The 72089-nt window shown below is 33.1% G+C and overlaps 2 protein-coding genes and 1 long non-coding RNA gene across 7 annotated transcripts in view; 2 read left to right on the top strand and 1 right to left on the bottom strand.

The window, feature by feature from the left end:
- LOC136063753 (uncharacterized) overlaps nt 1-4102 on the top strand; it is a 9240-nt gene extending 5138 nt beyond the window's left edge. The window contains exons 6-7 of the long non-coding RNA XR_010625383.1: nt 213-266; nt 3808-4102. This is a non-coding gene — a long non-coding RNA (uncharacterized LOC136063753). The remainder of the gene's footprint in view (nt 1-212; nt 267-3807) is intronic.
- Nucleotides 3517-10708, bottom strand: LOC112008820 (ABC transporter C family member 8). 3 transcript variants are annotated; one of them, XM_065764598.1, is made up of 13 exons: nt 10480-10708; nt 8083-9758; nt 7813-8004; nt 7409-7729; nt 7212-7298; nt 6470-7084; nt 6162-6326; nt 5774-6068; nt 5459-5673; nt 5036-5341; nt 4872-4935; nt 4517-4756; nt 3517-3907 (listed from the first exon to the last, which is right to left on the bottom strand). In XM_065764598.1, exons 1-13 carry the CDS (start codon nt 10502-10504, stop codon nt 3777-3779), a joined length of 4332 nt encoding a protein of 1443 aa, XP_065620670.1. In that variant the 5' UTR covers nt 10505-10708; the 3' UTR covers nt 3517-3776. The 3 variants fall into 3 exon arrangements, with proteins under 3 accessions (XP_065620670.1, XP_065620669.1, XP_023896930.1); XM_065764597.1 differs by having other exon boundaries at nt 7813-9758; XM_024041162.2 differs by lacking the exon at nt 10480-10708 and having other exon boundaries at nt 7813-9804.
- A 46292-nt stretch (nt 10709-57000) lies between these two features.
- LOC112039011 (inactive protein kinase SELMODRAFT_444075) lies at nt 57001-63904 on the top strand. 3 transcript variants are annotated; one of them, XM_065764603.1, is made up of 12 exons: nt 57001-57097; nt 57877-57994; nt 58493-58635; nt 58732-58963; nt 59643-59797; nt 59878-59972; nt 60147-61189; nt 61437-61597; nt 61940-62016; nt 62099-62246; nt 62471-62620; nt 63392-63904. In XM_065764603.1, exons 4-12 carry the CDS (start codon nt 58783-58785, stop codon nt 63632-63634), a joined length of 2253 nt encoding a protein of 750 aa, XP_065620675.1. In that variant the 5' UTR covers nt 57001-57097; nt 57877-57994; nt 58493-58635; nt 58732-58782; the 3' UTR covers nt 63635-63904. The 3 variants fall into 3 exon arrangements, with proteins under 3 accessions (XP_065620675.1, XP_065620676.1, XP_023927621.2); XM_024071853.2 differs by lacking the exon at nt 57001-57097 and adding an exon at nt 57278-57506; XM_065764604.1 differs by lacking the exon at nt 57877-57994 and having other exon boundaries at nt 57005-57097.
- Nucleotides 63905-72089: the final 8185 nt, after the last annotated feature.

Here is a 72089-nt window from a genome sequence, read left to right as displayed (position 1 = left end):
ATTGTGTGTTTGCTCTTCTTGCATATATGGCAGTTGGGAAAGAACATTTTTTTTTTGTTGAGAAGTTGCGAAAGAACTTGGTTCAAACAAAACATTTTTCATATTCTAAAAGTGACAAACTTCTGTTTTCATGGATTTTTAAAAGATAATATTTGCATTTATGGTACAGAGTGACATAAAAAATAAAAAAAAATAAAAAAAAATTTTGGCAGGTCCTACGCTGTTTTCTGGATAAAGAGCTGCATGCTTAACTGCATCAAATCCAGGTTTGTTAACAATTTCTGTAATTTTTTAAAAAACAATTTACTGCTGCATTTGTTTTCTACCTATTAGGAATAATTCTTTCTATTAAATAAAAAGAGAAATGTTCTTTCCCAACTTTTGCTAATACTGTTGTTGGGTATTGTTAGTGCTACTTTTGTTAGGTTTTTGCTAATACTGTTGTTGGGTATTGTTAATGCTACTTTTGTTAGTTTTTTGGATTTAATTTTGTGAATTATTATTTGGGTTCATGTGGCTACCACTTAGAAACTTGATTTTAGGGTATAGTATCTCTTCTAGATATAAATTCGAAATTCCTAAGGAATTTTAAATTCTGATTCTTTTTGGTTTCCATTTGGAATTTTATAGGTTCTAATTTGAACCAAGATGGAAAAAACTCCAATCCTCTAATACAACCTTAACTAAAAGATAAATGCTATAAATTTGTAAAGTTATTATAAAATGTGATAAAAGTTATGCTTTTATTTAACAAAATTAATGCATTTCTGACCCGCTAAGAACAACTTTTCACAGTTAGATTTTACACATACTCTTTTGTGATCCTAACACATTATGCCATTAAGGAAAAAAAAAAGTTTAAGATGTTATTAAGGGGAAAAAAAAGTTTAAGATGTCATAAAACTATAGATTTACTATTCAAAATGATGTTAATACCCTTTTTTTATAGTTTCAATAAAATGTTAATCTATAGCGTCCGTTACATGATGATTGCTTTTTATCATTAGACTTAAACTCCTATTTTAAAAGAATAAAAGAAAGATTAAATTTAATAGAATGAAAAACAGATTAAATTTATTTTCCAATAATTTTCCCGTGCATCGCACGGGTTAGCGACTAGTTATATACTATTTTGAAAGTAAATACAGTAATGTTTGTATTAAATAGGAAATATTCTTAGATTTTAATTTTAAATAATCATATGACTATATCAACAAAAATATTCAATGGAATAATTCTTACTAAAACTATTTAGAGTATTAATTATGGAATATTCAATAGATTAAAATATATTCAAAATTCTTCTATGAAATTTTTTACCAGAGGAAGTATAAAAACTATAACATAAATATTATATATCAAATATATTCAATTGAATAATTGGTTCTATGGGAAATATTCATTTAAAATAGAGTTACAATAATAAATAAATAAGAAGAAAGTACATTAAACAATGAGTTTTATGTCTTTGAAAAGTGTGACGTATCGTTTGATTTTAATTTTCAAAGAAAAATGGGTAGGGAAAGAATGGCAAAAGATTAATTTTGATTCTCTATGTTTGCTTGGACTCTTATAATATTGTTGCTTTGCTAGCTAAATGATACGCATTACTAACAAAACACGTATGTACTTTTGGTTTGAGACAAATGTGTCCATTTTCATATAATTGGAAAGGAAATGTGGGACAAGAATTTTATTGAATTTTACAAACATACGTGTACAATACGTGTAACTTATGCGTACTTACTAACTAGGCCACTTATATGAATATTATTAAATTATCTAAGAAATATCTAATTTTTCAAAGCAATCAAAAGTTAAAACTCCCTCTCATTTCTGATTGCAATGATTCTTTTCCTACTAAACTCACTTGTTCACAATTCTTTACACTCTTTCCCATATCACAAATCCTTACAATCCATCTAATTGCAATGATTCTTTTGTTGACTAATCCCTGTCCCTTTATGTGTGGCTTCTCCAACCCTAATGTCCTAAATCCCAATCCTATTTTATAAGACCACACCTTTAAATACACCACTCACAAAACTTTAAAGCTTACTCAATTTAGGATTAAAGTTTGTTTTAGATAATAGGGAGAGGGGGAGGGGGTAAGATTCGAACCATAAATATGAGACACTCTTTATCGCTATTGTTTGAACACTATAGTGAGTTGGTACCTCCCCAAATACTAGTTAGGGGGAGGATGTGGGTTCGAGCGGCAAGAATGACATATTTAGTATGTAGTGTTTTTAATCGCCCTTTTTTTTTTTTTTTTTTTAATCTTGCTTGAGCAAGCCAACTTGTGCTAGCCCATCAGATTTCATTCGTTGAACTGAAAGAGTGTCGAGAAAACACAGCTAGAAAGGAAAAAAGCTTAGAGAATAGTGCAGTTTACAGTAGAGCTTCATTGCTGTAGAGCCAAGCAGAAAATATCAGAGAGGAGCTTTTATTGCTTTGTAGAGCTTGAGTTCTTTTGGGGACTGGAGAAGCAAGGTGTGGCTTTGTGAGAAGCATTTCAACCATTATTTTTAGGCAAGCAGATTGAGATTGAATGATAGAGTTTCATTAGTACCCCCATGTCATTGCCAAGATCATTAAAAAAAACTCATGCTAAGTACTCGATAAAATGCCCCTTTTATTATCATACTCCACATAGCATTTTTCCAATGAGATTCAAGAAGTTCTAGCTTTTTCGATGAGGGAATTCGTGAAGGAAATCACTACTGAAAGATTGCAGAGGTAATGTACTAATGTGGTAGGAAGGCAAGCAGTGTCATTTTATTCTATTTGAGGTCATACTCTCTATTACTTCCTTAATTGACTTACTCTTTTGCATCTATGCATTTGAAAATTCCTCAATCAAAGCATTAAAGATAGTGACAGAAAGTGGAAAGTGGAAAACCAAAGCGAAATTCTCAAATGAAAAAACCACAAAGGGACACAGATAATCCCATAGAAAATCCACTAAATCTGAAACAATTCCAATAATTATCAACTTACAAAAACTTCTAGCACTCTAAAGGATAGTTTGTGATCTAAGTATGTGTATGTATATAATGGAACAAATTAGGAATTGGCATATTGGAAGAAAATTAACTAATTATGTGATTAAAGTTAAACTCATCTTGCTTGAATCATGAATTAAGCTCACTGGTGTTAGGGAATGGGAGGAGCATGTACAACTTATAGCATGATGACATTATTACACTAGAACAAGGCACTTCATGCTAGTGTTGTACGTATCATGATGCTAATGTATATCTTTAAGTGTTAACTGATTGACCATTAGCCACCATCGAGCCATACAGATAGAGTGCTGTTAGTTGCTTTTCCTCCTTTTTTTTTTCCCCCCTTCAAATGTGTTTTTCAATGTTGATCAGAAGTGTCAAATCATTTTACCCTCCTATGTATAGTTCATAGGCATAATGAACCTTCAATGGACAAGAAGAAAAATATTTATGTAAAACAATATGTTGGTAATAAGGTGAAATGCACTTCAGTACCTGCACGCCTATAAAAAATAATGATGGTACCCAACTGGTAAAATATGGCATTGCATCTTTTCCCATAGCCCATAGGCAAATCCGCTTAGAAAGTACAAGACAGCCTAGGATTCTACATGTTAATCAAATATTCCAATACTTTCACAGTGTTCTATTTTGCGATGGCACCTTAGGATAACATATATTACATGTAATCGCCTTAGTTTGTTATAAAATCACATAAAAATCTCTCATTTTCATGCTAAATGTGTGCTTTATTTATCATTATCTACATTATGATTGATATTTGTTGAAATCCTGGTAGGAGTTCCTCCTGCAGCTGGACCAGTATTCAGCTACAAGCTTAGCAAAGGAGGAGTTAGTCTCAAGAAGCTTCGAAGGCTTATCATATTCTACAAGTTTCCCTGCAAGACCAAACCAACTTAGATTAGCATAAGCTGCCTAAAGATCATTGTGAACCAGTTTGGATGGATACTCTTGGGCATTTTTGACTCAAAACTAGCTTTCACATATATCCCTAGGTACTTACAATTGATCTTATTGTAATTTCTTTTTCATTCAGTATATTTCCACTTATGATAAGCTTATTTTTCAATTTATTGACTTATCTATAGTTCTTTAAAACCTCACTCTTTCTAGATACAACTTAATTTACCTATCTTATTCTTTAAGTAAAACAAACCATTGAAAATTTGCTCATCCAACCACATTATTAGCTTTGATCCATTACTGAATCACACAAAAACCCATAAATTGCCAAGGAAGCCCTTAAGCTAAGCAATTCTTTTAGCATTTTATAAGATAGTTCTCAGATACAATTGCCATCATGTTTATACATAATTTAAAATTATACTTCCCCTTGCATTTATTTAACCATTTTTTTTAACTATTTCTCAAGAATCTTGTTTATATACATATTTATCTACATGGCTAAAAGAAAAAGGATAGGTAAAAAATTGAATTGGATTCCATCTGTATGTATAAGAAGAAAGTTGGAAAGTAAAAAAACATACCATAAGAGAGGACCATGACCATATCACTATCAATAACAGTAGGAACTCTATGAGCTACTGTTATCACCGTGCATTCTGAGAATTCCTGCCTGATAATTCTTTGTAGAATGGCATCTGTTGCAGAATCAATGGAAGCAGTAGCTTCATCAAGAACTAGAATTTTATTCCTTTTAAGAAGGACTGTACCAAGGCAAAAGAGTTGGCGTTGCCCAGCACTCCAATTTTCTCCTTCATCACTTACTGTTGAATATACCAGAGTTAACGAATATTACTATCCATATTGCTTTAAAATCACTTTAGAGAAATTGGCATGTTTAAGTCTTATAGTTAGTTATAAAAAGAATCATAAACTGACCTGAAGAGTCTAGCAGATTGGGTAGGCTACTGATTGTTGCCTTAAGCTGACACTTCTCAAGAGCCTATAAATGAAAATGTTAGTTGGGTTGCTCCAAACTTGCAAAGAAAAGAAGACAAAACAATACAGAAGAATTTGTTCAAGATGAGAACCAGTAGGCTTACCTTCCATATTTCATCATCAAAGTAAAGACCTAGAGGATCCAAGTTTGTTCGCACACTACCCTTGAAAAGAGTTGGCTCTTGAGGGATGATGCTGAGTTTCATCCTTAAATCCTTCAAACCAATGGTGCATATGTCAAGCCCATCTACAAGAATTTTACCACTTGCAGGCTCTACCAAACGAAATAAAGCACTAATTAGTGTAGTTTTTCCACTTCCTGTTCTTCCCACAACTCCTACTTTAGTCCCTTCTTTGAAAGTGCAAGTGATTTCCTTGAGAACTAATGGAGCATTTGGACGATATCTTATCTGAAAACCGACCAAAAGAATGAATAGTTGCAGTCAATTTCATCAGTTACAAGTCAAAATGATGGAGGTAGCCGTGTGAAGAACATTAAGAAACTTTTGTCTGACATGCTTCCTTACCTTCAAAGCTTGCAACTCTATCCTACCCATCGAAGGCCATGAAGATGGTGGCCTGTTGTCCTCCACAATAGCAGGAGGCTCTGATGGTATGTGCATGAATTGTTTGATCCGTTCAACTGAGATGAGGTAGTTTGATAAGTAGCAATACCATCGAGTGAAAAAAATTTGGGTGCCTGTTAGTGATAGAGCATAAGAAAGAGAGAGTCCTACAAGTCCTGCAAACCACCCAAGAAAGGAGGAACTATTGAGCAATATTTTTTGAAGGTCTGAAAATTCCTAGCAACAGAAATGGACAGTTCTATTGAAGTTACGAACCTGGAGCTATAAAACTCTTGGGAAGCAATACAAGAAGAAAAGCTGCAGTGAAGAGGGTCAAATTCAGAAGTACTTCTATCCTTAAAACTAACCACTCCATGGCTGCATTTGAATAGAAGAAAAGCCGAGCATCAGTATCAATGAGCATAAGATAGTTCTCAAAAAACTTGTCCGCCATGTTAAATGCTCTAATTGTGACCACTCCAAGTGAAGTCCCAGCAGCATAATTCATAACCGGTGCTTTTGTAGTTCCATTTATCCTTATTAGTTCCCTCGCAGATGGTTGATAATACCCCTTTGAGCAAAAGAAAAAGAGAGAGCTTTGTCATTCCATTGTTGATGAAAGAGGTTAAAGAAACCAAGACTAAATATGAATCATTAGATCTACCTGAATATATTTTGCAGCTACCATAGCAAGAATGGCTACAATAAGAACTTCCCATGTGACAGAAGCCATAATCCCTATTGTAGTCAGAATTTCAATAGTTGCTGCCACTACAAACATAGTGGAGAAAGGTATGTCGAAATCCAAAATACTCAAATCTGATGAAGCCTGCACGAGAAACAATAAGATGAAAGTGCAAAATGAGAACTGGCTCTGAATATAAAATACCCTTCCAAGGATACAAAATACAGTATAGTTTTTTTTTTTAGTTTTTATTTATTTATTTATGGTCGAGAAATAAATAATCTTACTCGGGTCAAAATCCGCCCAACAGGGGTTGAGTCAAAGAATAACATGGGGGCTTTAAAGACGGCATTGGTAAATCCGGTAAAAAAAGCTTTGGAAGCTTTTAATCCAAAATGGGCTGCAAAGAAAGACATTAGGTATACAAAGACAGCGCTGAGTGTTGAAATTGCAGTGTAGACTCCAATCAAAATGCCACTAGTGATTTTAGGAATTTGAATCCCCAGAGCTAGCCAGTAAGTTGCAGCAGCCTGAAGAGCAACAAAACCAGACTGAGTTACTATGCTTAAGAAAAGAAGAGGCAATCCTTTTGAGACAATGATATAATCCCAGAATGGCTTCCATCCAACATCATTAATCTCTGTTTCTTCTTCTTCTGTTAGTTGTACTCCTGGTAGACCATTCACAGCAATCTCCCCCTCACTGTTTTCCTTAGTGAAGCTAGACCCTTGAGACATCTCTGGCTTATCCAACATCTGAGTTTCTTCTTGAGTTTCATCATTTGAAGGACCCAGTCCTGTTATTACATCTCTATGAGCATTCACAAGCTGTTCAAATGCTGCCCCAGCTGTCAAGAGCTCCTCATAGCTTCCTGATTGAGTAATTTGTCCATCCTTCATAACCTATAAAGTTAAGAAACAGAATTATATGACTTACAAGAAAAGTACATAGATATGGGTAACAAATTTATGCATACAAAATTTAAAATTAAGCTGATTTATTAGAACTTAGTTTTTGGTAAACACTTACCAGAATTTTATCAACTTCTGAGAGAAACTCCACTTGATGAGTCACTAGAATGACAGTTTTGTTTTCAAGTGCAGCCATGACACAATCCTGCAAATTCAAATTTTTTACTTGGTTAAGTGAACTACAGCAAAGCTGTGAATTCTTGCTTGATCCTAGATTTCACACGCATGAAGAAACTTAAAGCAAGTTTATTTTACATTAAATAAAATTGCAGCTGTATGAGCATCTACTGCACTAAATGGATCATCAAGGAGATAGATATCGGCATCGTTATATACAGCTCGAGCTAGTTGAATCCTTTGTTTCTGTCCTCCACTCATGTTAAGCCCTCTCTGACCTATTTCTGTGAGATCACCATGGTTGAAATTATTGATGTCCTTGTCCAAAGCACATGCTTTTATGGCCTTCTCATATTTAGTCTTGTCCATAGGCTTTCCATATAATATGTTATCGCGAATAGTCCCACCTTGGATCCAAGAAGTTTGAGAAACATAGGCAATGGATCCAAAGGCATTAACCTGTTAGTGAGCAAAAAAGACCAAAATCAGTGACAAAAAATTCAGTTGCAAAATTACAAACAATCAGTCAGTTTTTGACTCACTGTTCCAGAAATTTTTGGTATCTCTTCTAGTACAGCATAGAGAAGTGATGATTTCCCAGCCCCAACTGGACCACAAACAGCAACTTTCTGCCCGCATCTTATTTCCAAGTTCACATCTCTTAGAGTTGGAATCATTATTTCAGGATCCCAACTGAAATTGCCTGATTGCATCTTTACGCTCTTATCCGAGTTCTGATAGGGGATTCTCCTTAATTCATAATTTTTAAGCTCATCATCAAGCAGAAAAGCATTGAGACGATCAAAAGATACCTTCACTTGGACCAAAGAAGAAAGAGCTTCTGGTATCATTCTCACAGGCTCCCCCGTAGTCCTCAATGATGCAAGAACTGTGAAGATGGTGCTAGCATTTAGAGGGGCACTTCCAAAAATAATACATCCCAAGAAGACCACTGAAGAAATGATGGTTGGAGATATCCAATACAACAATGTGCCATAAGCCCTTGCAAGCTGAGTTTCAGCCAACCATTTGAACTCATTTTCGCGGAGGGATTCAATCAAATTCTTGAATTTCTCTTCCCATGATTGCAACTTTATGATCTTCATACTGTTTAGGATCTCGGAAGTGGATCTCAATCGCTCATCTTGGGCAATCATAATCTGAGTTTGACACTTCTGTAGCATATTTGCGAAAGGCACGTTAAGGATTCCACATATGAGAAGAGGAACTAGGCCTGTAAGTGCACCTAGACCCACAACCCAGAAAAGAATGCCAATGGCTAGGAAAAGTTGCAGTACAAAGCTCCATGATGAATGGAACCACCAAAGAAATTCACCCATTCTATAGGCATCAACTGCAATATAATTCACTATCTCCCCAGTTGAGTGCCTTCTCCTTCCTAAACTAGAAAGCTTTAACTGCTTTTGGTAGACTGCCACCATTAAGGCTGATCTCATTCTCATTCCTGACCTCCTTGAATCAAAGAACCAGTGCCTTTGAGACAAAGACTCAACTAACTTGGTAAAAACTAGACACCCCACAATAGAGAGACCTTCATCCAGGTTCCTCTCATTGCCATTTGCATAATTTACAAAAGCATAGAGTATTAGAGGAGAAACTACTACAGCAATTGTCCTAAGAAATGCACAAATGCCTATGAATATATTCTCTTTCAGGTAAATTTTTGCAATGGCCCGAAGAACGAAGTTCCCGGTATTGTTCGAGTTTGTTTCCCTTAAAAGAGAATCCCATGCATGAGCAAACTTTTTGTAGGCAAATTTGGCTTCATCTTCAGGAACTACGGGGGGGATGTCTTCAAGAGCCAATCGTTTTGAGTAGCCCAAGCTAAGTAAACTATTAATCCAAGAAAATGTCAATTTTCCAATAAAACTAGCCTGGTCTAATTCTATTTGCCTTTTTTCAGCCTTTTTGGCTAATAGAGGTTCAGATAGATTGTTTTCTAGATTATGTTGAGAAACAAAGTGAATTAGGTTCCTAAGGGCACAGAGGAAAAGTAGAAAGTTAATAGACCAAGGTACTATGTCCAAAATTTCAATGCTGCTACGTGTTATTAGTAGAATTTGGACATTCAGAATTGAAATCAATAGAAAAGAGAATGCCCACCAAAAAGAGTTAAGAAGACTGATCCATTTGGACCATTGAGAAAGCAGGGAAACAGTAAAAGAGATCCAAACCGTTCCTCTAACAAAGTAAACCAACCAGCTCATATGATTGAATTCGTCATTTTTGGCCATTAGATTCCATAAACCCACACTAAAATAACCAATGCTACAAAGAGCACAACACAGTGAAACTACCACCAAAACCCAATCTTTTCTGCTACTTCTTGTAGAACATTTTCCTATGATAGCTATGATCAAAAATAGGTAGAAAGCACATAGGAAGAATAGGTTTACACCATCTACAATTGTTCTTTGAAGGCAGTAAGAACCCAAATAAAGTTCTTCACAAATCAATGAGATGCCCCCTGCATATACATCAAAAGAGAAACCATAAGAACAGCAAAGATTCATGCTAGAAACACAGGAAAGTTGGAAAAATCAAAACAAATAAAATAGTGACGCAAAAGTAAAAGCTAATGAGTTTGCCTAGAACGCATTAACTGCAATTCATCGATAACAAAGCAAGAACGAACAATTGAAGAAAAAAAAAATTTAAAGCAATAGAACAAACAACTGAAGAAAAAAAATTTAAAAGAATATTCAAAATGGTAATTCATTTATTGCTTGAAAAATTATTGTACATGCCATAATAGGCAACCATTTAATTATTTATTTATTTTTACAAACAACCATGTCCAAACCTCTTCGCCTTTCTAATTATTCTCTTGGGTGTATGTAATCCCCTCATCTCACATGCACCAGGTTATTACAAGGAAAAATCCCATAAGGGTGGCCCTAACATGCTAGTATGATGGTTCAAACCCAAGATCTCATATATATCATAAGACCTTAGGAACTACTAGCGGTTGGCATCAACCTGAAATGTCTTACAGCGAACAACATAAATTCTTTACTTAATTGTAGAAGAATAAAATCTATAACCCAACTTTTCCATCTTCAAAAAAAAAAAAAAAAAAAAAAAAACCTTCTGTAACCCAACTCACTGCAACACATGCTTACTTAATGGTTATTAAGGGGAAAGGAAACAAAAAAACCCTTCACACAGAGAAGGAAGATTGCATGTACCAAGTGAGCTCCCCAAGGAAATCATTGCTGGAAGAACTTCTATGGTTCACTTGGCACCTCTAGAAGCGCACCAGCCTACTTATCATGTATGAAGTCAAGAATAAGAAGTGCCCCCACGTAGCTTCCTCGTAGCATATTCCCATCCAATTAATGCTGTCAGAATCATCAAAGCTCAACCAGTCACTCCCTTGTCATCATTTTTTTTTTCATGTTTGGCACATTTATTTCTTTGTCTGATTGTGTGTCATTTCCTTTCATTAATCATTCTAATAGAACGTGGAGGATGAGGTTATTCATGACCAGTTCAATACGTCTATAACTTCAATAAATAAATTTAAAAAAATATATATAAGTCCATATAAATCTCCAACACTTCGTTTTCTTTTTCTGTTTGGGTAGAGAGAGAAATCATTAACCAAATAATTGGAACTGTCTAAGGTACTTTAAGCCTTCTTATTGAACAAAAAACGTTTATGAAAAGTTATTTAATACTTCAAGCTTTTTTGGGTAGAAAGGGAAATCATTAAACAAACAATTAGAACTGTGAAAGTTTTCTTTTTTAACACAACCACATCTTTGGGAAATTATTTCAAAGACAACAAAGTTCCTTTTGACTGTATTAGGGAATAAATTCAACATATTGTTGCATTGACTAATAAAGCATAAACAAGATTATCGTTTGTAAAACAATTGAATTCAATACAACTGTCTTTGAATTTAATTGGAGAGTCTAACGTATTGCACCTAAAAAATTTATACCTAAGTCTTAACTTAAATTCAATACTTGAAAAGAAAAACTTATCCTCTTGCTTGAACCTTAAAATATTTTATAATATTTTTAGTGAAAATATCTAGAGTTCTCTCTTTCCCCGCTATATATTTAAAAAAATTATAAACAAGATTCAATACCATGTTTTTCATTTAATTTATCAATTGTGACTTGTCAGTTAATTTTTTTTATGAGAAAAAAGACTTTATTAACGACAAACCAGATTACACATAACAGACTCCTTCACCAAAGCAGCCTCTAAACAGGGAGGGCAGCAACCAACACCAAAGGACCCCACGAAATTAAGCTGCACCGTTCTCAGCTCTAGAGACCCAACTGAAGGAAACACCTTGAAAGCGAGAGATGATGACAACTATATTCTTTTTTTTTTTGGTAACCGAAAAATGGGTAGAGGAGGATAACTCGTATGGCTTCCCTAACTGAGCATGACCATAATAGTACCATATCCGCTCTCAGGTCTGGTTCGTGAGAAACTCACTTATTATTCTTTATTTTTTAGACCGTTTTGGATAGAAGTGGGATATAAGGAGTACCAACACATAGTTAGCTGTTTGAGTCTCGAACTCAAGTCCTAAGACTTGATGGCCCAGTATCTTACCAACTAGGCCATCCGAATGTTGGTTATGACAACTATATCCTAAACCATAATGGATAACACTTACATATTTATGTTGTCCTCTTACTAATGACTATCCAATTAATGCTATCAAAAAAAAATTTTATTTTTACTAAAGGGTTTAACTTACCTCCAGTACTTTTTTAACTGGATATTTTCTGTTGTTTTAAATATACAATGGCAAGTGATAGTGGATTTTAATCTCCACATTCATTTAATTAGTGGGTAGCGTGGCAGTTTTTCATTAAAATAAAAGAAAATTCTAGTTAAAAAAGTACTGAAAGTAAGCCAAACTCTTTACTAAAATGCTATCAAAAGATTTAATAGTCTATATAAGGTAAGATTAAAAAATAATAATAATAAATAAAGGATTACTTTCAAAACCTTCTCCAATATCCCCGTGTGTGTTAAAAATACTTAGTATTCTTAAAAAAAAATTATGAAAAAAGAAAAAAAAAGAATTTTTTTAAATTTCTTATCAAAATTTTCCTAAAATTTTTTAGTAATAAATGTTCTAAGGGCACCCATTAACCAGACCTATAAATAAATAACGCCACGAACCACTTATATAAATATTATTAAATTAAAAGGTTAACAAATGCCCTAAGAGCATTGATTTAAGAAATATTTTTAGAAATTTTTTTATGAAAAAAGTAATTAATTTTTTTCGGCTTTTATATTTTCCATGAAAGTGGTGTTTAAATTTTTCTAAAATAGCTTATTAACAATTGCCCTAAAGCACCCATTAACATAACCCTTATTAAAATATCTAAGAAATATCTAATTTTTTAAAGTAATCAAAAGCTAAGACTCCTTTAAATTCCTGATTGCAATGATTCTTTTGCTAATTAATCTCATTTGTTTATAATTGGTCAATTCCTTACGCTCTTTCCAATATCACAAATCCTTATACTCTATCTAATTGCAATGATTCTTTATTGCAATGATTCATTTGTTGACTAATCCCTATGCCTTTTTGTGTGGCATCTCCAACCCTAATTTGCCAATTCCAATCCTATTTTTATAAGACTACACCTTTAAATACTCCCACTTTGTTTGGTGGGGGGAATTGAAAAGTGAGAAAATAGAAAATAGGGTGGGGCTGAAAAAATAGGAGGATAAAATAGATTTTAGTTTTCTCTCATAGTATTTAGTGGGAAGATGGCAAAGTAGAGAGATGAATAACTCTTTCATTTGGTTGAGGAGAAAAGTGGGAGGATAAAAATTGCAATTTATGTAAATTGACTAATATGTCCTTATTTAAAAAAAAAAAAAAAAAAAAAAATTTTTTTTTTCTTCATGCTCTGATTTCTTTCTGGGTGGCTGTGGTCTATATATTGGCTTAGACCTCGAGTCTCTGAGACTCGAGTCCCACGTGGGATGCCATGTGGAACTAGGCCAGGTCAAACTAAAAAAATCGAGCATCAAAGACTCGAGGTATGAGCCCACAACTCGACTTTCTGAGACTCGAGGTGCTAAAAAAAAAAATAGTTTGAAAACGTTGACAACTAATTATATTGTTAGGATTTTATGGTTAGTTACCCATTTCGTCCTGTTTGGAGCGACTAAAAATGTTAGTCAATCAAAAATCAATTTTTGGTTCACCGTAAAATTATAACACTTATGGCGAATATTGGTTTACATTTTTTATTTGGTAAACCATTTTCCACTTTATCCAAAACTCATCAACCCAATCTCTATCACTATCAGCTATCCAACCACTACCCTGGCTAATGTCTATAGTCGCCAGCCACCATCATTCACCAACCACCACCACCGTTGTCAACCAGTCTTTGCCATTGCCAGTGGCCGTTGATCTCTACCACCATCGGTCGCCGACCACCACCATTCTTCATCGCCACCAATTTTTCATTGCATTGCTTAATGCAATCAAATACTTGAAATTATTTTCTAGAGTATATTTTTCAAAATGCATCCAAACATTTAAAAATATTTTCTTTTGTAGAAAACATGACGGATGAGGCTGTTCAAGACCAATTCAATACGTCTATAACCTAGCAATAAAAAAAAATGCAAGTCCATATAAATCTCCAACCCTTCGTTTTCTTTTTCTTGTTTGGGTAGGAAGGGAAATCATTAACCAAACAATTGGAACTGTCTAAGGAAATTAAAGCCTTCTTATTGAACAAAAGAGGTTTATGAAAAATTATTTAATACTTCAAGGTTTTTGGGTAGAAAGGGAAATCATTAACCAAACAATTAGAACTGTCAAAGGATTGAAGTCTTCTTGTTGAACACAACCACATCTATGGGAAATTATTTCAAAGACTTATGCATACATTAGGTCCCAATTAAATTCAACACATTGTTGCATTGACTAATAAGGCACAAATAATATTATCGTTTTCAAGAACAAAAATAAATTCAATATAAGTTTGAATTTAATTAGAGAATCTAATGTATTACACCTATAATGTATTACACCTAAAAAAACTATATCTAAGTTTTACCGTTTATTCAATACTAATGTAAATGTGCTATATTTTTTCTTCTTGTATGAATAGTAAGTCACACCATAAAATTGTTTAATAAAATCCTTTATTAGTTAAGAATGAGAAAATATTACCCTGAATTACTAAATAATTAGTCAAACTTTATTGGCCTTTTAAAAACTAATATTAATATTAATAATTTCAAAGTTAGGAGAAAGAAAATTGAACCTGAAATCTTAGGTGGCAAGTTGAACACCCTACAAGATTCTAGGCATTTATTGGCATTTATCGGCCTCTCCATAGGCTGAGGTGGCAAGAGTCTTCTTAATTGTGGAACACTTGTGTCAGAGCATCATTCATTGGCCTGTGGAGCAATCAATTCATCAGTGAGTTGTCATCCAAGTGGGCAATTGGCCAGAAGTTGTCAGAGCATCAGCATATCTCTCTACTCATGATGTTAACAACAACTAAAGAAATCGCAAACTATCTCATCAAAAAAAAAATAATAATCGCAAGATGTAATCTATCCCTTATGGCATGTTTGGATGTTTAAAAAAGGAGGGGGAGTAAAGTAGAGAGAGGGAGAGTAATGCAATTACCTTATTTGGAAGTTTTTTAAAAAATGAGGGGGAGGGGTTTGGAGGAGTTTAGAGGGGTTTGGACTCCCTCTAGCCCCCCAATTTTAATTCCTCCAAATTGGAGAGATTTGGAGGGGGAGTAGAGTACATAAACTATTAACCAAGTAAATTACCTAATTTACCCTTATTATATTAACAAAATTATACAAGGGGAAGGGCTAATTACTCCCTTCCCCCTTACTAATTTTAAAAACATCCAAATAAGGTGGAGGTGAATCATTCTCCTCTACTCTCCTCTCCACTACTTGTAACTCAACTAGGACAATACCTGTTATTCTATTAATAATGAACAAAATTATCTTATGCAACAGGTACAATTAGTTGTTACGTTCTTATCACATGCCTTGACAGAGTAAGAATTCCAATATAGGGAAAACAAGATTAAAATAGAATACGAAAAGCAAAATTAATCTAAAAATATTAGTCAATAATGATTAACAACAAAATTAAAAGGCAATTGTAAACAAATGTAACTACAAGTATAAATGTCATGTTATTTAAACAAAGAAACAAAAATAATCAATCATAGTTATTAAAATCAAGGTAAGAAGTTAATCTAAATACATAAAATTTAGACATCTAATTTAATTTATTAAAATAAATCAATCTAAAATTTTTAAGATTATAGCAATATACTTGCAAAGTTGTATACATGTCATACTACAATTGCTTTTAAAAGATATACTGAAGGCAACATTACTTACTTTTATCATTCTAAGTATTTAAAATTTGGATTTATAAAAAAATATATATAGGTTGTTTTTTTTTTTTAAATAACAGTTTTCAATGTTTAAACAACATTACATATAATTCTACACATTTTTTTAATTATACATATTTTTATAAAATAATAATAACATCACTAAAAATCTCTTACCAAACAAACTCCTAATTTAATACGGTTAATACAGTAAAAGAGTTATAAAATAGAGGAGTTTAAAAAAAATATAAAATATAAATTTTAAAAGAAAAGAAGACAGTGGAGGCTTTTGGGGGGTTTAGCACCATACAAGGACAATAAATAATTTTTTCTTTATTATTTTGTGTAAAATATAGGACCCACTAATTGAATTATCATTCATTAATGCAACAATACTCTTTCACAATAAATTTAAACATTGTGATGGGACCATGAATGTTGGTTGCGTCAATCATTCATAATTAACTATTTTTATTATCGCATACTCTTGGTACAATAGTTACTTTATAAGTATAAATACTTTTGGAGTAATAAGAGTCAGGGTTCAAGTCTCTAGGAAATAGCTTCACACACATATACATTTAGATTATGTTAGAATAAAATTTTTATCTTGTATAAACTAAAAAATAAACTATTTTCTAATTTGTGAAATTTATTATGAAAAAAATTATGTTCATAACATTATAATTACCATGAGAAAAGGATAAAAAATAAAATGAGGAAGAATGGGTAGGACAAGATCAAAATTATGAATAAATGTTATTTAAGAAGAGTAATGATGCATACACAAAAAAAAAGTGAGGAAAATTTTTTCCCTTCTTTTTTTATGGTGTCAAATCTGTTTCATAATAATGGGTGTCCTTTTTTCCTTTTCTTTTTTTCTCAGACGGGGGGCAAATACTTAGGTATGTCACATGCAATGTTAGACTCATATAGCCATATATATGGATCATGTTTGTTCATCAAAAAAAAAATGTGTATCGCGTTTGTAATAAGAGTGATATTACATATAGTCGTTAAACATTATATCACTTCCATTTCCATCCTGATGGCTCAAGAAAAGCGACTAAACCATTTTCTTTGATCATTCTGAATTCAACCTTAAGCTCGGGATTATTTGAAATCTGTTTGACACTAACTTGTTTAACTTTTTGTTAATTTCTTTTCATTAAAAGTCAGTTACGATATATTTACGGCGTAAATGTACTTTTAGTCCTTATATTTTAACTTTTTTTCATTTTAGTCCATATATTTTAATTTTACCACTTTTAGTCTCTAAATCAATTATCGCGTTCCATTTTACTCCTTTCCGATGGTGGGCTCTGGAATTTGCTTAGGTAGCAAACGGAACTATTAAAATAATAATAAAAAAATATTTTAATATTAAAAATGCCACGTCAGCTTATAAATTAAAAAAAATTATTTATTAATTTTAACTTAATAAAAAAAATTAAAAACAAATCGTTTAAAAAAGAAATTAAATTAGTTAAATTTAAAAAAAAAAAATCTTTACATTATCATGAAGAACATGTTCATGTTCTTCCCAATTGATGATGCCGAAAAAATCACCAATGAATCACATGTTGCTCACACGCTCAAAAAGTCACCTGCACAGCAAAAAGAGAAAACCTGCAAAGAGCACCGGTGTGGTGCCGGCCAAATACCCTCCGAAAGTCAAGTTAGAATCTTTTACAACTCCAGAGTGCTAGAGAGTATCGATTATGCGTACTTAGATTTGTGAGGGTATTGGGGCTTTTATAGTGGTTGTAGATTGACCTTTCTTCCTTGAGGCAGAAGTCTTTTCCTTATAGGAGTCTCCTTTAACAATCTCAAACGTGGTGAACAAGACTTTTCCTTTTGGAGGAGATCTCTATTAATGCGCGTATCTTCTAGAATCCTCTTTGCTTTAGAATTCCAGTTATACTAGGATTTTGGGATGTCCAAGCGTGGGCCGCAAGAGTTAGCTAAGGCTCCTTGAAGATAATTGATTTGGACACTGCGTGGGTGTTTGACCCGTCGGTGTGGAGCCCGTCCGCATGGGATCCTTCCGGTAAGGGTGATCTAAGTGGATCCGTCATATAAGCCGTCAAGTATATAATTTTTCCTCTTCACCAGTCATTATGAAAAACATGTTCATGTTCTTCCTCAAATTTTGGTTGCTGAGGAAATTAAAAAAATCAAGAGCATGCCAACATGGAACACATAAAATCAAAGGGCATAGATCTACAAAATACAAAGACCTTTAAAGATTCAAAACACAAAGAACACAAACCCAAACCCAACCCTCAATCTCTAGCAAACCCAGAACATCGCGAAAAATCAAACCCTCCATACAAAAATCAAACCCATAAACAAACCCATAAATTTCAAACCCAAATTCAAGAAATCTGTAAACAAACCCATAAATTTTAAACCCACCAATCTAATAGAGACCTACTAATCTGTGAGAGATTGGAGGTAAATACACTTTAAACCCAAATCCAAACCACCACCGACCTCGGCCCTTCCACTGTCACCAATCAGTCCATCAAGCCACTGCAACCCACACCAACGTCAAACCCATCCAATGATCCACCCCCACCGACCGCCGAACCAACCACCACTTCACAACCATTGAACCGAGAGAGAGCTTTAGAGATTTTTCCAAATCCACGATCTAAGAGAGAGACTTTAGACCTTTAGAGCTTTAGAAAGATGAAAGAGAGAGGGAGATTTTGGTCTGAGTAAGAGATCTTTAGAGATTTTCGTTTGGGTAAGCAAACCCAGATCTACGATCTCTCTCACTTCACCCAACCTCCAATGTGGCAGATCCGAAGACACTTTCCGAGCTTTCTACTCAAAAGGTGACAATGGTGGGGGCTTGGTGGAGTGGCCTAAGCTACTTGGGTTCATTGGTATTCACACCAGGTTTGGATCCTCCGATCGTCGCTTGGCTTTGAGGGAGACTTGGTTTCCTTCTGACCCAGATGGACTTTTGAGGTATCTCAGCTTTTTGTTTAGCTAAATTATTGTGTTTTGGAAAATCGGTTGTGATCAGATTGTGTGTTGGCATTGCAAATGGAAATCAATGGTGGGTTTTGCTTGCATGTGATTGTTTGTTCTTCGTTGATCTGAACTAAATTAAATGATTTGTTTTTAATTTTTTTTTATTTAGTTAAAATTAATAAATAATTTTTTTTAATTTATAGCTGACGTGGCATTTTTAATAGTAAAATAATTTTTTTATTATTATTTTAATAGTTCAGTCTGCCACTTAAGAAAATTCTGGTAGCCCACTACCGAAAATGACCAAAATGGAACGCGATAATTGATTTAGGGACTAAAAGTGGTAAAATTAAAATGTAGGGATTAAAATGAAAAGAAAAAAAATGTATGGACTAAAGTGCATTTACGCCTATATTTAATGTAGGGTCTGTTTATGTAGCCCAAACCCAAAGGATATGGGTTAAAGGCTCAACGAACCCAGCACAATGAATTTGTAGAGAGTGGGCAAAAGAGTTGGGCTGGTTATGAAGCACAGAACAGTTGGCTAGGTTACGTGCAGTGATAATAACATGAACTAAAACTCAGATAACTCCATGAATGAATGTCCGAAGAGGTGTTTTATTGAGTGAACAGTGATTACAACATTCAGAGCTACAGTCAAGCTTTTCTCTCTCTCTCTCTTTCTCTTTCTCTTTTCTCCATCTTTCTCCCTCTCTTTTCCGGTCCCTCATTATCAGGGATCCTTCTTCTTTATATAGCATCCCTTCCTATCATCTCCATCGTCCACCTGTTCTTCATCCACGCATCTACTCAAGTGCATGCCACGTCATGTGTCTACTTTAGTTCTTTGTGAGTGGCAGTAGCTGAGGTTACACTGTTCAGTGGTCTTCTCCACATAAATGCTGCCAGAAAAGCTGCTGCTGAGCATTAAATGCGATGGTAGCACCTTTTCTTTTAGATATTTTTTAATTCTGATCATCTCCGGATCCACCCAGGACCTATCATTACCGTTGGGATTGTTAGGCAGATTAGTCGGACCCTCCACACGTTCGTTTGATCAAGGCTTTTCGTAGCCGAGGAGCAAGACGTCTTCGGACTAGTGGTGACCTCTTCGGACGACACTCCCCCTCTGCTTCTGGGTTTCCTACTTTAGATGGGCCACCCCAACCACCTATTGCTTCTCGAAAATACAATAGTTCTTAACAGGGGGTTCCGGGCCCATTAAGTAACTTTGGGCTTTTTTCCCCCCACATTTAAAATAGTAAGTTTTTAAAAAGTTATACATAAATAAAATAAGCGAGAATGTTTATAACTAACAGACTTTAAGGGTCTGTTTTAGTAGAAAATTTTGAGTAATGTTATTTATATTTTTTTGAAAAACATGTGGATGAAAAAATGTATAAAAATACGTGTAATGTTGTTTAAAAACTAAAAACATATATTTAAAATAATATATTTAAAATGCTCCACCAAACAGCCACTAAATAGTTTGAACCAACTCCATGAAATGAACATGGTCCATTTCTTTCGAGATGTGAAGAAAATCTGAATTCCTCAATCGCAAAGCTCTTGGACCATGTGAGTCATTTGACTGTTTTTAAAATTAAAAATACGTGTAATGTTGTTTAAAAACTAAAAACATATATTTAAAATAATATATTTAAAATGCTCTACCAAACAGTTACTAAATAGTTTGGACCAACCCCATGAAATGAACATGGTCCATTTCTTTCGAGATGTGAAGAAAATCTGAATCCCTCAATCGCAAAGCTCTTGGATCAGGTGAGTGATTTGACTGTTTTTGAAGTTTGAACCCATGCTTACGTTCGTGCACATCTCAATCACAGCGGTACCCTTCTGTCCCTAAAATTCACTACTATTATTATTTTTTTTTTCTCTCTTCCATTTTTTAATGGTTCAGACTCTCGTTGCGTTTATGGACCACATGGGCGGTAGAGACTAAGGGAGTGTATATATACACTACATCATTTTCTCTCGGTATTTAAATGTTTGTATGATTGATTCTTCACCTTATTTAAATAATAGCTTAATATTAATAACATTTTTTTTTACTGTGTTCAATGTTTGTCATTCAAAGTTAAAACATCATCGACCTCTCTTTCCTCTACTATCTACTTTTTTTTTTTAAAAAAAAAACAATCATTGAAAAAAAGTAAAAAGTCTCCTGTATATGCAAACTTTGAAAGAACAAGATGAAGCTAAAAACATAGTCAGACTCCTGAAAATTTTAGTTTTGATTCCATTAGGACTTTGTATCGTGATGTATTGCATGAGATCATTTTTCCCCTTTGGAAAAGCTTTTCAAGAGTGGAAAAAGACAAATACTGTCATTTTCAACCTTTTTATGTCAATCTCTTTACTGTTCTTATACATGTTCTAACTGGTAAGGCCATGTTTATTATATACTTTTTCTCTGTTAAACATTTTAACACGGCACTTTTTCTTCTTTATTTTTTTTTAAGAAAAAAAAGGTCCACACGGCTCCTCACACATTATTTGGATAGAGAATTCATGAGCATCTGTTTGAAGATATGATTTTGTTTTTCAATAGAAGACAAAGAAGAATACAGATTCCAGCTAGCAGTTGTGCACATATGGCTGCTGCACGCCTAGGTTTAAATTTGTTGGATAAAAATGAGGCAAATTACTTCTTCTTTTTTTCCTACGTAGTTTAAAAGGAGTTCTAAATTAAATCTTAGATTTTAAAAAGTTTCAATTAAAACCTAAATTTTTTAAATTGTTTCAATTTGTCTCCTTAAAGAGTCCTCTTGTTAACTAAAAGCAACAAAAAATAAAGTAAATTGCACATGAAACTTATATCAACAAAATAATAAATATTCACATGCTTATTAAATTCCGTTTATCAATTAGAATTCTTTAGTGCCAAATTGCAATATGTAATTCAAAGAAAATTAAACATTGCTCTCGAGGGTAATAATATTGTACTCCCTAATCCCTTTCACATGAATATTATTTTTTACTATTAATTTAATTAATAGAACTTATTATTATGTAAGAGGATGGAGTATGAAACTATCATACTCTCACAATATTAATATAATTACTCGAGATTCACGTGGAAGGTTTTTTTTTTGGAGGGGGAGGGTTCATTATTTAAATTTAAAAAGAAATAATAAAGCATAAAGTTTAGTTTGAGATCACACGTGTGATCTCAAACTAAACTTTATGACTAAACTAAAGTTTAGTTTAGACGTCACTATGACTAAACTAAAGGGGGATTTATATGATTTACTGTGATTTTTTGTTCGTTATTGTGGCTCAATTAAGGTTCTAAAACAAAATGTAGTCAATTTCTGTTGCTGCAATTAATAAAGTAATCCCAAAAGTGTTTTAACTTTTAAGTTCAGAAATTAATGTATTTTCTATTCATGATGTTTGATTGATATATTGAGTATTGTCCACTATGCTATTTTTTTGACAATCGCACGGTGGTCAATACTCAATATATCAATCAAACATCTTGAATATAAAAATATTACTTTCTATGCTATTATTATTCATTTAGTCGACTCCCAAGCATCTGAATAAGGTTGGTCACTATGAGACAAGCATTGCACATCAATAAGATGGATTTTTCCTCAGATCACCAAACTTAGCAAGTATTTTGCGTTTTGATTTTTGATGTGTGGAACAAGATCAAAGTTATGAATAAATGGTAGGGGTGGCAAAATTAACCCAAACCCATTTGCCCACCCAAACCCGCCCACTTAAAATAGACCCAAACCCACCCAATTATTAGTTGGGTTAAATGGGTATTAACCCAAGTAAACCCAATTAACACTAATGTTTATTGGGTTTTAATTGGGTACCCAATTACCCAACCCCAAAACTACTATCTCTAAACTTCCAAACAAGCCATTAAAGTCTCGTAACTCAACTAGGACAATACCTGTTATTCTATTAATAATGAACAAAATTATCTTATGCAACAGGTACAATTAGTTGTTACGTTCTTATCACATGCCTTGACAGAGTAAGAATTCCAATATAGGGAAAACAAGATTAAAATAGAATACGAAAAGCAAAATTAATCTAAAATATTAGTCAATAATGATTAACAACAAAATTAAAAGGCAATTGTAAACAAATGTAACTACAAGTATAAATGTCATGTTATTTAAACAAAGAAACAAAAATAATCAATCATAGTTATTAAAATCAAGGTAAGAAGTTAATCTAAATACATAAAATTTAGACATCTAATTTAATTTATTAAAATAAATCAATCTAAAATTTTTAAGATTATAGCAATATACTTGCAAAGTTGTATACATGTCATACTACAATTGCTTTTAAAAGATATACTGAAGGCAACATTACTTACTTTTATCATTCTAAGTATTTAAAATTTGGATTTATAAAAAATATATATAGGTTGTTTTTTTTTTTAAATAACAGTTTTCAATGTTTAAACAACATTACATATAATTCTACACATTTTTTAATTATACATATTTTATAAAATAATAATAACATCACTAAAAATCTCTTACCAAACAAACTCCTAATTTAATACGGTTAATACAGTAAAAGAGTTATAAAATAGAGGAGTTTAAAAAAATATAAAATATAAATTTTAAAAGAAAAGAAGACAGTGGAGGCTTTTGGGGGGTTTAGCACCATACAAGGACAATAAATAATTTTTTCTTTATTATTTTGTGTAAAATATAGGACCCACTAATTGAATTATCATTCATTAATGCAACAATACTCTTTCACAATAAATTTAAACATTGTGATGGGACCATGAATGTTGGTTGCGTCAATCATTCATAATTAACTATTTTTATTATCGCATACTCTTGGTACAATAGTTACTTTATAAGTATAAATACTTTTGGAGTAATAAGAGTCAGGGTTCAAGTCTCTAGGAAATAGCTTCACACACATATACATTTAGATTATGTTAGAATAAAATTTTTATCTTGTATAAACTAAAAAATAAACTATTTTCTAATTTGTGAAATTTATTATGAAAAAATTATGTTCATAACATTATAATTACCATGAGAAAAGGATAAAAAATAAAATGAGGAAGAATGGGTAGGACAAGATCAAAATTATGAATAAATGTTATTTAAGAAGAGTAATGATGCATACACAAAAAAAAGTGAGGAAAATTTTTTCCCTTCTTTTTTTATGGTGTCAAATCTGTTTCATAATAATGGGTGTCCTTTTTTCCTTTTCTTTTTTTCTCAGACGGGGGCAAATACTTAGGTATGTCACATGCAATGTTAGACTCATATAGCCATATATATGGATCATGTTTGTTCATCAAAAAAAAAATGTGTATCGCGTTTGTAATAAGAGTGATATTACATATAGTCGTTAAACATTATATCACTTCCATTTCCATCCTGATGGCTCAAGAAAAGCGACTAAACCATTTTCTTTGATCATTCTGAATTCAACCTTAAGCTCGGGATTATTTGAAATCTGTTTGACACTAACTTGTTTAACTTTTTGTTAATTTCTTTTCATTAAAAGTCAGTTACGATATATTTACGGCGTAAATGTACTTTTAGTCCTTATATTTTAACTTTTTTTCATTTTAGTCCATATATTTTAATTTTACCACTTTTAGTCTCTAAATCAATTATCGCGTTCCATTTTACTCCTTTCCGATGGTGGGCTCTGGAATTTGCTTAGGTAGCAAACGGAACTATTAAAATAATAATAAAAAAATATTTTAATATTAAAAATGCCACGTCAGCTTATAAATTAAAAAAAATTATTTATTAATTTTAACTTAATAAAAAAAATTAAAAACAAATCGTTTAAAAAAGAAATTAAATTAGTTAAATTTAAAAAAAAAAAATCTTTACATTATCATGAAGAACATGTTCATGTTCTTCCCAATTGATGATGCCGAAAAAATCACCAATGAATCACATGTTGCTCACACGCTCAAAAAGTCACCTGCACAGCAAAAGAGAAAACCTGCAAAGAGCACCGGTGTGGTGCCGGCCAAATACCCTCCGAAAGTCAAGTTAGAATCTTTTACAACTCCAGAGTGCTAGAGAGTATCGATTATGCGTACTTAGATTTGTGAGGGTATTGGGGCTTTTATAGTGGTTGTAGATTGACCTTTCTTCCTTGAGGCAGAAGTCTTTTCCTTATAGGAGTCTCCTTTAACAATCTCAAACGTGGTGAACAAGACTTTTCCTTTTGGAGGAGATCTCTATTAATGCGCGTATCTTCTAGAATCCTCTTTGCTTTAGAATTCCAGTTATACTAGGATTTTGGGATGTCCAAGCGTGGGCCGCAAGAGTTAGCTAAGGCTCCTTGAAGATAATTGATTTGGACACTGCGTGGGTGTTTGACCCGTCGGTGTGGAGCCCGTCCGCATGGGATCCTTCCGGTAAGGGTGATCTAAGTGGATCCGTCATATAAGCCGTCAAGTATATAATTTTTCCTCTTCACCAGTCATTATGAAAAACATGTTCATGTTCTTCCTCAAATTTTGGTTGCTGAGGAAATTAAAAAAATCAAGAGCATGCCAACATGGAACACATAAAATCAAAGGGCATAGATCTACAAAATACAAAGACCTTTAAAGATTCAAAACACAAAGAACACAAACCCAAACCCAACCCTCAATCTCTAGCAAACCCAGAACATCGCGAAAAATCAAACCCTCCATACAAAAATCAAACCCATAAACAAACCCATAAATTTCAAACCCAAATTCAAGAAATCTGTAAACAAACCCATAAATTTTAAACCCACCAATCTAATAGAGACCTACTAATCTGTGAGAGATTGGAGGTAAATACACTTTAAACCCAAATCCAAACCACCACCGACCTCGGCCCTTCCACTGTCACCAATCAGTCCATCAAGCCACTGCAACCCACACCAACGTCAAACCCATCCAATGATCCACCCCACCGACCGCCGAACCAACCACCACTTCACAACCATTGAACCGAGAGAGAGCTTTAGAGATTTTTCCAAATCCACGATCTAAGAGAGAGACTTTAGACCTTTAGAGCTTTAGAAAGATGAAAGAGAGAGGGAGATTTTGGTCTGAGTAAGAGATCTTTAGAGATTTTCGTTTGGGTAAGCAAACCAGATCTACGATCTCTCTCACTTCACCCAACCTCCAATGTGGCAGATCCGAAGACACTTTCCGAGCTTTCTACTCAAAAGGTGACAATGGTGGGGGCTTGGTGGAGTGGCCTAAGCTACTTGGGTTCATTGGTATTCACACCAGGTTTGGATCCTCCGATCGTCGCTTGGCTTTGAGGGAGACTTGGTTTCCTTCTGACCCAGATGGACTTTTGAGGTATCTCAGCTTTTTGTTTAGCTAAATTATTGTGTTTTGGAAAATCGGTTGTGATCAGATTGTGTGTTGGCATTGCAAATGGAAATCAATGGTGGGTTTTGCTTGCATGTGATTGTTTGTTCTTCGTTGATCTGAACTAAATTAAATGATTTGTTTTTAATTTTTTTTTATTTAGTTAAAATTAATAAATAATTTTTTTTAATTTATAGCTGACGTGGCATTTTTAATAGTAAAATAATTTTTATTATTATTTTAATAGTTCAGTCTGCCACTTAAGAAAATTCTGGTAGCCCACTACCGAAAATGACCAAAATGGAACGCGATAATTGATTTAGGGACTAAAAGTGGTAAAATTAAAATGTAGGGATTAAAATGAAAAGAAAAAAAATGTATGGACTAAAGTGCATTTACGCCTATATTTAATGTAGGGTCTGTTTATGTAGCCCAAACCCAAAGGATATGGGTTAAAGGCTCAACGAACCCAGCACAATGAATTTGTAGAGAGTGGGCAAAAGAGTTGGGCTGGTTATGAAGCACAGAACAGTTGGCTAGGTTACGTGCAGTGATAATAACATGAACTAAAACTCAGATAACTCCATGAATGAATGTCCGAAGAGGTGTTTTATTGAGTGAACAGTGATTACAACATTCAGAGCTACAGTCAAGCTTTTCTCTCTCTCTCTCTTTCTCTTTCTCTTTTCTCCATCTTTCTCCCTCTCTTTTCCGGTCCCTCATTATCAGGGATCCTTCTTCTTTATATAGCATCCCTTCCTATCATCTCCATCGTCCACCTGTTCTTCATCCACGCATCTACTCAAGTGCATGCCACGTCATGTGTCTACTTTAGTTCTTTGTGAGTGGCAGTAGCTGAGGTTACACTGTTCAGTGGTCTTCTCCACATAAATGCTGCCAGAAAAGCTGCTGCTGAGCATTAAATGCGATGGTAGCACCTTTTCTTTTAGATATTTTTTAATTCTGATCATCTCCGGATCCACCCAGGACCTATCATTACCGTTGGGATTGTTAGGCAGATTAGTCGGACCCTCCACACGTTCGTTTGATCAAGGCTTTTCGTAGCCGAGGAGCAAGACGTCTTCGGACTAGTGGTGACCTCTTCGGACGACACTCCCCCTCTGCTTCTGGGTTTCCTACTTTAGATGGGCCACCCCAACCACCTATTGCTTCTCGAAAATACAATAGTTCTTAACAGGGGGTTCCGGGCCCATTAAGTAACTTTGGGCTTTTTCCCCCCACATTTAAAATAGTAAGTTTTTAAAAAGTTATACATAAATAAAATAAGCGAGAATGTTTATAACTAACAGACTTTAAGGGTCTGTTTTAGTAGAAAATTTTGAGTAATGTTATTTATATTTTTTTGAAAAACATGTGGATGAAAAAATGTATAAAAATACGTGTAATGTTGTTTAAAAACTAAAAACATATATTTAAAATAATATATTTAAAATGCTCCACCAAACAGCCACTAAATAGTTTGAACCAACTCCATGAAATGAACATGGTCCATTTCTTTCGAGATGTGAAGAAAATCTGAATTCCTCAATCGCAAAGCTCTTGGACCATGTGAGTCATTTGACTGTTTTTAAAATTAAAAATACGTGTAATGTTGTTTAAAAACTAAAAACATATATTTAAAATAATATATTTAAAATGCTCTACCAAACAGTTACTAAATAGTTTGGACCAACCCCATGAAATGAACATGGTCCATTTCTTTCGAGATGTGAAGAAAATCTGAATCCCTCAATCGCAAAGCTCTTGGATCAGGTGAGTGATTTGACTGTTTTTGAAGTTTGAACCCATGCTTACGTTCGTGCACATCTCAATCACAGCGGTACCCTTCTGTCCCTAAAATTCACTACTATTATTATTTTTTTTTTCTCTCTTCCATTTTTTAATGGTTCAGACTCTCGTTGCGTTTATGGACCACATGGGCGGTAGAGACTAAGGGAGTGTATATATACACTACATCATTTTCTCTCGGTATTTAAATGTTTGTATGATTGATTCTTCACCTTATTTAAATAATAGCTTAATATTAATAACATTTTTTTTTACTGTGTTCAATGTTTGTCATTCAAAGTTAAAACATCATCGACCTCTCTTTCCTCTACTATCTACTTTTTTTTTTTAAAAAAAAACAATCATTGAAAAAAAGTAAAAAGTCTCCTGTATATGCAAACTTTGAAAGAACAAGATGAAGCTAAAAACATAGTCAGACTCCTGAAAATTTTAGTTTTGATTCCATTAGGACTTTGTATCGTGATGTATTGCATGAGATCATTTTTCCCCTTTGGAAAAGCTTTTCAAGAGTGGAAAAAGACAAATACTGTCATTTTCAACCTTTTTATGTCAATCTCTTTACTGTTCTTATACATGTTCTAACTGGTAAGGCCATGTTTATTATATACTTTTTCTCTGTTAAACATTTTAACACGGCACTTTTCTTCTTTATTTTTTTTAAGAAAAAAAAGGTCCACACGGCTCCTCACACATTATTTGGATAGAGAATTCATGAGCATCTGTTTGAAGATATGATTTTGTTTTTCAATAGAAGACAAAGAAGAATACAGATTCCAGCTAGCAGTTGTGCACATATGGCTGCTGCACGCCTAGGTTTAAATTTGTTGGATAAAAATGAGGCAAATTACTTCTTCTTTTTTTCCTACGTAGTTTAAAAGGAGTTCTAAATTAAATCTTAGATTTTAAAAAGTTTCAATTAAAACCTAAATTTTTTAAATTGTTTCAATTTGTCTCCTTAAAGAGTCCTCTTGTTAACTAAAAGCAACAAAAAATAAAGTAAATTGCACATGAAACTTATATCAACAAAATAATAAATATTCACATGCTTATTAAATTCCGTTTATCAATTAGAATTCTTTAGTGCCAAATTGCAATATGTAATTCAAAGAAAATTAAACATTGCTCTCGAGGGTAATAATATTGTACTCCCTAATCCCTTTCACATGAATATTATTTTTTACTATTAATTTAATTAATAGAACTTATTATTATGTAAGAGGATGGAGTATGAAACTATCATACTCTCACAATATTAATATAATTACTCGAGATTCACGTGAAGGTTTTTTTTTGGAGGGGGAGGGTTCATTATTTAAATTTAAAAAAATAATAAAGCATAAAGTTTAGTTTGAGATCACACGTGTGATCTCAAACTAAACTTTATGACTAAACTAAAGTTTAGTTTAGACGTCGTGCACTATGACTAAACTAAAGGGGATTTATATGATTTACTGTGATTTTTTGTTCGTTATTGTGGCTCAATTAAGGTTCTAAAACAAAATGTAGTCAATTTCTGTTGCTGCAATTAATATAGTAATCCCAAAAGTGTTTTAACTTTTAAGTTCAGAAATTAATGTATTTTCTATTCATGATGTTTGATTGATATATTGAGTATTGTCCACTATGCTATTTTTTTGACAATCGCACGGTGGTCAATACTCAATATATCAATCAAACATCTTGAATATAAAAATATTACTTTCTATGCTATTATTATTCATTTAGTCGACTCCCAAGCATCTGAATAAGGTTGGTCACTATGAGACAAGCATTGCACATCAATAAGATGGATTTTTCCTCAGATCACCAAACTTAGCAAGTATTTTGCGTTTTGATTTTTGATGTGTGGAACAAGATCAAAGTTATGAATAAATGGTCAGAATTGGTGATTAGTACATGATGAGTAATGACAAAAAAAATGTTGTTTTAATGCATTGTCTTTCATTTCGTCATTTCGTGTCTTATATGAATTAAAAGTAAAAGTTAAACCAAATACAAAATGGTTCAATCATCAATGCTAAAGATAAAAAGATGTAGTTGAAAACTAAAAATTGAAAAACACTATAGTAAAATAATTTTTAAATGTGTGAATAGTATCGTCTCATTTTTAATGAAAAAGTAACTAAAAAATGAATTTGTGGGTCCGTGAACAATGCATAATCACGGAAAAAGTCAAACTTTTCGACTGAAAAAAAAAAAAAAAAAAAAAATGCATTGGAAGTGCAAAATGCGCTTCCCACATTATGTGCTATTCACGAGAAAGTAAAACTTTTCGGCTGGAAAAAAAAAAAAAAAAAAAAGAGAGAGGAAAAAAAAAAAAAATCGCAAACGTGGTCTGGAAGCGCAAAACACACTTCCCAAACACACACTATAACTAACAATTTTAAATTAGCTAAATTTATAATTGAAAACCTATAAATATATAAATTAAAAAATATTAAATTTATAACTAATACAATTAGTCTTTTTGTGAGAGATAATATATGTAATTCTTATTTGATTTGTAGATCATGGAAAAATCAACTACTTAGTAACCAAAAAAAAAAAAAATTCGCTTATACTCAAGCCCCCCTTAACTTAAAATCCTAGGTCCGTCCTTGATTGTAGCTTGCCCAGGGTAAGATGGGAATCAACCTCCAACATGAGTTTATAGAAGAAAATTTTTTTCAAAGTGTGTTAAGTTGATGCATGCCATAACTTAAGTAGCATTAATCTTAGTGATAGCCTGCTAGACTGCTACTATTTAAAAATGAAAGGATAAACCATGATTTTGGTTTATGGGTTTAATTTTAGTTTTGAACTATCAATAGATATGTTTATTTTTTTTGAGATAGGTCAATAATGGGAAAAGAAGGTTTGAACAATAGATATGGAGCACCACAAAAAATGCTTTACCAATTTACCAATGGAATATCACTTGAATTCCATGAATATATTTATTTAGTTTTGGGAATTTTGAAATTAATTCAATGTAACCCTTATATTACCTATTGGTGCCAGAGGAGGAAGTTGGAGAGTTGAACATTGGTGTGGGAATGCCATGGGCCACGGCCCGAAGAGGAAGGTCACCCGAGGAGAGGAAGGGATGAGTCAAAGTACTCTGAGGCATTCCAAGTGGGAATGAGAATCTAAAGAGAGAGATCAGTAGTCATAGGGAAAATTTCTAGTTTAGAGTTACTTGTCGCCTCCGCATTAAATGTGGGCAATAGTTTTATCAGTTGCATTGATGAGGAAGTGACCTGAACAATGTAAGTCACACAGCTAAGCAAACTCCTTCCACCATCTTCTTCAGAGGTAGAAAGAGACAAGTGTCATGAGAGAAAGTTAGTTAAGTAGGGATGGATGGTTGAGATATAAAGAAAGGAGAAGTATATAAAAAAGAGGGGCTTACAGAAAAAGGGGATCTAAACGAAAATATCTAAGGACAAAGAAAGAAACAAGAATACTCAGAGGATCTAGATAGAGAAGAGTGAATAGTAATAATTCTTATGTAAATGTGATCTCCTCAGGCCAATTAGTTTTGAGAAAGTGGTTCATCCCAATTATAAGATCGGCATTTTCTTCCTTATTTTTCTCCTCGGGCGGAGTTTCCCTTTGGTTTTTGTTTCCCTCTCTTATAAATTTATTGTTTAGGGTCACGGTTGGACCAACCCAACCACAATTCTTAGAGGGCCTGGGCCGCAAGTTCTTTTGGTCCCTACATTACCAATGGACTATCACTTGAATTCCATGAATACATTTATTTAGTTTTGGAAATTTTGAAATTCATTCAATGTAATCCTTACCCCCCCCCCCCCCCCCNAATCCTTCCCCCCCCCCCCCCCCCCCCCTGCCTTTTCAAAAGAAAAAAAGTTTTATGAAATTACTTTACAAATGAGGAAGAATTTTACCATACACACTTCCTTTTTATGTACCATACTTTTTTTAATCATAATCATGAAATAGAATATTGTCTTATTTAACAAAAAAATTCCACAAAATATGATCTCTTCTTTGTTTTTTAATCTAAATAAACAATTTGATAATTATGGTAGTTATTAATAGGGATATTTGATTGTGTTATAATATCTTGTATTATATATTCTACTATTTAAAGAAAATATGATGTGACAATATTCTAATGGAGGAGATAAATATATGAGCAGAGGTTTTATAAAGAACCTTTATAGAATTTAAACTCAGTTAAAAAATGTAAACTAAAACATAATATGAAAAAATATGGATTATGGATTTTCCAACGCTTATTTACATCTACTCTTGATTTTTTATGGGAAGAAATGGTCAGAATCTTTGTAGTACATGTACAAGAGTAAATGACAATAAATGTTGTTGTCTAATATTTTTTATGTTGAGAACCATGTTGTTCTCAAATCTCTCGAGTCTTATATGAATGAAAAGTATAATGCTAGGGGGGAAAACTACAATTTAAGATAAAGAAATATTGGGCCTGACATGTGAGCATGTGAAATGAAATTATGAAAAAAAATAATTTATATATAAAAATAAAAATAAAAAAAACTGTAATAATGATATAGATACTAACTACATGGAAGATACTGGCTGCAAAAAAATGTGGCACAGATATTAATTAAAAATAAAAAGAATCCATTGAAAAAAAAATAGAGAGAGAATGATGACATGGACTCACCTAAGGAGACAGAAATTCATCAAAGGGAATCAATTATTGACCAAAAAAAAAATTATTGATCAAAGAAAAGGTAGAGGTTGAAAAGCTATGACAATTGGTCGGGCTGCTACTTGTAAAAACATGGAAATGAACTGTGTTTGTAACTTTGTATGGAATTTTCTCGTCTGTTTTTGTTAAATTTAATGATTCTATCCTTTCTTTATTGCTTAAGTTTGCTTAAGTTTTGGGGCAATTGATTAGTGATAAATTAAATAATTAAATTCATTATTTTCTAATAATTTAAGTTTTTGAGAATAATGTATCATCTTTTTTAAGAATATAAATTGAATAAAAGTGCAGTTGTAGAATTAAAAATAAATAAATAAAATGTCCCGCCTTGACCGAAGAATGAGAATTTTTATATGTTGTTTCTCAAAAAAAAAAGGAATTTTTTTATATGTTAGCCATAAATCTTATTCCTCCCCTAGATACATGGCCTATTGAATGCTACCCAATGCTAGGCTTATACAAACACATAAAATCATCATATTCATTACTGGATAAGTAAAATATTATAATTAGCCTTCTCATAATATATATATATATATATAAAATCTCATATGTTGTTTTCTTTTTTCTTTTTTTCTTTTTTCTTTAACAATTTATTTGTAGCTTGCCCAAGGTAAGGTTAGTTGGGAATCAACCTCCAACATGAGTGCATAGAAAAACGAAAAATAAAATAAAAATTCCAAGGTGTGTTGAGTTGATGCAGGCCATAATTTAAATAGCATTAATCTTGGTGGCAGCCAGACAGTCTACTACTATTATTAAAAAATGAAAAGATAAACTATGATTTTGGTTTATGGGTTTAATTTTGACTCTGAACTATCAAGAAATATGTTTAATTTTGAGATAGGTCAATAATTTGGGAAAGTGGTGGGATTCAAACAATAGATATAGAGCACCACAAAATATGACATTACCATTGGACTATCATTTGAATTTGCATGTATATATTTATTTAGTTTTGGAAATTTTGAAATTAATTCAATGTAACCCTTACCCCCAATTGCCTTTTAAAAATAATTTTTTAAGAAATTACTTTACAAGGGAGGAAGAATTTTACCAGACACACTTTCTTTTATGCACCATACTTTTTTAATCTTAATCATGAAATAGAATATTGTCTTATTTAACAAAGGAAGTTCAAAAAAAAAAAAAAAAAGTTCAACAAAATATGATCTCCTCTTTGTTTTTTACTTTTTTTTTTCTTAATAAAGATTTTGATAATTATGGTAATTATTAATAGGGATATATGATTGTGTTGTATATTGTATTATATACTCTACTATTTAAAGAAAATATGTTATGACAATATTCTAATGGAGTAAATAAATATATGAGGTTGTATGAAGAACATTTATAGAATTTGTGTTAAAACTCATTTTCCTCTCCCTTGTGTGTGTGTTTATTTCTAATTAAAAAAAAAAACATTTATAGAATTTAAACTCAATTAAGAAATGTAAATTAAAACAATGATGTGAAAAAATATGGATTATGGATTGGATTTTTAAACGCTTATAACTTCAACAATTATGGAGAAGGCTCGATATTTATGACTTCAATATAATTAATTTTGACTACAAATAGAGAATATGAATTGAACTGAACTTTGTCATAAATATCATAGACCATATAATTGTTTGGCTAAATTAAAATTGGATAATGGTTTCCATTGGTATTGAAGATTGTGAACTGGTGAAAGATGGGGATAAATTGATAAGGTGAGGCAATAATGGGTGGTGATGAATGATGAAGTGTGTGAAAATGGATATTGTGAGGACCTGATTTGTGCAGTGAATCCACTACGTGAAAGGACTTAAGCCCAAGAAGCTCAAAACAATAAATTTATAGAGAATGGGTTGAAAAATTGGGCTATAGTTTATCAAACAAACATTGGAATAGATTCAAGTAGGAGAATGAAAAGAAGTAGGATTATAATGAAGAAAAAACAGTCCTCGGCAAGATTCGAGGTGAACTATTCTTGTTTATTATCCTCAAATTTGATTACAAGTTTGATTCCTAAATGCTATAATGTTTTTCCTTCTGATTTTCGATCCCCCTTCTATGAAGGACCTCTCTCCTTATATATCTCTTTCTAGAGCATCTTGATCTTATACTTGTTGATCACCTGCATTACCACTTGAGTGCTTGTCCCATCAGGCACCCTCTCTGGTTGTGTAGGCCTTGAGGTAGCCAACTTTGTACTATTCAGAGGTCTTCTCTACATTAATGCAGCCAAGAAAGTAGGTGCAGAACATTAAATGCAGTGATAATAGTTTTTTTCCTAAGATATCTGAAGCTTTCTCTCGGTCTAACGTCTCCATAATGTCTATTCGTACCGACAAAACTTTCTAGGAAGTTCTCTTCCAATGAGACATTTATCCTCGGCTTATCTTGCTGAACTTCTATGACCAAAACCAACTTTTTTATTAGTTAACACGGTTTCTAACGATGGAGATTCTTTCTCCTCAGGCTAGTCCTAATCCTCAGTTTGGGCCATAGGCCCAATGTACAAATGTATAATGGACTTTTGGGCTTAATATCCCTACAAATATATATATATATATATATAGGAGATTTTAATAAGATGCATCACTAACGATGATAGTAATTGCTGTACCTTGTTGACATTATAGTTCAAGCACAAATCAAGTGAGAAGAATGAATACAAGAAGGTGCACTCACTTGCTTTGTTTGTTTCTATTAATTTGGTTCCACTCACTTTGTCTCACTTGGCTAATCTTTGGAGGCATCAGGCATATACCTGGATGGTGATAGAATCGTAGAATATTTTACAAATTCTTTTCACTTCAGTGAATATTTGAATTTCTGTTGTAGTATTGGTGAGGTTGATGTGTTTTCTTCTCGGGTCTATTAAACATTATTCTCCCCGATTTGGAGAGACAATTGCAAAGATTTTGTGTCTCTTTTCCTTTTGTCAAGGTTGTTGCCATTTTTTTTTTTTTTTCCAATTACATTTTCACTTCTAATTCTTTCGGGGAAAAAAATACTAACGGGAAAATGAAAAAAAAAAAAAATATATATATATATATATATATTGTTGTAAGGATGTGGAGCAATCATATTAATTTAAGAAACATCCTCGTTTATTTTAAGGCCTTTATGAGGAAGTGTTGGATTCAATTAGGCCCAGAAACCCTGGCCCAAAATAGAAGATTGGGGTAATTATACGAATTTGGTTTTGTTGCTATGAGCCTATGACCAATGTTAATTCTCACAGATCCATTGAAATCAAATAATGCCAATTGGGTCACATGTTTTTTTTTTTTTTTTTAATTCAATTGGGCAGTTCATTTAAACTAAAATGGAGTGGATTAGACAGTTGTCCAAATTTTGGTTCTAGCCTTGAACTATTGGACCCACTAAGGTTCAATATATCATGAATATATTTTGATCATCTAAATATTTTTGTATTTTAATATGTTAAAACTAACACACTGCATGCTGTATATTTACCAAGTAGCTCAATATATGTATGTATTACAATAGTTAATTTACTTTATATAAAACTCTATTAAATTTTTAAGTGACTCATTAATTATTAATCATAAAGATAGTTTAATAATATTTTGTAAAGTATATTCTTTCTGTAACATATATTTTTTAACTAATCGGTATATCGAACGTTCAACCTACTAGTATTATAATGATGACATGAAAAAGTGTAGGTTTTAAAAACTCTTGTGAAAAAAAAATTAAAAGTCAAATTAAAATAAAAGGTGTTCATTTTATAATGTTCTGTAGGTTATGATCTACTTGAAAAATCAATGTCCCCATTTTTGTAACTCTTCAGCCCATATGTTACCAGTTGGGCTTTTCTTTGTTCGGAATAAGAACCCAACCCATATCATCCATCCCCTCTTGGGTCCTTTCAGAGGATGATGATGATGGGCTGATTTTTCTACCACCCTTTGTTCTCTTTTGGGCCTTCTTAATAAAATCTTCAGTTACTTACCCAGAAAAAAAATAAAAAAAAAAAAAAAGCAGTTTTGAACATGAAAGGATTTTATCTCTTGTAGACATAGAAACATAACCTCAAAAATCAGAACAGCCAAAAAAAAAAAAATCAATATTGCCTTGCTTGTGTTCCCTAAGGGTTGCCACACAAAAAATAAATAAATAAATGAATGCAATCAACACCAAATCATTAATAATTAACTATATCCATCTACATTAGTATCCAAATTAGTGAGCCACATTACAAATGCTTTCATAGTTTAGGATGGTTAGTAAGTTAGTAACCCACTCAATCATTAATTTTGACACTAATTAATTAGATGTTGGGTCAGACATTGCATATTAACATTAAAATATGGCATTAAATTACAAAATCTTGAAGTCTATGGAGTACATTACAAATATCCCAAATTTCAGAATACCTTTTGCTGGGTCTGTATAATTGTGTCTTTATTCATTTGTCTTTGGTTGTCAATACCATAAGCACTAAAAAAGGAAAAGAAAAAACGATGGAAGAATGATAAAAAGTGTGCTACTGATTGAGTAATAGTCATATAGAAGTCTTACAATCACATGTGCAACAAAGATTAGGCCCACAATGTCATCACTAAGAGATAATATGTACTGGGCTTGTATGACATGGTTCTCATGGTAGGAAAGTGACCTATGAATGGTTTCACATGTTCTTAGTTCACCCAACAATTGTTCCTTATCAGCCTTTCTGTATTAAATGATTTATTGTATTCACTCTTCTTTTTCTTTTTCTTTTTCTTTTTATATCCATTAGAGTAATAAAAAAATGTTAGGAAACTATGATCTGTATCATGTTTTCTTAGATAACGGTTGCGTTTTGAGTTTAAAATGAACGTTTGTAAGAAAGTTATAAAGAATTACAATTGTAAAATAGAGTTTTAAGTTTTAAAATGCCATTTTAATCTCCAAACCACTTAACCAAACTGACCTTACATTTCATGAGTTTGTCATATATATATATATATATAAGAATTTTTAACCTTGGTTTCATACAAATCACTATTGCTTCATGTGTTTAGGTGCAAATATAGATGTATATGCTTAATTAGCTAGGGTCCTAAACCACTTTTATTTCTTTATCCCATTTTCTATTTCATTGGAATAAGCAAGCTTCAATATTGGTAGGAAAAGTGGGTGGCATGCATGCAAATGATTAGAAGTGGATCCAATGGAATCCTTCCAAGATATTGATAGAACCCATTGGACCATGAAAATGTTTATTCATCTGGAAGTACACTTTTCTTTGTATAGTATTCATCTTTTCAGGTGGGGAAAAAAAAGACTCAAAAGTTAGCTTCAGATAGTACCAACTTCAACCAAGCTAAATTGATAACTATTTTCTATTTCTCCTTTTTGTTTTATCTTTACGTTGGTATATTTGCACTCAATTTCTTATTTTTTTGATAAAATTTGCACTCAATTTCCTTTCTAATAATGATCATAATACCAATTTCAACCAAGCGACAACTAATATTCATGATTTTCTTGGATATGGTCTAGGCTATTTCCAGTTAGACTTGCCCATGAATAAATGAGATTGCCATAAAAAGAATGACATAAATTTTGATTTAAAAATAAAAATGGATAAAGAGAACAACTTGAAATCTTACCAGGATATGCTCATAGTTACAGAAAGAACATGAACACAAAATCCCATAAGTTGAAATGATGAAAATTGTGAATGAAATCATCTTCATGACCACCATTGCTATCACAATCCAATGGATTCCACCATGAAATGACAAACCAGTTCCATACAAAGCATGTGTTAACACTTAATGTAAGTTTTTTTTTTTTTTTTTTTTTTTGCTGAATTAACACTTAATGTAAGTTTGGGCATAATATTGAGCTATGAGGAATGAGTGACACCTACAAAATTCAATACCTACAAAATTCAATTCCAAGCTAATTTTGTCACCTAGTTTGCTGATAAACCAAATGAGGAAACTAGGGGTATAAAAATTTATTACTTAATTTAAAGCTACGAGATTTGATTCATTTTGAAAGCAAGAAGCAAGTTCCCAAGTTGTTCACCTATGGGCATGTCAGAGACTTCGTACTAATTGGTCACACTCTTAGCTGTAGGTCTATTACTTTGGAGACAAGAAAGGCCCAGCTGCATTTAATGAGATGTAACAAAACAAAAAACTTCAAACTAGGGCCAATGTTTAAAATCAAGAGTCTGGTTTTGGGTAACTGTTAATTGAATTTAGCTTGAATTTCAACAATCCGCAATAATTGCCTAAAAATCCTTTCTTGTTGGCCCCACAAGAGGAAACACAACATGCATTAATTACTCCTCTCGTGTTTTTTTTTTTTATCTGTTTAAAAAGTCAAATTTTTTAGAAAATATTATTTATTATTTTGTTTATTTTTTAGAATTGTATAAATTTTTAAAATTACTCTTAAAATAATTTATTAAAAAATTAAATTAGTAAATTAATAGAGATATAATAGGAACATTAGTAAATTAATAATTTTTATTTTTAAAAACATGACAATATTTTAGGACATCTCAAAATAAAATAGAGAACAAAAAAAAAAGACTGAGAGAGTAATTAATAATAATAAAAAGACCAGTGTGCATAAATAAAATTTTCAATTAATATTTGAGTTTAATACTAGCAATCTATTATATTTAAGTGAAACCATCATGCACTTTCAGTGTGATGGTCAAGAATAGAGGTTCAAATTTATTTGAGAAAATTTTACACACATATACACTTAAATTAAACTATAATAATATTTCTATCTTATATAAAAATAAAAATAAAAATACTTAAGTGAGAAAGTATCTAATTTTTCCATTTTTTTACTCCATAAATTACAATTTCTTTTCTCAAACCTTTTTGCTGGTTGCAATTTCTCTAAACTGAGAAGGTTCATGTTGTGATATTTAAATAAATAATAATAATAAAATCATTTGGAAGTTTGACATATTGTATTGTGTATTGTGCACTACTGTACTCATTGTCCAACGATCATAATTAAAAAAATTAGTAAAAAATAAAAATGCTAATATTATAGAAGTTGATGCTTATTTTGTTTGGCATACTGTAGAAATTAAAACTCATCACCAATTGTCTAGTTTTTTATTACGTGAGCTTCTAAGGGCATCCACAGCAATAGAGTTATTTTTTTAGCTATTTGACACTACAAAAAATCACTTTATCTATTTTACCTACTCATTTTACAAAATATTTAGCAATAGTTGACCTATTTTAGCTTTCAACAGAATAAAATAATATAAACATCACAATAAAATAATGTATCTACTACAATAAAATAATACACCCTATTGCCAACCAAAAAAAAAAAACCCACAAACCGATCATCTGAAGATTCTGAACAACAATAAGCAAACCCAAAACCCCAGCCACCTCCACTGCCACCCACAACCCACAACCACCTCCACTGTCTGCAAGCCACCATTAACATAACCTAAATCTTTCAAATTTGCAACAAAATTATCTCAAAAACCAACCAAAATCACACATAAAAACAACTAAAATTCAACAAACCCACAAATCTAGCAACAAAAAAACCCAGGGACAACCAACAAAAAAAACCCACACCACCGCCACAACCAACAACAACCGCCCACAGTAATGGCTTGAGACAACCCACCAACACCACGAACACAGACCACGAACACGACCCACGAACACAACCCAATCAACAACCCACCACCACCACCACAAACCCACCTCAACAACCACCACCCATAACTCTGATTTAAATAAAATAAATAAAACCACCACCACCACCAAGCTTGGGTCGCCGGCGGCTTGGGACTTGTGTTAACAACGGCTAGGGACTTGGGTCACTGGCAACTTGGCGGGCAGTCGCTAAGGAGTGGTGAGGAGGAAAAAAGAAATAAAAAAATGAAGGTGGAGAGGAGAAGAGGAGGGCAGGGTTCAATGAAGAAGAAAGGTGAAGTAGAAAGAAAAAATAGAGAAAAAATGGCTGGAGGAAGGAACAAAAAAATTTTTTGAAAGGGAGAAGTGCTGGGTTTGGTTCCATGAAGAAGAAAGAGTGAATGTGAAAAATAAAGAGAAAAGTAAGAAGGAGGGAGAAAAACTTAATTTAATAAAAGAGGAGAGAGAAATCAATTATTATTATTATTATTATTTTTTTTTTTTGGCTTTGAGCTACAGTGCATATCTATCTTTAGATGTGCACTGAAGCTGAAAAACTAAATTTTTTAGCTTTACCTTCATTGCTGCAACTCTACTTTTGTGATTAGTGGTGGTAAGGCCGCGTTTGTTTTGGTGGTAAAGAAAATCTGGAAAATATTTTACACCCTTGAGGATGTTTGGATGCGCATGAAAATTCAGTCAAACTGAAAACCAATTTCAGTTGACCGTAAACTAGGCACCCAACTCTGTAAAACCAATTTCATACTCATTTTACCTTTAAATGATTTCCAGCCTCAATCATAACTCAACAACCCGAAAAAAGAGAGAGAGCACCAGAGGAATTGGACCGTCGTGCAAGCTCCATCCATCATCCGCCGTTTGCCGTGCAAGCTTCGTCCACCATCCCTCTTCTCTTCCTCCCTCGTTCTCTCTCTTTTCCTTTGACCAACCATGGCCCAATCTTCAAGCATGTCACCGATCTACAACCCACCACCCACCACCCACCCTCGTCGTCGCTGCCACCTCTAGATCGAACCACCGGTCTTGTTGCCCAAAGCCCCAAGCTCGATACCAATCTTGACAATCAATCTGGGCACCACCACTGATCGCCGATCTAGCAGCCACTGATCACCAACCCACTCCACTCCACCCCCAAACCTACCCGATCTGGCCGCCGTCGTCCTCCAACCTATTCCGATCCTCTCTTTCCCTCGTTCTCTCTCTTTCCCTCAATCTCTCTTTCCCAATCTAACTAGTTTGTGAATAAAAAATGTTTTTATTTTAATTTTTGGTTGTGTTAAGCTTATATTTTGAAATTTTTTGTTATATTTTTTTTTTTTTGGCTTTGAGCTACAGTGCATATCTATCTTTAGATGTGCACTGAAGCTGAAAAACTAAATTTTTTAGCTTTACCTTCATTGCTGCAACTCTACTTTTGTGATTAGTGGTGGTAAGGCCGCGTTTGTTTTGGTGGTAAAGGAAATCTGGAAAATATTTTACACCCTTGAGGATGTTTGGATGCGCATGAAAATTCAGTCAAACTGAAAACCAATTTCAGTTGACCGTAAACTAGGCACCCAACTCTGTAAAACCAATTTCATACTCATTTTACCTTTAAATGATTTCCAGCCTCAATCATAACTCAACAACCCGAAAAAAGAGAGAGAGCACCAGAGGAATTGGACCGTCGTGCAAGCTCCATCCATCATCCGCCGTTTGCCGTGCAAGCTTCGTCCACCATCCCTCTTCTCTTCCTCCCTCGTTCTCTCTCTTTTCCTTTGACCAACCATGGCCCAATCTTCAAGCATGTCACCGATCTACAACCCACCACCCACCACCCACCCTCGTCGTCGCTGCCACCTCTAGATCGAACCACCGGTCTTGTTGCCCAAAGCCCCAAGCTCGATACCAATCTTGACAATCAATCTGGGCACCACCACTGATCGCCGATCTAGCAGCCACTGATCACCAACCCACTCCACTCCACCCCCAAACCTACCCGATCTGGCCGCCGTCGTCCTCCAACCTATTCCGATCCTCTCTTTCCCTCGTTCTCTCTCTTTCCCTCAATCTCTCTTTCCCAATCTAACTAGTTTGTGAATAAAAAATGTTTTTATTTTAATTTTTGGTTGTGTTAAGCTTATATTTTGAAATTTTTTGTTATAAAAATTGATTGGGAGCTGAAAAATGATTGGAAAAATGTGAAAACTTTGTAGGAAAATAGCATTTTCAAAATATTACCAAACACCAAAAATCGTTTTTTGGACTATTTTTCATTGTAGAACCAAACACTCGGATTTCATTTTCCTTACGAGAATTCACTTTCCCCTGCATTCATTTTACACTTGGAATTCAATTTACATCGAACCAAATGCAGCTTAAATAACTATATTTTTAGCAATATAACTATTTAGCACCACTATTGTGAGTGCTAAGGAGTATTAAAGTGATTAAATATATGTTATGATTAATTAGAATAAATGTGATTAGTCTAAATTTATTCATCATGGAGTCAACTTTATTGTAGAGTCAACTTTCAACTTTATTGTGGAGTCAACTTTAGTGTACTGTGGAGTCAACTTTAGTGCACCCCTTGCAGGCATCCCCACCTTTTTTTTTTTTCTTTTTTTGAGACGGTAAAAATGCAACATAGTTAATTGGAAAGGAAAACATGTTGCAAAGAGAAGTTGATTGTGGCAGGATTAAGATAATTTAGGGTCTGTTGGTACATGTGTTTAAACATATATTTTCAGTTTTTAAACAATATTACACGTATTTTCATGCACTTTTTTACCACATATATTTCTAAAAATTACAAACTAGAACAACATTACCAAATGGACCCTTAAATTGTTTGACTTATTTGTCCTTGGATATGGTAATGGAGGTTAACAACTAACAAGTATCTATGAGTAGAAACACGGGTTTTTTAAAAAAATAACTATAAATTTCAAACTATATTATTAGTTAGACAAAGTTTGAAACATATTTGGTTTATAGCAATTCGACTTTTTTGGAGTCGATTTTGCCCATTGAAAATCCACTAGGAAATCGAGTTTCTAAAACTCGATTTCCAAAATCGAGTTTCTAACACTCGATTTCCTAGTGGATTTTCAAAGGGCAAAATCGACTCCAGAAAAGTCGAATTGCTATAAACCAAATATGTTTCAAACCTTGCCTAACTAATAATATAGTTTGAGAAATTTGGTTATTTTTTAATAAAATCCGTAGAAACACACCACAAATTTCATAATTATTTTCTTAGAGACAAAAATCTTATCAATGGAAAACTTATACGAGAAGTATCAAAAATTTGTCAACTTAATTATCATGAAAAATGTTGAATTATTTTAAAATTTTAAGTTATATAATAATTAATAAATGGATCCATTTAATGTATACCTTTAAGATAATCATTCATTATAAGAAATTTTTTTATAGAAACTCAAAAAATTTGTCAAAAAAATTAGTCACTTTTTTTTTTTTTTTCATAAAAGATTTCTTAAAATGGTTTACTAATGTATGTTTTAAGGACACACGTTAGCAAAACCCTTAATACATATTCAATTATGACTCAAGTTGTCTCAAATTGTTGGTTATGTTTATAAAATCTAACTTTTTAAAATAACATCATTTAATATTATGTTTTTCAAGGTTTATTTGTTGATAGAGGGGTTATTTCATGTATCATATATGCATCCTCCTCATAATGGGCAAATTTTACATGAAATTCATAAGAGTTTTTTTTTTTTTTTTTGAGAAAGAAATTCATAAGAGTTAAAACACATCTTTTTTATTTTATTTTTTATGGGAACATTTCTCTTTTTTATAAGGAAAATATATCTCTCTTATTTTAATAGAAATACATTGATCCTATAAACGACATAATTATAAAAAATTGTAGTAGAATATTATAAGTACAATAAATGTGTACTCATTCTCACATGAATAATAAATTTCACTAAAATTTTTTATTAATGAAATCTGTGTAATAGAAGTGATCCAGTGTTTATTTATTGTATAATCAAAATATTTTATAACTAATCAAAAAAATTTGAGAAGAATAATTAAAAAATAACTATTGGTCTTGGTCCATTGACACACAAAGACCAAAGTTCTGTTTCTAGTTTCTACTCGCTTATCTCTATTGTCCTCTTTTACTCTGGTCAACAAACAACGCCTTTTTTGTATGTTTTGCGTAGCATTACTGTATTAGATTTTTTTTGTATGAGCATGGAATATATTAAAAGCTAGAAGCCAACCACAGGGGCTGCAGAGTTACCAATACGGTTACTGTATTAGATTTGCTCCTATGGCTTTAAAAAATTATCATAACCTTATGTTTAAAACTTTAATCTATCTTGTGCTTAAAAAATTCTATTGTCAAGCTTATGAAATTGAGGGTCCTTGATCACTTTTGGTGTGCTTAATTTTTAAACTCCAAGTAAAACAAAAAGACCTTTTGGACTTGCATTGGCACATCTTTTATCGTATTCTCAATACAAATCGATCAAATTTAATTGCTTTTATGACTTAAATCTTACATTAAAGTAAGAGACTAGGCATACCCATTGCTTTGATATGTGTGTTAAATAGTTAAATCACTGTTATTATTATAATAAAAAACTGTAGCCAAGAATCAAGATACCCCAATTTCTAGAAAATGACTCAAGGGTACTTAGTTCAACTGCATCACAATGTTTAATGTGACAAACTAAATAACACGTACCAAACATGCATTATTTTAAACCTCATTTCTCTGTTTGTTCTTCCTTTTTGTCATGTTAATAGTTTTGTAGCTAATTTTACGGTTGTCCTTCAGTTTTAAAAAAACACAAATTTTAATAATTAAAAACCACTGTAATGGACAAGAATATTTTGATTAACACGTTCTAGTTCTCGTGCTTTTCCTATACATGCCTTTGTCTTATGCGATGATTAACTTTCTGATTGTATAAGACAAATAAACAAATTATTTATCAAAAAAGACAAAGAAACTTTTTTTTTTCTTTATTTCTAATGTGGATATTCGTCTTTTAGAGTATTTGACGAATTTTTAGGTGAATGAAATCTCGTTATCTTACATGCATAATAATTATATGAAGGAATCCTTTAGAGCAATCTAATGTATTGGTAAAGAGACCTACACTCATACCTCATGGATTATATAAGACTTGAAACCATAAGGTGAACATCGAGTAACAAATTACACAATTTATTTTGCATTTTTATGAACACATGACTAATTTTCGGATGAATATACTATTGTTGCTATTGTCGCTATTGTCGCTGTATAAATTTCGAATTTCCTAACTTTTTAAAGGACACAACAAGTGGGACATCATGGATAACAGACCTATAAAAGCACAAAAATAATGTGTAAACAGTCATGGAAAGCAGATGTGACAATTCCTTTGTAGTTATTAATTCATGTAATAGTGCGTACATTAAAGACTAGTGGCATGATACATTTTTAAGAAGTTACAAACAATATTTAACACCGCAACAAGTGTCACTCCAGTCAAGAGAAAGAGAGACACGCAGAACGAACAATCATTGATAATCGAAAAACGTCTCTAGTATAAATAGAGATCTCATTATTGACAAAAGAAACTACTCTCCACTAGCAAACTTGTTCGTGCATATATATTGTTCTCTTGTGATTGTAGTTCCTTGGTAATTTTATTTCTACTAGTTTGTAGGGCTCGAAAGGTGTTTGTACTAGTAAGTGGATTTCCTTTTATTCGATTACTTTTATCAATCTTGTTTATCCAATTTTATTTAATTTGATTCATGTTCTTAGTTTTTTTTTTCCCCCTTCCTTTTGAGAATCATGTTTTTAATTAGTTGTTAATTACTTTTAACCCTTAATACATTGTCATTGATTTGATTAACCATCTACAATGCATACATTAATCATTTATTCTAAGAAACCTTTTATAGAAAATTAAAAAAAAAATCTGTGAAAACAAAAAATTTAATCATCGTTTTCATTTTTTTTTTTAATTTATTAAAATGGTTTACTAATAGGATAAAGTTTGCTACATAATTGGTTGTAGCCTAAGGCTACGATTTTATTCAATATCTTTTTATTGAAGGTGAATTAGGGTATAACTTTATTTAATATCTTTTTATTGAAGGTGAATTTTGACAAATCTACCTTGGATCACATCTTTTTCTTATATTCTCTATGCTTGCAAAATTTCTAGAAAATTAAAGATTAATAGTTATGTTATCAATAAATTGTTTACATTGCAAGTTTTTGTAGTTTAAAATTATATATAAAATATGAGCTTATAGATCATATAGTAAATAATATTCAATTGACACAAAATTTAACATGTGTGTTAATAGTGTAAAGAATATGTAATTCAATGGTTAGATTTTCAATTGACACAAAATTACAACCAATTTTGTAGTTAAATTTTATATTTATTAATATATGTCCAAGTTATTAAAACCTTTATTTATTTTTGCTGAGAATAAAACCCTCATTTTTTTTATGTCTAAAACGTGGAAACCTGGCCTTATATAAATTGCTAACTCAAACGGTTGATTGATCAACTTGATCTAGTAGTTTTTTCATAAAAAGAATATACTAATAAATTATTACCCAAAAAAAAAACTAATAAAGTACTCCTCGAAGTAGAATCAACAGATTGAGTAATATAATACAAAAAAAATATGTTCCGCAGGTTCGAAACCTGTGAGACACGATCCGGGATACGTGGCGTCAAAAACTGAGTCACTACGTCAGCACGCCGAAACGCCGTCGTTAATTCACGCGGTCCCCCCGCCCCATGCAGCATCAGTAGTAATCAAGGACACTTGGCTCCGTGAGTTAACAGCGTGAGAAAATAACGTTTTATAAAATGCATCGGGAAATGCGTGCCATACGATGCTGACACCTCTGATTGATAAGGTTCATGACTGGTGAGGAGGCAGTGCCAACTAGGCCAACCTTGACAGTTGACGGCGATGTGTAACGGCGAGTAAGTCCCCTCATTTTGCGTGTCGCACTCACATTAATACGTGCAAAAATTTATGTACATTTTAATATAAGAATTTTTTTTTGTACTGATTTTTCAAAATTGAAATTATCTATTTTATACTCATTCATGTTAACGAATGTCCTTATGGTATTGATTAATAATTTATTTTTAAAAAGTTTTGACATCATCTTTATGGGTAATGAAAAACTCTCAAAATGTTAATTTTCTTTTTCCATAAAAACTTTCTTTAAATGAATTGTTAACCAATACTCTAAGAGCATTCATTAACATTTTCCTTTATACTATATCACTTTAAAAAATAAATCAGTGTAGTGCGTGTACGCCTCAAACATCTAAGGATATCACATACCTTATTTTTTTTAATTATTTCTTATCCTTCACACACCTTTTTTTTTTTAATTATTTATTATTCTTCACATACTACAACTACTATTCACTCTCCTCCTTTATTCTCAAGACGCATAAAGAAATAATAAAAAACTAACAACTTTGTAAATTTACACATTTTTTAATTATACAAGATAGATATTATACTCTAACTTAAATTAAGTGTATATGTGTGTGAAGTTTCTTCTTGGAGACTTGAACCCCAATTGTTACCTCATACACCTCACAAGTACTTATTCTTATGAAGTGACTATTGCACCAAAGGTGTGTGATAGTTAAATTTACATTTTTTAAACTTAGTGACCGTTTGGATCCCAAGTCCACGTTTAGCGTTTTGCCTTTTGCCCTTTTTTTTTTTTTTTTGACCAACGCTTCTTGCACTATTCATATGACATGAACAGTGCATTAATGTAAATGAATAGTATTTTCAGCATGAACAGTAGTTTGGAAATTTTTTTAATAAAATAAGCGATATCCAAATACACTTTTAATTGATATTAGTGATTTTAAAACTTAAAGGGCCCGTTTGGTCATAGACTTTAAAAATTGTTGTTTAAAAAGATGTAAAAAGTATTGTTTAAAAAGTGTTGTTGAAAAACGTATTTTTAGTGTTTAAAAAACAAAAAAATGTGTTTGGTATTATAGTTTAAACAATAGTTTTTAGTGTTTAAACAATAGTTTTTAGTGTTTAAAAAACAAAAAAATGTGTTTGGTATTATAGTTTAAACAATAGTTTTTAGTGTTTAAAAAACATAAAAATGTGTTTGGTAGGTGTGTTTAATTTTATGAAAAAAGCTGGCAAAGAGTACGAAATAATATTTTTTAATGAGGAGAGAGACGATAATATTTGTTGCTGGAGTCCTTCATATTTGTTGCTGGAGTCCTTCATCCCTTCTCTTCTTCCCTGAGGGCAGAAACCAAACCCACGCAGTCGTCACAACCATCTACGCCTCTGATCTCATATCCACGGCTGGGCTTCACATTCCTCAGATCTCATATCCACTGTCAGCACTCCAAGACCCAACAACCACTCTTGCGTTTGTAGCCGCCGACCCATAACTCCAAGACCCAGGTTCGCATCTCCCTTTCACCTTGCTCGTCAATGGGTTTTTTTTACCTGACCAAGGCCTCCACACTGTGTCAGTTTCGCTGTTGGTTAGCACCGAAGTCCTTCGCACTGTTTGGGTTTTGGTTAGCAACCCAGATTTGTAGGTCAGGGTGGGATATCTTCGTAGGAATTGGGCATGGAATTATTAAGTGGACAAAATTGATTGACAAATGGCTGGTGATGCGGTGTATGGAGGAGACGCGTATATGCTGGGTGGTTGAGGATTAATGGAGATGGGTTTAATGTAGCTGGGTCGGTGTGAGGAGTTATGGAGGTGGGTGAGAATGGCTTGATTCGGTGTGTGGGTGAGATGGAGTTCTTTGGTACTTTGGTAAAGGCATGAAGAGAGAGACGAAGACAAGAGACAGGAATTGATAGAAAGGCTGATCAGGTTGGGCCCCATATTTTTCAATTTTATTACTGAATTGCCACGAAAAACGTATTTTTATTGTTTGAAATCAGCCCGGACCGTGTTTTAAAAAGCCCATCATTTTGAACAACATTTTTCAAACTGAGCGTGAACACAGATGGGCCACCAAACGCTACTTTATGGTTTTGGGCAATATGTTTTGTGGTATGAAAACTAAACAATGGTGTTTGAACTGGGGTACCAAACGGGCCAAAAATGTGTAAAACTGTTAACTTATATTTTTTTAAAATATTTTATTGTTAGAATGATAAAATAATAAAGATTGGTGAAAGAATTTATATTTCGCATAACAATGATATCAACACTTTCCTGACTTATTAAACAGGCTTAAAGAGCATTAAGGTAACCATTTTTAAAAATTTTTAAACCCTCTGGTCCCACAATCCAAACTTGGTACTATCAAAAACTCAAAGCTATAACGTGAACCTGTGGTTAAGTTTGATAAGTATACGATTTGGCATTTATGGTGGGAGTTCCAAAAAAAAAAAAAAGAATTGAATGGATCAGAAAAGGGTTGGAGAATAAGCCAAGTTTGAATGATTATTTACGATTATGGGAGTTGGGAGTTTTCTCTTTATGTGTGCTAAAATTTGGTTTTTTTTACACGTGGCAGATGGGATTGAGTGCAGAAAATTCACCCATTGAGCAACGTGTGTGTTTTGTTTCTTCTAGGAAAATTGACCATAGACTGATAGTTTGTGTAAAAATCACTACAACAACAACAGCCTTTGGATTTGGGAATTGGGATTACTAAATAAATCATCAACCCGATTACATGCTCGAAAAGATTATGATTAATTAACTAATTGGCAAATGATTTTACCATCTGATTTTCTTTTTGGCAGCTTCAAACTTCGAAGGGGCAAGTGCTATATATGTATTAATGTATATCCAAGTTGGCTACTTGGTTTAGGTAAAATATGTTGTCTTTTTCAATGTTACACGGTGTTGGTGTAAATTTGGGGCCTCTCTTGAGTTAAATCAATCGGAGAGAAAAGAAATATGTTAAAGGCCACAATAATTTACACAATTTTTATCACAATTTATCACGTAACAAGTTATGTGTGGTAGAGATATAGACCTAATTTTTTTTTTTTTTATCACTTATAACTTATTGCGTAGCAAATTGTGGTGAAAATTGTATAAATTGTTGTGATCTTAACATTGTTCAAGAGAAAATGTGTAAATATTACCGTTTTAAACATTTTATAAATAAACCGACCATGGTGTCATTTGGCCTCTCTTGAGTTTAGACCAATTGGAGAGAAGCATATTCTACCGCACGAGTTTTAGTAATTAGTGCAATCGTTTTCTTTCAATTTGATAATAATATCTGTGATAAAAGACTTTTTGTTTTTTGTTTTTTTCCACTAGATAATGTATATTATGACTCTTGATTTGGATGATTATACGAATTGGTCTGTTGCCGTTTTATCTTTTTATTACTAAATGAATTGGTCTGTCCTTTCTCCGAAAAAAGAATTGGTCTGTCGTAGTTATATTAGAAGTATCCATATAATATATATAACTAATTTAAGGTAAAAACATAAATAATTTCTTATATCGTGCAAAATTGTTGGAGTTATTCAATTATTTTATGGCATATTCTGTTTTTTCGGCCAGTGATAGTAACCCCATGCATATGGCTATGAGTCTATGCCTCCATCTTAGACCTTAGTTCCTCATTGCACTATTGTAAAAGACACAAAAGTAACTTCAAACGTAGTTCATTCAATATACCTAGTCCTAGGACAATTTTTTATACCCATATATGCATATAGCTACGGGTCTATGCCCCATAGTATATACTTCATTCAGTTCATTGTACTCTTATAAAAGATACGTACTCACACATTTAGTTCTCAATTTTTATTTTATATTTCAAAACGGGTTTTAACCATTCAAATATTACAATTTATTTCTTATACTTTTAAATGCGTGTCAAACGAACATACTAAAATAAGCACTGATACTAACATGGAGCCCAAGTAGCAGGGAAAAAAAAACAGCAAGAGAGGAAATCATCAACAGTGAAACGAAAACACAACCAATTAAGAGATTTTTCATTTTAAATCCCTACCCAAAAATATTGACATTAACGATCATTGAAGTGTTCTCTATGAACCAAAACTTAATTTGTGCATCTCAATCTGAGACGGATACACAATTTGATAGGCTCGACATGAATCAAAAAATTTTCTACCAACTTTGTTGGTAGGAATATTGTTGGGGTTGAGGGAGTGTCCTCCACCATCCTAAAATTTCCCAATGCTAGGGTTCTACAGAAATACATAATTACAAGCATGCCCATTACAATACAAAGTATACCATTGTAAGAACCCACTATTAGAGAAAAGAATAATGGAACATCAAATTTACAAATCCTATCAAACATATGTGTTCGCAGGTGATCTATAGACTTGTTGGTTAAAAGAAACAAAAGTTGTCAAAGTATAAGAGCCGACTACTATGGTAGTTATTGAGTTTAAGGTGGGTGGAAATGAAACTGAGGCATGGAGATGGAAAGGTACCAAAATTTGCAAACGCCCCTAAATCTTACAATACTCTAGCTAGGATATTGAATACGATGTCGTTTGAGAGATGATTGTTCCTTCATCAGAGAAAATCAATCTTTGGGCTAGATATTTTGGATAAAAATAAATAAAAATCTTAAAATTCATGTGTAGCATGCGTTTTTTTTTTTCGTCGTCTATATTCTTCCATATGGGCTCCACGTCAATAATAGTATTATTATTTTTTTTGAGAATAAACAGCAGAATTTTATTCAAAGAAAGAATAAATTCATACAAAAGCAAGGCAACATCAAGGAATGCCAAAGAAAAAAACTGTACTAGCTACAAGGCTTTCTCTTCACCTATCAAAAAATAGCGACTGTATGCAAAGTTACACCAAGGAATGCCAAAGAAAAAACAAGACTATCTTACAATTACTCAAGACGAGCTTCCATAATTAGCTTCCAAATACTCTAAAGCATGGGATGCAGCAAACCTGGCTAGAAAAGGGGGGTCAAGACGTGGAGTATCGTAGCAAGCCTCATTCCGCTTACTCCAAATCATTCAGCTGGTTGTGAAAAATATTGCAATCTTTGGGTCATTTTTCCTTTGCATAATTTGATCAGCCAAAGATTTGTGCAATGAGACATGATCTCCCTTAAGCATGTGGACTTTCAAACCTTGTCAGAATATGTACAACTTAATAGGATATGGTCTGTTGGCTCCACCCCATCCTCGCAACATTCATATCTAGCATCAAACAAAAATTTTCTTCTAGCTAGATTTGCTTTAGTAGGCAGTATATCTCTACAAACTCTCCAAATGAAAGTTTTGATTTTATTACATACCTTGGCCGCCCAAATCACTTTCCAAATTTTATTGCACTATGAGTAATTGGATGATTGGCCATGACAAGATCTCAGTTGTTGAGTTTGGATTATCTTATATGCATTTTTTACCGAATATTCACCTGTGTTTGTGTATGCCCAAGTTTGGATGTCTTGCAGTTGCACCACTCTATTGCTCAATGGGATGGATTTAATAACCTCAGCTTCATGTGGGAGGAATACATGATCAATCATGGATACTTGCCATAATCTTGTAGTTGGATCAATGAGGTTATCCACTGTGGCCATTGTTGACATTGTGGAGCACAGGGTTACCACCTTGAATGATGGTGGGGTTGGAAGCCATCGATCTTGCCAAATTCGAATTTTATTTCCGGTTTCTATTCGCCATCTCAATCCACTGTCCAAGATAGATCTGACTGCCACTATACTTTTCCATGCAAAACTCCCTGAATTTGGTGATGGAGCATCTAAGAAATATGTGTTGAGAAAGTACTTGATTTTAATGTTTTTGTTACATCGTACTTTTCCATCCACTTGTTGATGGTAGGGGACTTTTTCATACACAATCAAAAGTGTAAGGATTAAAGTGAAACATTTGAAAGGTTAGAGACCATTTTAAAACTTAAGGTAATTGTCAAGAATCAAATGTGTAAATAAATATTTAATATATAGAATCTTAGAATATTTCGATCCCATTTCATTTGCCAACACTATTTGGTTGATTTGTACTCATATCATTAACTAACAAAGCCCCCCTCTAGCAAAAAAAGAGAGAGGCTAAATTAAAGATTATACCCTTTAAGTTTGCTTAAAAATTCAATTCAATTTTGTAACTTTCGATTCATTCATTTCAATTCTATAAATTTAGTTCTTGTTCATGTAGATCCATCCTTGGACAATTTTTGTTCACGTACATCCATTCCTGTTTGTCTAGATTGTATTGTTAAACACCCAAAAGTTAATCACTTTCATTTTCAGTGATTTTTTATAACAAAAATGGTTGAAATTTATTTCCCATGATTTCTTAAAAATAAAAATAAAAAATCAAATGAAACAAAACTACTTTATTATGAAAAATTCTTAGATATTACCCACCTTGCAGCAAAAGCAATAAATCAAATAACATTTTTCTGACTTTTTTCTACAACTATTGACATGACTTTGAAAATGGGTTATAATAAAAAGTGGTGTTTTGTTGAAAATTGGTTAATGTTTTTTTTTTTTTTTTTTTTTGATGGAATAAAAAATTGGTTAATGTTAGTTCATGATCTTGTAGTTGGATCAATGAGGTTATCCATTGTGGCCATTGTTGACATTGTGGAGCACGGGGTTACCACCTTGAATGATGGTGGGGTAGGAAGCCATCGGTCTTGCCAAATTCGAATTTTATTTTCGGTTCCTACTTGCCATCTCAATCCACTGTCCAAGACAGATTTGGTTGCCACTATACTTTTCCATGCAAAACTTCCTAAATTTGGTGATGGAGCATCTAAGAAAGATGAATTGGGAAAGTACTCGATTTTAATGTTTTTGTTACATCGTACTTTTCCATCCACTTGTTAATGGTAGGGGACTTTTTCATACACAATCAAAAGTGTGAGGATTAAAGTGAAACATTTGAAAGGTTAGAGACCATTTTGAAATTTAAGGTAATTGTTGAGAATCAATGTGTAAATAAATATTTAATATACAGAATCTTAGAATATTTTGATCCCATTTCATTTTCCAACACTATTTGGTTGATTTGAACTCATATCATTAACTAACAAAGCCCCCCTTTAGCAAAAAAAGAGAGGCTAAATTAAAGATTACACCCTCTAAGTTTGCTTAAAAATTCAATTCAACTTTGTAACTTTTGATTCATTCATTTCAATTCTATAAATTTAGTTCTTGCTCATGTAGATCCATCCCTGTTTGTCTAGATTGTATTGTTAAACACCCAAAAAGTTAATTACTTTCATTTTTAGTGATTTTTGATAACAAAAATGGTTGAAATTTATTTCCCATAATTTCTTAAAAATAAAAATAAAAAATCAAATGAAACAAAACTACTTTATTATGAAAAATTCTTAGATATTACCCACCTTGCAGCAAAAGCAATAAATCAAATAACATTTTTCTGATTTTTTTATACCACTATTGACATGACTTTGAAAATGGGTTATAATAAAAAGTGGTGTTTTGTTGAAAATTGGTTAATGTTTTTTTTTTGATGGAATAAAAAATTGGTTAATGTTAGTTACTAACTAGTACTACCACTCAAAATTCAAAAATTATTCTAGGGCATTAATCACTCAAACTAAACAAAAGATACCCCGTGCCCTCATAGATATAGTAGATTCTCTTAACTTTGCCCTTTAAATTTAATCAACCTTTAATTTGAATTTTTTTAAAATGAAAATAAATTTTGTGGGTCCCACAAGCATTTTACCCTTTATCCTTTGAAAACCAAGGCTGTGGATTTTGCCGCGCCGACTATGTTGCATTTAGGACAAAGAGGCCATAATCCAAACTTAACCTTTTTCTCCCAAAGACCGCGCACACAAAAATTTTCAAATCTCGAAAACTCACCCTTCTTAAACGACGCCGTGTTCTGAGGCAAGCGGGGTAAACCAGCTGCCCTTGAAAAGTAATAACAATATTAAGTTCTTACCTACGCTTTTTACCTGGTTGTCAGTGAAATCATTTTTGTTACTTTTGGTTGAGTTTCTTTAGAATTCTTTATGGATGTAACTTTTGAAGTTGATACTTGATGATGTACAATTTTTCATTATTTGTTTTTATACTTTTTTTTTTTTAACTAGATACATTTTTTTTTACTAGTTATAAAATTGATCAATTTTGGTGGTTGATTACTAAACTTTTCAAAAGGTCTTTGGTAAACATTTAAAAATAAAATATCAGAATCTATCATGCTATTATAAAGAGAATACAATTTGATGGTTTCATCTTTTGATTTGACAATATAAATCATTATTAAATGGTTAAAAATAAAAATGACTATATTTAAAAGACATAAACTGGTGAAGTTCAAATTGCTAAAGTAAAAAAGATATAATTTTTTTTAAATGCACCAAATTTATAGACAACAATAGGAACTTGGGCAAGTTGGTGATCTTTTGAAATTAGATTATAATTGCAAAATATGGTACTATAGTAGCTGAGTCAACAATGGTTATATATTAACTTGTAAAGTTAAATTGTATATAAATATACTAGCGATTACTTATCAAAAAAAATATATACTAGTGATCATGCTTTAGCCTTTAAGCACACAAATCAATGTGCATGAACTTGCAAACTATTTCTAGCAATTCAGACTTATATAGTCAACTTACGCAACATTAAAAAAACAAATACAAATATAAACATCTTGAATTTGTGTTACGGACGTAAATTATATTCATAAGTCTTTTTTTTTTTTTTTTTAAGTAGGTACAATTTTTTAGAATATATATGTTAGATTTTCTAATTGAATTTAATTATATAGTTTTATTTACCAATGAATCACATAAATAGATTTTTTTTTTGAGAGAGACATAAATAGATTTAATTGTTAAAAAGATAACATTATTTATATTGTATTAATTAATATTATTTCTGTATACAATATTTTAAGTAAGGGAATGTACGTTTTATCATTTAAAAAAAATATGCATGAATTTTTAATGGAATATGCATTAGAGTCATAATTAAATATGTAATCTTTCTTAAATTATACCTTGGAACATTATTAATTTGTTATGACATTTTTAAAAACAATTTGTTAAGGTGTGAAGTTGCATTTGTAACCACCAAGTGAGTTGAGTTTAATACAAATCTTTTGTATCACTTTTTGTGTTACACCAATCAAAACTTACCACACATTTGTTTGAATTTCCTTATAAATTAGCTAAAGTTTAAAAAAAAATAAACAAAAAATAAATTATAATTAGTGAAATATAAAGTAGAGCACAAAAAAAGATATAAAATATTTATGCTAGATGGTACCTCTCAATACCTTGAGTATATGGTGAAACACGAAAGTCTCGGAAGAAAACAAATATTTTATATGCGATTAGGATATACAAGACTCATCATGCCTTATACGTTTGGCAAAGAAGATACTTTCTTCTCTGAAATAGGAATGTGGTATTTATTTAGTAATATTTCTAACTAGTGAAAAGAAAATTACAATTATAGTATCATCATTTACATAGGTACTCACTTATGCAAATTTCAAACAGAGTGGCAAATTACATAAGCAAGTATGAGAAAAATTATAAAAAAATTCTCCATACAACTTGGCCAAAATTATTTAAAAAAAAAAAAAAACTGCATGACTTGATTTTATTAAATAAAAAAAGAAAGAAAAATCATGAAAGCAAGAGTGTGTGAGTGCGACGGTGGTAGTTATTTATTTTATTATTAGATATTAAAAAAAAAGAAAAAAGAAGAAGCTTTCTCTAGTATATAGTAATAAAAGCGGAAAAAGAAGGGCATTTGTGTACTTGAATAGTCGACGGCGATATCCAAAGCTAGCAGTAGCATTTACAGCCAGCAGCAAAGGAAACCGCAAAACAATCCTCGAGTCTCTCTCTAGTCTCTGTAGCACACACAGACAGAGATAGATAGACAGAGAAAGAGAAAGAGAAAGAGAAAGAGGTAAACGTATGTTTGTAGCTGTAATTAATACATAAACTGTACCACCACTTGCATTGCATTAATGCATTCTTCTGTATACACTCTTTTTTTTTTTGAATTTATTTTTACGGTAAAAACTAAAACACTAGTTATCGCTCCATTTCACTCTCATACGAACATTTATACAAAACAACCCACTACACTACGCACTCGTTATTCTTTTTCTCTCTCTACTCTCTAGCGCTGTAAATTTTCGTGGGTTGAAAGACCGAAGAAAATCTGTTTCAGCCTGTTGGCGCTCTCTATTTTGATCTTCTTTTTTAGCTTTCGAAATCCCATTTCCTCTGTTCGTTTTTTTTTTATTATTGACTTTCTGCTCTGCTCTGATTTGAATCGTCAACAAGAACAAGAACAACAAGAACAAGAAATAGTATCTCTCATCTCTCTCTCTCTCACTTTGTTGATATTGTTGTTGTTTTAAATAGTTTTGAAAAAAAAAGCATATTGTTATAGAGATAAGTATATTTTTTGTTTTTTTGTTTTTTTGCGATTTCACGTGAATCAAATTGATTGCTGTAAATGCTCTTCTTCTTCTTCTTCAATCTATACCTTGCTTTTCCTTTTTTTTTTTTGGTTTTTTTTTTATTTTTTATTTTTTATAAATTTATATATTTTTTTTTTTTTTAATTTAAATTCTGCTTCTGTAATTTCCTACAGTTTTTCTGAGCAACGAAACAGAGTTGATTTTGTAGTTGGTTGGTGCTTAGTGCTGACCTGATTTGAATCTGGATGTTGTGCAGGGTACTAGCTCTGTTTTTATTTGAGGTTGATTGAGCTAACTGGCTATAAAGCTTTACAAACTTTGATTGGAGCAGAGATTCACTGTCATAAACAACTATACAGAACAAAAAAACCTGTGTACGGTTCCTTTTTAACCCTCATCATCTCAATGATTTGATTGTTTTTTGGTTTCTTATAGTCTGAGTTATACTATATTTGGTCGTGGAATCTTTGCCTCAGTTTCTTTTTCTGGGGATATGGTAAAATTAATAACAAATACATACAAGTATACAACAACAAGAAGAAAAAAAAACATCTGGGTTGGATCCAATTTTTTTTTTAATGACTGATTCACTTTTTTACCATTCTGAAACCTGCTTGTTTTCCACAGCTTTGACCCATTTGATTTGAAGTTTCGTAGTGAGGGTCTACTTTTTGTTTTTGTGTCGTTTTGCAATTTTGTTAGTGCTGGCATAACAGTGGTTGGGGATTCTCTCTAGTCATGTATTGAAAATTGAAACTAAGATAGATAGATGTATGTCTTGCCTTTTGAGCCAAATCATGGGTTAGTAGAACAAATAAAGTTGTTGCACCTTGCAAATATTGAGAATATTCACCCTGGGTTTTTCAAAACAGGAAAAGTGAGGGGCTTGCTTTCAAGAAGAGGGTGTATTTTTGAGTGAATTGGTGAAAAGGGTCTTGTCATTGTTGGGCCTGCTATGCTAGTGATGAATGGAATTGTGAGCATGTCGGTTGTACATGTCCTGGAGTCGAACAAGGTGGGGGCCTAGTAATAATGCAAGTGTATTTGATTGGGTGTGTCTTTAGGCATGTGTTTTAGCCTCTAACTTGAATTGGGTTTCATGGGTTTCTAGAATTGAATCTGTTGAAGAAGGAGCTTTTGGTTTGAAGTTGTGGGTGCTCCCATGAGTCAAGAACAGAAGCGAGGGAAGCAGGAGAAAGGCTCTGATGATGCTGAGAAGGTTGTCGTTGCTGTTAAGGCATCGAAGGAAATTCCCAAGACTGCTCTGGTGTGGGCCTTGACCCATGTTGTTCAACCTGGGGATTGCATTACATTGCTTGTGGTTGTTCCTTCACAAGGTTCAGGTATTTTTTTTTTCCTTGTCCCATGTTGATTTTTTCTCCTTTACTGCTCAAATATTAATTAACTGGTAGTGATATACAAGTTAATGATACCTTTTCAACATTGATCACTTTCTTTTAATCCCTTCTGTGTCTAATTCTCTGAGGAGGTTAATTGTTATGTTAATTTTGCCTTATGTCAATATTGCTACAGTTTGATCACTAACAGTTGAGATAGTATTGATTGAATGTATCATCTGTAATGATAAGGAATGCACTTGATCTTTTTCTTGGGTTGTTGGGGCTGGATTGATATGCTAGCCCAGTCTTTAATTGAATTTAAGACAAGCATGCGAACCCTGGGTCTTCTAAATTGTAATATTTCTGGTTTTTGTAAATATAAATATTTTACAACCGTGTCATTCATTGTGTTTGGTTGAAACCTTAAAATTTTAAAAGACCATTAGCACGATGAAGTCCTGATTTTTAAGCTTTAAAAGTCCTGTGACTCACCAAGAGCCATTTTGCTCAATTGGCACCTCTAGGTGTTTCCAATAGAGAGAGATCCAGGTTTCAAAACTCTCCTCCCTCAACTATCAAATTATCCAAAAAAACAAAAGCTCCCGTGACTCCTTTTCCACCTCCGATTTTGCTGACTTGTAGATTAATGCAACTGACATTTAGTTTTGTAACAATTCTTCAGGAAGAAAACTTTGGGTTTTCCCAAGATTTGCTGGTGACTGTGCCAGTGGTCACCGGAAGTCTCATTCAGGATCAAGTTCAGAGCAGAAATGTGAGATTACAGATACTTGCTCCCAAATGATCCTTCAACTACATGATGTTTATGATCCAAATAAGGTAATTGTCTTATATATTTTCTTATATGTGCAATCTCTGTTTGTGTTTCATCTGCTTCTCATTCTGGTTCTGATTTGCAGATAAATGTCAAGATAAAAATTGTTTCTGGATCACCTTGTGGTGCAGTGGCTGCAGAGGCCAAGAGAGCTCAAGCTAGTTGGGTTGTACTAGACAAGTAATACTTCATTTCGTTTTCTTATCTACTTTCAAATGCAAAGTGTATGTTTAAGGTTCTGCAGGGACATGATGCCTTGTCAAGTTCCTATTTTTTAATTTCTTGATCTAGAAATCATGTTTTTGTCTTTTAATGTTATACATGTTTTGATCATCTTACTAACCTTTTCTACAGACAGCTCAAACACGAGGAAAAACGATGTATGGAAGAGTTGCAGTGCAACATTGTTGTTATGAAGCATTCCCAGCCAAAAGTTCTCCGCTTGAATTTGGTTGGTTCATCTAAGAAGCATTCTGAAGTAGCCTGCCCATTACCCTCAGAGATAGACAAAGAATCTGAAAAGAATCCGAAAAAGAAGAATGATTCTTTAAGTTCTATTCAAGGGCCAGTAGTGACTCCAACTAGTAGTCCAGAGCTAGGGACACCATTTACAGCCACTGAAGCTGGAACTTCATCAGTTTCAAGCTCAGATCCAGGAACTTCACCTTTTTTCATCTCAAAGATGAATGGGGATCTTAAGAAAGATGATTCATTAGTCATTGAAGAGAATGAGGATCCTGATAATACTAGTTCCGATGCAGACAGTGAGCACTTATCTTCATCTTCAAGAAGTTTGAGGTTCCAACCATGGATGGGTGAATTTATAACTTCTAATTTTCAGTCCTCACAAGATGTGGATGGAAGCTCACAGAGACCTTTTCGTAAGCCTCAAGCATTAACGTCCAAAACTTTGGTAGAGAAGTACTCAAAACATGATGGAGAAGCTGGAATTGGAATGCAGCACTACAGAACTGATATGGACTTCAATGGAAATGTTAGAGAAGCAGTTTCACTATCGAGAAATGCACCTCCTGGCCCCCCTCCATTATGTTCAATCTGTCAACACAAGGCACCTGTCTTTGGAAAACCTCCAAGGTGGTTTAGCTATGCTGAATTGGACCTTGCTACTGGTGGATTTTCAAAAGCCAATTTCTTGGCTGAAGGAGGGTTTGGATCTGTTCACAGAGGTGTTCTACCAGATGGTCAGGTAGTTGCTGTCAAGCAACACAAATTGGCTAGTTCCCAGGGGGATGTTGAGTTTTGCTCGGAAGTAGAAGTTTTGAGTTGTGCTCAGCACCGAAATGTTGTTATGCTGATTGGGTTCTGTATTGAGGACAGACGAAGGTTGCTGGTTTATGAATATATATGCAATGGGTCACTGGATTCTCATCTATATGGTAATTTGTTTGGAATTGGGATTGGCAACATAAATCCTGTTTATGCTATTTCAGTTATTGATTATTTCCGTACTTAGACAACAGTGAAGAGACTTTTACTCACGCTTACTTTTACATTGACAGTGTCCTCACTGATCATCATCCTTGTCATTCCTTTTAAATATATTGATTGAAATTAAATTGAGATGCTAATATTCTGGGTAGAAACTCTGGTTGTGAGCTCACCAAGAATTTTGGTCTGTTTTAGGACGACATCAGGAGCCATTAGAATGGGCTGCACGTCAAAAGATTGCCGTGGGAGCTGCACGGGGGCTTCGGTATCTTCATGAAGAATGCAGAGTGGGTTGCATTGTACACCGTGACATGCGGCCAAACAACATCCTCATCACCCATGATTTTGAACCACTGGTATGGCAATTTCTTATAAATCCTACCTAAACTGGAAAAATTCAAATGTCCAAGTTAATTATGATGGCTTCATTGTTGCAGCCTTCATTGATATTAATCAGGGCCTCTTTTCTTGATCCTCATTTTTCAAAAGTAAAATGGTCTGAATGTTAATTTTTCTAGATAATTATATTGCAGCATAGTATGTGGATATTACAAGTTTTCCAAATTTTATCGATCCTCTGGATATTGAGATGAATCTGTATCTGTTTTTCAAAGTGCATGATGAATTTGTTATTTCACTTATGGTGTGTAGAGAATGTATCTAGTGTTGTGATCTTGATTCAATATTTGTTTTCCAAGGTTGGTGATTTTGGCCTAGCAAGGTGGCAGCCTGATGGAGATATGGGTGTGGACACAAGAGTAATTGGAACGTTTGGGTAAGTATGACAGCTTTTGTTATTATGGTCTGCTTTCCCCATGACATTACAGAATCTGATTAGCCTTTGGGCTGTGCTGTAGATATTTGGCTCCAGAATATGCTCAAAGTGGCCAAATCACAGAAAAAGCTGATGTTTACTCCTTTGGGGTTGTACTGGTGGAGCTTGTTACAGGAAGAAAAGCAGTGGACCTTAACCGGCCCAAGGGCCAGCAGTGTCTCACTGAATGGGTATGACTTATTAGACTCTAATTATACATCTGAAGGCCTATTAATGTTTGGTATTGAGAACATATTCAGTACTCTATGAAATAAATGATGCTGATCAGAAACATGACAAAATCTTGACAAAATCAACAGAAAAGCAAAACAAGTTATAGTAGCTTTTGTTGTTTCCTCCTAGTGTAGGTTCTTTAGTTTTCTTGATTTACATGTGCCTTTTTGATCTGGAGCAGGCACGCCCGTTATTGGAAGATTGTGCCATTGAGGAACTGGTTGATCCACAGTTAGGGAATCACTATTCAGAACAAGAGGTCTTTTGCATGCTGAACGCTGCATCCTTATGCATACAACGGGATCCTCATTCCAGGCCTCGCATGTCACAGGTTAGGGGAAAATTAAAAGAATAATAATTTCTCTTCTTACAGGACACTCTACAATAATTAAGATGTCTTACAAAGCACTAAATAAATCGGGGATTTTAATTTATACATCAGTAGGAAAGGTTAGAAAACTCCAGTAAAATTCTGAGGGCCAGTATGATAGTATGGAAAATTTCTGTTCTCTGCAGGTATTTTTGAATTCCTCAAGTCTTTATTACCATTTTGGTAAACTACTGGACATAAGAGTAGAAAGGATAATGCTAGATTGCTGTAGTATGGGACTTAGGAGACAAAGTGGAAATATGTGAGACATTTTCCTGAAGATGTTTAATTGAGGAAAAAAACAAAATCCCAAAATGCAAACGCTTCCATTGAATGTAGATTAATGGGAGCCTGTTTCTGGAAATTTTTTTGTTTTTGTTTTGTTTTGTTTTTTTTTTTTTTTTGTTTAGTCTTATGATGGGAAAGGGGTTCTAAACCTTACAAATAGGATTCATGGGTTTGGGGATCAGTTTTACTGTGGAATGGTTGAAACCTGCTCTTAATATCTTGCATGATTTACACCTTTTTCACTACTAACACCAATGTATTGTTTGTCATTGACAACTTGCCTCCTCAGAGGTTGTGAAGAAATTTGTGAAAATAGTTGTGCCTATGGGCTTATTTGATCTTGCACATCACATTCTTTTTCTTTTTTTGCACAACATACTTGGGTAATTAGTCAATTGTCACTGACATTTGGACCTGCTTTTGCTTACCCATGTTCTGGTGAAGGTGCTCCGCATACTAGAAGGTGATATGGTCATGGATCCAAATTACATTTCAACACCTGGGTATGATGTGGGAAGCAGGAGTAGTCGGATTTGGGCAGAGCAGCAGCAGCAACAACATTACAGTGGTCCCCTATTAAATGAGGCAATTGAAGGGTTTAGTGGGAAGCTGTCTCTTGAAAATTCAAGGCAATCTTATTGGGAAAGGGACAAGGCAAGGAGGACTTCATGTGCTGATGATTTGTAAAAAAGTCTCACCCATTTAAAATTACATGCTTAGTATGCTAAACATGTACTTGCCCTTTTTGTATTTTCTTCTCCCACTCGTATATTTTTGTCCAATGACATCTAGATTTTGCTTCTGTACAGTAGGAAGGGTAGTAGGAAATAGCAAGGTTTTGTAATTCTTTGGGAAATGAAGGGAAGTTAAAACACCAAAATGGCCATGCTAATATCATGGCCATATCTTCAGTGAAATACGTTTTTAGTTAAATGTCAAGATAGCAGCTCTCAGGAATATGCTCTCTCTCTCTCTCTCTCTCTCTCTCTCTCTCTCATGTTTTCATGTTGGATAAAATTAGACAGTTCTCTGGGTGTTATATCTTGGGTTTTTCAATGAAGTTCAATCATAATTCATATGGTTAAATTGACCAATATACTCCCTTTCTTTAGTAGGTAAATAGTGACGGATGGGGGAGATGGAGTTTGAATCAGACACAGGTACCACAAAGTGGGAAAATTATTGGGTAGCTCGGAGTATACTTCCTCTCTCTCACATAGAGGTAGATCATTGGTGGGTGAGATCTATCTCTATGTGAGAGGGAGGGACTACCCAATAACAACCCCTACAGAGTGTACTAGTACTATTGTGTTATCACTCGAACCTCATATTAGCCAATAGAATACAAAAATAAATGTTATCAATTAAATATTTATGAGTTCATTCAAACAGTCTTTTTGTATAGTAAATTATATTTGTATAGTAAATTACTGCACACTTTTGGTGTAATGGTCACTCTACAAGTATAAGTACTTGTAGGGTGTGGGGGGTAAGGGTCGAAATCCAAGTCTCTAGGAGGGAGTTTCATACACATATACACTTAGATTATGCTAGAATATAATTTTTATTTTGTATATAAAAAAAAAAGTCGTATAGTAAATTATATTAATCATAATAATTCACATTTCCTTTCTTTGGACGTCTAGTATAATCAATTTTAAGATATAATGGTACTACTTAATGAGTATTATATAATGAACTATAAAGATGATTGCTTATAAAACAGCCGCTAGATGAATCAACAACTCTTTTTGTATTACATTTATGGTTAACATCTAAGTAACACCAACGAATAAGAAACTTTTCCTTGAGAAGAACTGTGGAAGCAGATAGTTTAGCTGGCTAGGCCACGATCTAAATCTTGATGCAAGTCTTTTCCTGCTTGTGGGTGACTTGGAGAAAATAAAACTGATCTTATTGTCTCGTATAAGGGTAGCAAATATCAGTATGCAAATACTCCATGAAAGAACATCTGTGATCTGGCTGTGCATTGATTGGCACATGCATCATCATTATTAGATAACGTGCAGAGCATGATATCAACTGTTCCAAATTTACTTCAATACGTGGGACAAGTAACCATCGTCGAGACAGAGAGTAGTACTTATGGTTATGGATGATTCTTTGAGGCAGGTGATGGACCGAGGCTTTCTTCAACATTATATACTGTTGGGGTTGAAAGTTGAAACCATTAGTTATTTCAGCTGGGTTTTCTGTCAGTGGCTTTATCAATTTGCAAATTCTTTGTCCCTTAGGAATAGTATGTATGGCATTAGTGATATACTTTGTGGTGCCACACCAATATTGTTCGAGACCCACCTCTGCCCTACCCCACTATCAATTTACTAAAAAAAACATTAGTTTTTTTCAATAAATCAATAAGCTTTTTAATTGTTTTTGGACACCGCTTTTCTTAGAACGAGAAAATCTATCATGTATCAGATACATGTATCTACCCTCTTACATGAAATGTATACATGTAAATAACCACTTCTCTTAGAACCCATTGAGAGTCTTATGTGGGAAACAATTACGTGGTGCTCTAATTGCTAAATTAGTAATAGAATTCTAAATTTAAACTGTCAAGTGATCAGACATGGCATACTATAGTCAGTGGGTTTGATTGCATTTTTTAAGGTAGTATGTGATTGATTTTGGCGGGAATCATGCCTCAAATTTCAAGCTTTGGAGTGTGCCAATTGTTGCCTTCTTTGGTTGGTTGATGAGATGTAGTCCAAGGTGATGTGTCTAAGGTTGCAAAGAAGGAATATGTTCGATTGCATTTAATGTCATTAACCGTTGGTGAAGAGTAATAAATGTTGATGTGAAGGGAGTTTAACAACGCTGCTCTCATTTTGAGAAAACCTGTATAGACTATGGATTGACTAACGGGAAGATTCCCTAAAGCATCATGTTCAATTCTATAGGTCATATGGTTGTCGTGAGGTGACGTGGCCGGTCAGTCAAGAGGGTACTACCCAAGCGCCGGTGAGGTAGTCTCCAATATTATAATGGTGTTCAACCTGGGCGTGCATCCTGCTGGGTCCAGCCTCAAGACTCATGGGCCAGTACTGAAGTCCTACTTGGGAGCCATTTGGGGCTAGCTCTTGGGCCCAACAGGCCCAAATCAATTATAGGCTTGTTGAACCCACTCCTGGTACGAATGGCATACCTATCAACCCAATTTCTCGTGCGGTAAGGCTAATTGTTTGTCACTGCTGGTACAAATAGTAAACCTATGTCTATTAGTTCACTTTAATTTGATGGTTTAGTGTACGTTGACCTATCATGATAAATAATTAAATGGATGTTAAATAATACTAAGTGTTAATCGCTATAAAACATTAACTAGCTAAAGAAACAGGCAATGTGCGTAATTGGGTTTGGGACTAACAGAACTCGAAAACAAATTATGCCTTCAAAAGCTACAACCTAGACACGTAATGCCATATAACTTAAAAAGAGTTTTTACAAAGTTTTTAGTTACCAATTCCTCGTATAGTGTTTATTAAAAAAAAAGTTCCTCATATTGTCATTACAAAGTTAACGCATATCCCAATTTTTAACCATGGGTCTTTTTAGCCTGAAGCAAAAGTCTAGTAGTTAGAGGGAATAGCTGGGTAATTTTCGTAAGCGAATGGGATGATTGTCCTTGAGAGATTTTTAGTTACTAATGACTAATGAGAGACTTTTTTGTTTTGATGAATTAAAAATACTCTATAATTATTAAAATTCTAATCATCTATTTTGAAGGAGTGAATTGTATTTTGTCACATTATCAACATTTAAACAAACATTGATTATCATAAGTTTCTATCAATTTAAATTAGAGATGATGTCAAGAAGCTTAATTTTGTTGCGACAAAGATCATGATGTCTCACAAGGCATTAAACATTGCACATCTTTAGAAATTGAAGACAACAAAAAGGAAAAATTACAACAGATACAATCCTAGTGAAACTTGAATGGTTTAAATTTAACTACTATCTTGTAACAATTCCTAAAACTGCAATTTCCTATAGCTTTATACATTTGAGTTTCGAAACTAATATAGTTAGATTGACCAAAATACTTTATTTCTTTTGTTTGTGGGAGAGGGGGGAGATGGAATTTGAATCGAACGCATCATGTCCCACATAGTATACTAGTACTAGCGGGCTATCACTTCAACCTCATATTGACTAACAAAACACAAAAACAAATGTTATAATACATGCATTTAAGTTAGTCAAAATGATAGAACGTTTGTGAGTTCATTTGAACAATCTATTTGTATAGTAAATTATATCACTCATGAAAATTCACATTTCTTTTCTTAAACACATAGTATACTCAATTCTCAAATATAATAGTACTACTTAATGAGAATTATATATGAACTATAAAGATGATTGTTTATAAAATATTTTTAGATGAACTTGTAATATATTTGCGCATCAGGTAGGACATCCACTAGTTGAATTAATAACTCTATGTATTACATTGGTAAATACAATTATATTTTTTACTTAAATTTGGGAATTTAACATAAAACATCAAAGTAATTCTACCTAAGAATCTTTGTGTCGTATAGGGGTGGTAAATCTCACTATGCAAATACTCCAAGAATGAAACTTGTGTGATGACTGATGTAGCTGTGCATTGATTGACACATGCATCATTATTAGATCTATAGGTGCAGATGACTTGCAGGTTATGATATAACTATTTCGGATTTGCTTCAATGCGTGGGACAAGTAACAATCGACCCACAGTACTTATGGCTGATTCTTTGAGGCAGGTGATGGACAGAGGCGTTCTTCAACATTAAAGACTAAATATGTATTGTTGGGGTTTAAAGTTGAAACCATTAGTTATTTCAGCTGGGTTTTTGTCTGTGGTTTTATCAATTTGCAAATTCTTTGTCCAGTATTAGTAATAGTTCTCTATGAGGTTTAAGTGATAGTATGGCCCTAGTGATATTACTTTGTGGTGCCAGACCAATATAGTTCGACCGCCACCTCTGCCCTACCCCACTATCAATTTATTTTAAAAAGCATTAGTTCTTTCAATAAATCAATAAGCTTTTTGATTGTTTTAGGATACAACTTTTTTTAGAATGAGAAAATCTATCATGTATCGGATACATGTATCTAATACATGTATCTACCCTCTTACATAGGTTAATGCATGTAAAAAACCACATTCTTTAGAACCCATTGAGAGTTTTGTATGGGAACCAATTACATGGATCAATTTAAATTGCATTATATGGCATTTATAAATTTATGGAAATTTCTATACGAAAAATAATGGTATTTGCAAGTATAACCCTTACTCAAGTTGGAATTTAAAGCAGAAAGAATAAATGTAAATGAATTAATTAGAACGACCAATAATTTGAATATATATATTTTTTCATTTATCGATTATAGTTATTGATTGATTTTTCTTTATTGCAAACTCTAGCAACTTATGCCAATTCAAGTTGGGGGTTGACTAAAGTTGCTTTGATTGTTAAATTAGTAATAGAATTCTAAACTCATACTTTAAAAGTAATGGTGATCAGACATGGCATAACTTAGTCAGTAGGATTGATTGCATTTTTTAAGGTAGTATGGGGTTGATTTTTGCGGGAATCATGCCCCAAAAATCAAGCTTTTGAGTGTGCCAAAGGTTGCCTTCTTTGGTTGGTTGATGAGATGTATTCTAAGGTGATGTGTCTAAGGTTGTAAATAAGGGATATGATCAAATTGCATTAAATTATTTAATGTGATTGATAATTGGTGAAGTGTAATAAATATTTATACAAAACATAATTGATTTTCATTTGGAGGAAACCTATATAAACTATGGACCGACTAAAAAGAAGATTCCCTTGACTCCTTGAGCACCATGTTGAGTTCTTCCGGTCATATAGTTCGTCGTGAGGCGACGTGGCCGGTCGGTCAAGAGTGTACTAGAAGCCTGAGGACCGGTGAGGTAGTTTCAAATATTAAAATGGTGTTCAACCTGGGCGTGCATTCTGCTGGGTCCAGCCTCAAGGCTCATGGGCCAGTACTGAAGTCCTACTTGGGAGCCATTTGGGGCTAGCTCTTGGGCCTGACGGCCCAAATTCATCCCAATTTCTCGTGAAATAAGGCTAATTGTTTGTCACTGCAGGTACGAATATTATACCTATGACAATCAGTTCACCTCATTTGGATTTTTTAGAAAAATAACTACAAAACCCAAACAATATTATTAGTTAGGCAACGTTTCAAACATATTGCATTTCTAACAATTCGACTTTAGAGGAGTCGATTTTACTGTTCATATCGCCTATTTTTGCACCACATAGATAAATAAATCGACTTCAGGGAAGTCTATTTGTGTGCATAGAAATTGACTCCAGTGGAGTCGTTTTCTATACAAAGAAATCGACTCCACTGGAGTCGTTTTCTATACATAGAAAATGACTCCACTGGAGTCGATTTCCTTGTATAGAAATAGAAATACACAAATGCTCCACACAAACATTTGCGGCACACCCAGCAAATGAAGAACCCAAGCGCCGACGAACCCAGCGCCGATTCTGACCAAACCCCGACGAGCAAACGACGAATCCAGGCGCCGATTCTGACCAAACCCCGACGAACCCCAACACCGACGAGCAAACGACGAACCCAGGCGCCGATTCTGACCAAACCCCGACGAACCCCAACGCCGACGAGCAAACGACGAGCCCAGGCGCCGGTTCTGACCAAACCCCGACGAACCCCAACGCCGACGAGCAAACGACGAACCCAGGCGCAACCCAGCAAACGAAGAAAAGGCTACACGAAAAAATCGGATCGGATCGGATCGGTGGAGGAAAAGGCTACACGAAACTTGGGTTTGATTTGTTTTGGATTTGATTTTTTCATGGGTTTTTGGGGCTTGGAAGTGGAGAAACCAGGCAGCATTTTGGGGAAAAAAAAGGAAAGGGAAGAAGGCACGAGCATTCAGTAGGAATTTAGTTTGAAAGAATTCGACTCCACTGGAGTTGTTTTCTATACATAGAAAACAACTCCAGTGGAGTCGAATTCTACACAAACATGTAGACTTCGCTGAAGTCGATTTATTTAACTACGTGTCACAAAATATAGGCAATATAAACAGTAAAATCGACTCCTCTAAAGTCGAATTGTTAGAAATACAATATGTTTGAAATGTTGTCTAACTAATAATATTGTTTGGGTTTTGTGGGTATTTTCTAAAAAATCCCACTTCATTTTGTTGGTTTAGCGGACATTGACCTATTATTTTTTTGAAAGGGACATTGACCTATTATGGTATTAAATGGATGTTGAATGGTACTAATATACATATGGCTGTTTCTGGCGGTGAGCTACAGGTGTGGATTGAATCTTCTCCTAATGAAATAGCTTTCTTAGTAGCTCGACACTCTCTGTAATCATTGAATTCTTATGAAATAAACTTGACCTTGGGGTCTGGATTCTCAAGGAAAAAAAAAAAAAAATCACCATAAAACATTAGCTAGCTAAAGAAACAGGTACTGTGCGTAATTGGGATTGGGACTAACATAATGCACCTAGCCTCAAAAAAAAAAAAAAATAAAAAAAATAAAAAAAAAAAAAATTATGCCTTTAAAAAGTTACATTATATACATGTAAAGCCAAACAACTTAAATAGCTTTCACAAAGTTTCCAGTTACCAATTCTTTGTATTTTCATTATAAAGTTTCTGTATATCCCAAATCTAAATAATAGGTCTTTCTATGGTTAAGATTTGAAGCTAAAGTATTATAGTAGTCAAAGAAAACAATTGAGTAATTTTCGCAAGCGAATGGAATAATTGTCTTTGAGAGATTCTTAGTTACTAATGAGAGACTTTATTGTTTTGATGAATTAAAGATACTTTAGAATTCTTAAAATTCTACTTATCTATTTTGAAAGAGTGAATTGTATTTTGTCATGTCATCAACATTTAAACAAACAATGATTATCATTATTTTCTTATCAATTTAAATTAGAGATGATGTCCAATTATTGCAAAATGGACAAACAGAATTTTGGAAACTTAATTGTGAAATTACCCCCCCAAAAAAAAAAAAAAAAAAAAAAATCCAGAGGAGCTTAATTTTGTTGTGACAAGGATCATGATGTCTCACTAAGGTATTAAACACTCCACATCTTTAGAAATTGAAGACAACAAAAATGAAAAATTACAACCGATACAATCCTAGTGAAACTTGAACAGTTTAACCACTATCATGTAACAATTCCTAAAACTACAATTTCCTACAGCTCTACACATTTGAGCTTTGAAACTCATAATTTAAACATATGGTTAGATTGACCAATAGAATTTTTTGAATTAAAAAAGTAAGCAAATAGTAGTGTGGGGGGGGGGGGGGGGGAGGGAATTTGAATCAAATACATCAAGTACCACAGTGTACTAGTATTAGCGAGCTATCACTTGGACCTCATATTGATCAACAAAACACAAAAACAAATGTTATAATACATGCAATTAAATTAGTCAAAATAATCAGATATTTATGAGTTCATTTGAACAATCTATCTGTATAGTAAATTATATCAGTTGTAAAAATTCACATTTCCTTTCTTAGACATGTAATATACTCAATTCTCAAATATAATAATACTACTTAATGAATATTATATATGAACTATAAAGATGATTGTTTATAAATTTTTTTTATATGAACTTGTAATATACTTGCGCATCGTGCAGGACATCCGCTAGTTAAATTAATGATCTTTGTATTACATCGGTAAATACACTAGTTAAATCAATGATCTTTGTATTACATCGGTAAATACAGTTATAGTGTTGACTTTAATTTGGGAATTTAACATATAAACAACAAAGTAATTCTACCTAAGAATCTTTGTCTCGTATAGGAGTGGCAAAGATCACTATATATGCAAGTACTCCATGAAGGAAACTAGAAACTTGTGATATGGCTGTGCATTGATTGGCACATGCATCATTATTATTAGATCCATCGGTGCAGTGCAGTCTGTGCAGATGACTTGCAGGTCATGATATAACTATTTCGGATTTGCTTCAATACGTGGGACAAGTAACAATCGAGGCAGAGTAGTACTCAATACTTAAGGATGATTCTTTGAGGCAGGTGATTGACGGAATCAC

Source organism: Quercus suber, unplaced genomic scaffold (genome assembly GCF_002906115.3).
Source record: "Quercus suber isolate HL8 unplaced genomic scaffold, Cork oak 2.0 scaffold_571, whole genome shotgun sequence".
NCBI lineage: Eukaryota > Viridiplantae > Streptophyta > Magnoliopsida > Fagales > Fagaceae > Quercus > Quercus suber.
This window is presented reverse-complemented; position numbering and strand designations above follow the sequence as displayed.

What these genes read in the sequence shown, in the direction of transcription:
- LOC112008820 (XM_024041162.2), bottom strand. Translation starts at nt 9,804, where the DNA reads ATGAATCTTTGCTGTTCTTATGGTTTCTCTTTTGATGTATATGCAGGG. An exon ending in TTGGGCGGATTTTGACCCGA is followed by an intron (nt 6,327 to 6,469) that starts GTAAGATTATTT and finishes TTTCTCGTGCAG; the next exon opens with GCTTCATCAGATTTGAGTAT. An exon ending in CAATCTGCTAGACTCTTCAG is followed by an intron (nt 4,757 to 4,871) that starts GTCAGTTTATGA and finishes TATATTCAACAG; the next exon opens with TAAGTGATGAAGGAGAAAAT.
- LOC112039011 (XM_065764603.1), top strand. Translation starts at nt 58,783, where the DNA reads ATGAGTCAAGAACAGAAGCGAGGGAAGCAGGAGAAAGGCTCTGATGAT. An exon ending in TGTTCCTTCACAAGGTTCAG is followed by an intron (nt 58,964 to 59,642) that starts GTATTTTTTTTT and finishes ACAATTCTTCAG; the next exon opens with GAAGAAAACTTTGGGTTTTC. An exon ending in AGAGTAATTGGAACGTTTGG is followed by an intron (nt 62,017 to 62,098) that starts GTAAGTATGACA and finishes GCTGTGCTGTAG; the next exon opens with ATATTTGGCTCCAGAATATG.